The 60,948-nt window shown below is 36.1% G+C and overlaps 5 protein-coding genes across 14 annotated transcripts; 2 read left to right on the forward strand and 3 right to left on the reverse strand.

Annotated features, from left to right (window-relative positions):
* The first annotated feature begins 2,785 nt into the window (after positions 1-2,785).
* LOC130976961 (mitotic checkpoint serine/threonine-protein kinase BUB1) lies at positions 2,786-8,206 on the forward strand. Its single transcript, XM_057901930.1, has 14 exons — positions 2,786-2,925; positions 3,011-3,149; positions 4,013-4,170; positions 4,274-4,364; positions 4,713-4,823; positions 4,916-5,003; positions 5,586-5,689; positions 5,772-5,843; positions 5,950-6,039; positions 6,119-6,276; positions 7,079-7,133; positions 7,217-7,351; positions 7,442-7,563; positions 7,687-8,206. Exons 1-14 carry the CDS (start codon positions 2,852-2,854, stop codon positions 7,874-7,876), a joined length of 1,587 nt encoding a protein of 528 aa, XP_057757913.1. The 5' UTR covers positions 2,786-2,851; the 3' UTR covers positions 7,877-8,206.
* Positions 8,207-15,318: 7,112 nt separating this feature from the next.
* LOC130974414 (uncharacterized) lies at positions 15,319-17,070 on the reverse strand. Its single transcript, XM_057899303.1, has one exon. The coding sequence runs from the start codon at positions 17,068-17,070 to the stop codon at positions 15,319-15,321; it is 1,752 nt and encodes a 583-aa protein (XP_057755286.1).
* Positions 17,071-21,344: 4,274 nt separating this feature from the next.
* On the reverse strand, positions 21,345-27,366 carry LOC130976755 (endoglucanase 24-like). 4 transcript variants are annotated; one of them, XM_057901679.1, is made up of 6 exons: positions 27,059-27,366; positions 26,048-26,331; positions 25,388-25,825; positions 24,757-24,904; positions 23,423-23,589; positions 21,345-21,771 (listed from the first exon to the last, which is right to left on the reverse strand). In XM_057901679.1, the coding sequence occupies exons 1-6, from the start codon at positions 27,297-27,299 to the stop codon at positions 21,436-21,438; spliced, it is 1,614 nt and encodes a 537-aa protein (XP_057757662.1). In that variant the 5' UTR covers positions 27,300-27,366; the 3' UTR covers positions 21,345-21,435. The 4 variants fall into 4 exon arrangements, with proteins under 4 accessions (XP_057757662.1, XP_057757663.1, XP_057757664.1 ...); XM_057901680.1 differs by having other exon boundaries at positions 21,499-21,722; XM_057901681.1 differs by having other exon boundaries at positions 21,584-21,722; positions 23,418-23,589.
* A 4,973-nt stretch (positions 27,367-32,339) lies between these two features.
* On the forward strand, positions 32,340-33,347 carry LOC130974415 (uncharacterized). The gene has a single exon (XM_057899304.1). It carries the CDS (start codon positions 32,340-32,342, stop codon positions 33,345-33,347), a length of 1,008 nt encoding a protein of 335 aa, XP_057755287.1.
* An 8,192-nt stretch (positions 33,348-41,539) lies between these two features.
* LOC130974354 (uncharacterized) lies at positions 41,540-58,998 on the reverse strand. 7 transcript variants are annotated; one of them, XM_057899204.1, is made up of 18 exons: positions 58,740-58,998; positions 49,783-50,059; positions 49,623-49,665; positions 49,223-49,344; positions 48,491-48,598; positions 47,949-48,093; positions 47,777-47,868; positions 47,209-47,302; positions 46,357-46,846; positions 45,996-46,138; positions 45,511-45,839; positions 44,479-44,646; positions 43,175-43,465; positions 42,624-43,034; positions 42,448-42,492; positions 42,279-42,364; positions 42,093-42,183; positions 41,540-41,937 (listed from the first exon to the last, which is right to left on the reverse strand). In XM_057899204.1, exons 2-18 carry the CDS (start codon positions 49,960-49,962, stop codon positions 41,860-41,862), a joined length of 2,916 nt encoding a protein of 971 aa, XP_057755187.1. In that variant the 5' UTR covers positions 49,963-50,059; positions 58,740-58,998; the 3' UTR covers positions 41,540-41,859. The 7 variants fall into 7 exon arrangements, 6 of the variants coding, with proteins under 6 accessions (XP_057755187.1, XP_057755185.1, XP_057755186.1 ...); XM_057899202.1 differs by having other exon boundaries at positions 49,783-50,113; XM_057899203.1 differs by lacking the exon at positions 58,740-58,998 and adding an exon at positions 53,196-53,561.
* Between the last annotated feature and the right edge of the window lie 1,950 nt (positions 58,999-60,948).

A 60,948-nucleotide genomic window follows, 5' to 3' on the forward strand; every position in this document is an offset into this window, starting at 1 on the left:
CAGTAGCAGACATCATGGCAAAGACGGCAATGAGGACCCTTTCTCCTCAAGTGGAGCTTCCGTTGCCTTGGAAGGAATTTGAGAGTAGTATTCAGCGGGACTGTCTTTCTTAAGCAGTTTCTTGTTTTTTTTCCCGTTCTTAATTTTTGTTTATTTTCTTTTAAGTCACCAAAAAGTAATAAATGTAAATATTTGTCTTTTTTAAAAATATATATTTTTTTTAGTTGTCCATGGTATTCCCAACCCGACAGGTCAATGACTAATTCATCGCGAATCTAAGCTCTATTTAAGGGTCTACTGCTGCCCAATGTATTTTTTAAAAATATATTTGATATTTGATATTGTAAAAACGTTACTATCTTATATTCTTAATAGTCTCTGTATTTTTTTTATCTCATGTGTTTTATGCTTTTGGATTATTCTATCAATAAAATATATTTTATATTTTATCCAAAATAAAAAAATAATAACATAAATTACAAATAATATTTATAAATCTTCGTATTGATTTTTTTACATGTAACAATGTAATGATTTTTAATCATGTTTTATTTATTTTAAATTCATTAATTTAATATATTTTATATATTAAATAACTGGTAAATTTTATTTTTATTTTAAAATTTATTATTTAAAAATGTTTACATTTTTTATATCAAACTAATAAATAATAATAATAAAAATATAAATTTAAAATTTAATTTTATAAAAATAATTAAAAAACAGCTCAATAGTTGAGCGGCTAGCATATATAATCTAATTATTTAATAAATATTTACTTTTATTTTTATTTTTATTTTTATAGTAATAATAATAATAATGAAGAGTTCTTATACTGACGCGATATTAATACGTTGAGTCAAATGAGTTACTCATACAAACTTATATATGGAACAAAAGATAATTCATGAGTAAAGGTTAGTATTCGATAAAATATTCAATGTTGTTATTACAAATTCTGGTAGTTTTTACTTTTTTTTGGACATGGTGGATGTGATAAAATATTTATTTGAAATGGACTTTCTTCTGCTATTCGGTCTAGAGGAAAGATTGTTTATTTAAATGTCGCATCCAGTAAAATTATGTCTTTACTTCTACCTGATGGCGGAACAGCTCATTTTATATTTTTAATACTCATTATAATTATTGATGAATCTACTTGCAACATCAAACATGGCAGTTTGAAAGTTGAGCTGCTCACTCAAAGTAGCTTAATAATTTGAGATGAAACTCCAATGCTCAATAAAATGTGTTTTGAAGCAGTTTATCTCAGTTACCGATTAACATAAGACACATGGGTTAGAAGTTAAAATTTCAAATAATCTACTGATTACAATTGTTGATGATCTTCTCTCTCATTTGGTAGACTTTACATATCCAAATTTATTGCAAAACATATCAGATTACATGTATTTTTAGAGTAGGACAATTCTTGTATCCACGTTTAAGAGTGTTGAGAAGGTAAACGATTTCGGCTTGACAATCTTCCCAAGAATGAAAAATGAGTATCTAAATTCTGACACAACATATCAAGTTGATGAGAATGGTATAACAAGAATAGTTTACTCCAGAGTTTCTAAATGACATCAAATGTTTGGGACTATCCAACCACAAGTTGACTTTCAAGCCAGGAGTCGCTGTAATACTATTACTAAACATAGACCAGACTCCAGGTTTATGCAACGGAACAAAGTTAATAGTTAATGAACTTGACAACAACGTAATTGGAGCAACGGTAGTGATTGGTAGAAATATTGGTGACAATATGTACATTCAAAAAATGAAATTGATCCCTTCAGATTTAGGATTGTGATTTAAGTTTCAACGGAGACAATTTCCATTAAAGTGTGCTTTGCAATGACCATCAATAAGAGTCAGGATCAATTATCATCATATGTAGGTTTCACTTGCCAAAATCAGTGTTTACCCTGGACAACTTTACGTTGTTGTGTCAAAAGTTAAGAGTTGTAGTGGCCTCAAACTCAAAGTTCTAATCTTGGACGAAGACGGTAATTCAAAATCATCAATAACAAATATCACATTTAAAGAAGTTTTTAATAATATTTAGGTAAGAAAAATAGTATTTTCACTTTAATAACATGTTATGATTTACACTTTTGTATAAATATTTACTGTAGATATAACTAATTTATCTATAACTCTACTTTTATATTTGAAATGAAATGTGTAACAAGGTTACCTGCTTTTCTAACGATATTAATAAAATGCTAGGTTGTTGATAAATTTTCATTAGCTTTTTGATATAAAATTCAGTATAAAATTTACATATTATTATTACAGTTATATATGTTCTTATTTTTTTAGGTATCTTTTTTCTGATTCAAGAATATTATAGATTTCAAACTGTTTTATTTATATTTTATTTTGAATAAACATAAAATAGTATATTCAATACATTTATATTATATAATGACAATGATAGTGTTATACTAAATTCGAAAAATTTATGATTATAAAATATTATTTTTGATTTATCATGTAAAATTAAAATATAAATTTGTGTATCATACAAATTTAACACTAATAATATTATATATCTAATTTTTTTATTAATTAAATTCAATTAAATTGGTCTAAGATAATAAAAATGGATCTTATTTAATTGAGTAGACTGACCGGTCTAATATCGAGACTCCGGTCCGATTTTAAGAACCTTCCTGAGATAAAATTGGACACCCAATTTCACACAACCGCTAAATTCAAAATCTGGAATTTCCGCGCTTCACTCTCATATTGGATCCCCTGTTCCGACTGTCTTCGTTTACATACTCGGCTACTCGCAATTCGCAAAAGTATTGCATTTCTCTCCCAGTCTCCAAATTCAAACTCAATGGTCACATTTTTTAACTCCCTCACCTCCGCCACCGCCTCCGCCACGGACGATCCTCTCTTACCATTCCTCTGGTATCTTTCTGCCTTTCACAAACTTGTCCCAGGGAAAAAAAATCTCATAAGATTGACAAAATTCTCTCGATTTTGTGAATTTTAGGAGTGTCAAGAAAGCTCTAGAAGGTTCCGGCGGTTCCAGCCAGAACCTGTTGAACTTACTAGGAGATTGCATTAGAAGCTTCAAGGATAGCGAACAGTACCGAAACGACGTCAGATTTCTCAAGATTTGGCTCCTCTATGTAATCTACTCGTTCTATCTCATGTTTCAAATCTCGTGGTTAGGGCTTTTTGACGAATAAAATTATTTAATTGAATAGTGATTTTCCATGGTAGCTATTGTAGCTATGAAAACCTAGCTACATGAGTGAGTGCACAACAGAGTACGGTTACATTACTTGAATGTTATGCTTGCTAAGGATTCTCGCAGTTGTGATATCAAATGTTAAAATGATTTGAATATGATTTTGGGTAATGTGAACTAAGGTCTTAAAGAAAGAGGACCCGGGTTTGTGGGCTGGGTCAAGGGGGACTAGTCTGTAACCTTCCAAGAGAAGCTGTGATATCTTCTGTTGGTTGAAAGAAAAGGAAAAGAAAGAAAAGTTTAAATATGGTTTTAATATGGCACCCTTATCCTTTTTTTTTTCTTTTAAAAAGTTTTGAATTTTATATATATATTTTTTGTTTTTGTTATAATATGAATCAATTAGGAAAGTTGATGTTACATCAATCATGTAATAGTAGAACTTTGCTTTACATTTTTTTGTTAGTAGAACAAACTAGCCAGTAGAAAGAATATAGATCAGATGGAAGGTAGCTCAATGACTAGAGAGATAGGGGGAGATTAATTTAAAAAAAAAAAAGAAAGGAAAAGAAACTATATGCAAAATTATCAAGAAAATATCAGGCTTTAATGTTCTTCGTTGTTGATGTCTTTTACAATAGGATATAAAGATTTTTTTTATCCGTGTACATAAAGCTTATATGCTTAGCAGAACATAGTCTAGTTGCAACAAATCTGTAAGTTTTTTGTAATGGTGCTGTTTTGAGGCACTTTTTGTTGAGCAGATCAACTCAACATGCTTCCGTTGGTTTGATTTTGCAGATGGGTGTTAGTTCAGATTTTGGAAGTGTTTTCATGGAAATGCTGAACTGCAATGTGTGTACCAAAAATGCTTCACTCTATGTGTGGTCTGCATGTTTCTTTGAGTTGAAAGGGAGGCTCCATGATGCCCTCACAATCTATCACCTTGGTATTTCCAGGTCAGTGCTCTGTTAAGTTGAATCTTCAATACTTGCTTGTTTTGATATTTCAAGTTGGGGTGCCTTGACTGTAATTTTAGTTATTTGGGTCAATGTTCAATAGGAATGCAGAGCCAATTGAGTGGTTGAAGAAGGCACAGGCATTATGTCACCAGAGAATATCTGAAACTTGGAAGGCTGCTGAAAGGCAGAAGGTATGCCTATTCACGAAGAAGTTAGTCCTTTAGGCAAAATGAGCCAAACTAGTAGGAAAGGAAAGATAAATAAAAATAGAGAAAACACCAACTTCCTTGTACTCTTTTATTGAATAGGCTTTGTGCTTTGTGATCTTTGGTAGGTAATTTATTGCTTCCCAATAGGTTTGTTCAAGTAGTAGATGAATCAAACACTGCCTTTGCAAAACACATTATTTATTTATTTTATTTCTCACATTGACATATTTCCTCAATGTTCTGTCTCCTGAATTGAGATTTGCTAACACTGACTGCATTTACAGTTTAAGAATTCTTTTGTATATATTTCATTTTATTTTTTAATTTCAGATTGATTATAAGGGATCCACAGAGTTGGGAAACATTGGCATTAATCCATGGGATTCCTCCATTTTGGAAGACCTGATGAAGAAGATAAATCCTACAATTAAAAAATTTTATGTGAGATATTTATATGCTTTGTTATATACATGTTTGATTTACTGCATCTGACAAGGATTCGGGTGCTTTATGCTTGTATAAATGCATTTCAGGGGTATCACTTGAGCACTAAATCTTATACAGGAAAAGTGGCCTTATCTACTTTGAAGAATGCATCAAGGAACAAAGTTATAGAGATAGGTAATATTCATATCCTTACTCTTGTCTTCATCATTGGGACGTAATTGTCTGACTGCTCCTAGCTTTATGATCAATCTGAAGAATTCATTTATATATGAATTTACTTGCCTTATCTTCTTGTATTTCTGACGGAATAGGAACAGTTGTATCATATATAAATTAATACCATAAATTTCATAGGAGATGCTAAAAAATTGTGAGTTCATGATATGTGCTAAAAATTGACCCTGCAACGAAATTTCCATTGAATCTGAGTTTATGATGTCTCCCCAGAGTTGTTAGCTTGTCTTCCAAAGACAATGTTGTTGCAGATAGTTTCTACAAAACTAGGTTTATCTATTGTTAGAAATAAAGAGTGTATATCTTTTTGGTATCTCAATAAAAAATCTTAGGAGTAGTTTTGGTTCTTTCTATTATTATGTCATCGTTTCCTTATTTGTCTAGGATAAGGGTTTTTCCTATTATCAACAGCAGTTAGTGTTTTGATCATATCAGTGTATTTCATATAGTTTCATAGTCTTTATTCTTTTCTTTTACTGGCTTCATCCATTCTCTTGATGGTCCTTATCATGATATCCAAAGGCGGGAGGAAGTACCATATCAAAGGTTGCGCTGGACAAGGTGGTTTTGCTCAAGTATACAAGGCCTTTGTCAACAGTGATCCAAATGATGTTGTTGCGCTAAAGGTGCTGATGGTCTTTCAGAATCATTTCCTCTTAAAATGTGATATTTGTCTCATTTGATTGTACTTTGAACCTTAAATGTTAGATACAAAAGCCAGCTTTCCCTTGGGAGTTTTACATGTATCGTCAGCTTGATATGCGGATCACTGGCAGAGAAGTATGTGATATTAATATCAATATCAAATTCAAATATTTATACCATCAACCTGCCTTTTCTATAAACATCCAAATATACTGAATTGTCTGATATCTAACTATATCAGAGGTCAAGCTATGGTTTGGCTCAGAGAATTCATCTGTATGCAGACTGTAGCATACTCATCTGTGACTATTTAGCTCATGGAACGCTACAGGTTAGTTATTTCTACTGATTTCCCTTATTATCTTGTTCAATGTTATATAGTGTTAATTCAAGATGAACATACTATGCAGGATGTCATAAACACATATGCGGTCCAAGGGAAACCCATGGAAGAAGTTTTATGTATTTATTACACGATAGAAATGTTACACATGGTTGAAACTTTGCATGGTGTTGGCTTGATTCATGGTGATTTCAAGCCTGATAATCTGCTTATTTGCTATGCTAGGTAAAATTAAGCTTCTCATTCGTTACCATTAGTTGGTTCGCTTGCACCTTATTACTTGCAGAATGTCATTGTAAAGCTGGTTTCTCATTCTTAATTAATGATTATGATGACATGACTAAGTACATCGTCTTGTTATTATATACTTCTATATCTAAGGAGGACTTTGGGTGTAGAATTGCCCTTTATCTCTGGCAAAGCATCAACTTATGTACTATAAATAAAATAACAATCAACTCTTTTCCTACTAAGTGGACGAGTTATACAAACAAAAAAATGACATTTTATTGGAACTATGTGTATATATAAATAATTTTAATCTATATTCTTTTTTTATGGCTTCAGCAGTAGTTTTGTTTTAGTTTACCTGGAGGAGTTCATGACTTTTACGTACTTTTTTTTTTACCGCATGGCCAAACCACTTGAGATGATGTTTTTCCATTCTAATTTTATATTGTCTAGTGTAACACTTTTCCAGTGCTATATTCTGTTTTATGGCAGCGTTGAAGTTATTGTTACTGCGATTTTCAGTTTCAAAAAACCACAAGTCCTACAAATATATAGTAAAATTAAAACTACCACTTAGATAAAACAACCTTGTTATGTTTACCACTGAAGATCCAGACCATGATGTTTTTACTTTTTAGATATTGATTGAGATAAAACCGACATGCAAATGCGAGCAAATACGAGCTGAGAGAGTTTCTTGTTGTTTAGTGTTTATATTATGCATGTTCCAAATAAGTACTTTGTAAATGCTTTGCTTTTGTAGACAGTGCTCATTCCTGGTTTTGCTACTTTGCAGGGATGACCTTACAGAAGAAGGGTTCTTGGACCGAAGTGGTCCTTGGTGTGATCAGGTCAGTTTTTCTCCAGATGATGATACAACTAAACCGTTTATGGTTTTAGTACTTTCTGTTGTTGAAAGTTGTTCTATCCATAGGGTCTTTGCCTTGTAGACTGGGGAAGAGGGATTGTTCTGGATCTCTTTCCAGATGACATAGTATTTAAGGGTGATTGCGGAACTTCTGGATTTCGCTGCATTGAGATGCAAGAGGATAAGCCATGGAAATTTCAGGCAAACCACTTCTTAAAACTACACTATAAATGTAATTATCTTCATGATTTACTGTCTTTGAAGTTGTTCTTCTCCATCACTTACCAACAGGTAGACGCATACGGCCTTTGCGTTGTTGTCCATATGATGTTGCATAATTGCTATATGGAGATTGCCAAAGAAGAATCATCTGATGGAGGCTACATGTATCTTCCCAAACAACGCTTTAAACGGTATATGTCCATTTACTTTTTGTTTATCTTTAGTCATGTGATTCACTGTAATGTTGGTGAAGTCAATTTGGAAACTTGATTCTACATTTGAAGCACCCTTAATTTGCTTGTCGAATCAAATAGTTACTGGAACGTTGCGCTCTGGAAGAATTTCTTCACCAAGATGTTAAATCAATACCCTGGCAATGATGATAGAAGGTTGCTGCAGGAGTTGAAGAAGTCCTTCCAGGACTATATAAGTTCCGATCCAAAGATGATAAAGGCACTAAGGGAGTTACTTGCAAAGCAAAGGACTTCTATGTGTTGTGCTTAGAGTTTCGAAATTACTTTCTGAACCTGTTTCATTTTACTTAACTGTCTTCAGCTGCAGGAGGCTATATATATATGTGTGTGTGTGTGTGTATGTATATTTGAAGGAATATGGAAACAAATGCAAAATGCAAGCAATCCAAGACAGGTTCGGAAGGTGAACATCAATTCATTATTCTTCTGATTCTGATTTTGCATGCTAACAACTGCTCTTTAATGCACTTACCCACTTACATTAGCCTCTTTAATGCTAATATTCATTGTCCTTTGTAGTTTGAGTTGTCTGAATTTGACTTTTCAAGTACTGATGTAGATACATGTATGAACTGAGTGCTGTTAGCAGGTCTAATGTTGTATATGATAATTTTGTTTGTTGTAATTGGGTGTGTACTGTTTGTAATATCTAAATAGTTTTCCTTGTTTAGATAGTGGATTTTAGCTCTGAAGAGGAATAAAAAAAAATAGATGAATATTATTTGTTGTTTTTTTTTTTTTGTTTAGAAAATAGATGAATATTAAAATATATTAAGAGAGACATAGGCTTCCCGTAAAAGCCCAAATATACTTAGTTTCGTTGATGAGCACCACCAAGCTCTGGATAGGGCCAGACCGCCAGAGTTGGTTCACATGTCAATTCGAGTTTAATTCATTAATAGTTTAGTAAATCTGATTTATGAACTTGTAAGTCAGAATTTGAGTATTAATTTGAATTTATATATTAAATGATAAGGATTGAACTTGAGTAAGTTCAGGTTATTAACTTATAAGTTGGAGTGATTATATACATAGAATTTAATTTTCATACTCTATAAAAAAGCTTGCAAATATAATTGTTACATGAGCAAAATATTTTTTAAATTTAATACTTGAAACATTATTTAAATATGTGAATTTGTAGATAATCGTATACAATTTTTTATGTTTTTAGTAGGTTACACATCAACAAAATAAGTTAAATGCTTAAAGACATGTTACTTTATATTTTTAATTTATATCAGATACATATTTGTTAAATATACTAAAGTAAGATATCTCTTCAAGTCATATCAAAACAGAAACAATTTTAGTTGTTTTTATTTTTTTTAATTGTATGTGAAATAGTTGGTGTATTAAAATATGACATGTCTAAGTAATTTTTTTATAATAGAAGAATAAAAGATGTTTATATTAATTATTTGATATAAAATTTATAGTTATATTTATCTTTATATATAAGTATGATTGGAATATGTACTAAAATAATATATAGAATTAATTATTTTAAAAAAAAAATAATTATTTATACTCATGAACGGACAAAATACTCATTAAATAAAAAAATTAATATTATATCCATAAAAAATAAATTTTGTGACAAAAATATTAAAATTTTAATTTTTTATTAACTTTTTAATAAAATTTTCAAATTATTTCAACTTTTATCTTTAACTTCAGCATCATTATCTTTTTTTTTTCAAAATTTAAAATTTTCACAACCCTCGCCACTACTCATCCCCCACGTCACCTCACCTTTCCTATCATGACTACGAACATCTTCTCCCTAAACCACTGCCACAACAATAACACTATAACAGCAAGAGAAAAGCACAGAAAACATATTATATATCATTAATGAAAATTTTCAGATTAATGTGTGATATGATTTGAAACAGAGATATGAATGGAGAGAATCAAGCAAGTAATCAAAGGCTTGAATTTTTATTTCCAAATATAATCCATATTTGAAGGACGACGACTTTGTCGTAGGACTCACGAGAGACCGAGAGGCTTGGCCTCAAGCTTTTCCAAATTCCAGCTGTCATCGACGGTGGCCTTGGGCCCAACGGTGCCACGGACAACTACAATTCTGTCATCATCAGAATATGGATCGGAGTCCGAGAGGAGCGAGCAGAGGTCAGAGATGGAGGCGAAAGGAGCGCGACGGAGCTTGCGGAGGGAGCAGAGTTGGTGGTGAAGTTGCGGATGGCGGCGTAGGCCAAGGCGAGGCCCAAAACGGTGTCGTTGAAGGAAAGAACAATCTGGGATAGATGTTCACCTCCTTATCTCTCTAGAGAGAACTCTTCTCTGATAAGGAGTGTCTTCAGAACTACAGGTTCTGCGATTATACGTTACATCTTTTTCATCTTTACGACAATTTTTGTATACTTTTTCCTTTAACTCTGGAATTCTAGACATGGCTCGTAAAGAGGAATAATCTGTTGAAGGCTAAGTTGTCCATATCAATCTAGAGGATGACGAGAGTTTTATTGAAGAAAATTTGATTATGGTGGGGAAAGATTCTCTCGGACAAAGAGGATAGTTTCAAGACTTGTAAAGCGGTACTTTTGGGAATCTGGGATATTTGGAAGGGTATCCAGATACGGAAGGGAGGATCTTAAAGCATTAGAGAAAATCTTGTTTAAAAGACAGTCAGTATAAGATGTAGACCACAAATATATGGAATTATGGGTACAAATATATGGGCTTCCACTTAATTATATAATAAGGAAAACGGTTGAGACTATCTTTAAGAAAATAGGAGTCGTGATGGAAACGGAGAATCCACAATTGAATAACATACTATAGAGAACTTTTTTGAGGGTGAAGGTAACGTTGAACATCACTAAACCTTTACCTATTGGTTTCTGGCTATCAACAGAAAATCATAAACTCTTTGGGTTTATTTAAATATGAAAGAATTCAGGATAGCTACTGTTTAAACTGTGGAATTCTTGGTCATAGTAGGAAGGAATACAAAAATCCAATGGCTACAACAAGTTGGGACTCGACGAAACTAAGGTATGGACTGGGATTGGGGGTTAATAGAGCTAAGCCCCTTTTAGCCAGGGGAACGGAGCAACAAAAGGAAGACAAAAATAGGGAGTGGATAGACGATAAACAAGTATGTGAGGGAGAGTGTGCAACAATGGACACTATGAAAGGAGCAATAGGCAGAAGAGAGTGGCACGGACAAGAGAGTAGGAGGAGGGATTCAGAGAACTTTTGAAGCTGACTCAGAGCAACAAAAGGTTCGAGGTAGGGAGAGCCAAGGATCAACGTTTCAGAAAGTCTATTAAACAGGCGTGTTATTTCAGAAGGGAAAGAATTAAGAATGGGTGAGAAGACAGTAGACTTTATAAATAGGATGAGAAAAGAAAAGGATAAGCTTCACGAGTTAGAAGAGGAGAATTGGGCTTCCAGGCCCAATGTGATTTTCTCTTTTTTTTTTTTGGTTTACAAACGAGGCCTAAGGCCTAAAGGAAAAAAAAGCTAAACAATTACACTACGGGGTACCAAGACCCCTCTTGCATCATTAGCCAAAAGCTGACCCACTTCTCTTGGAAAGTTATCCAAAAAATGAACACCTATTGGATACTTTGTGTTTTCTTTAGATAGCCAATCAGCTACTTGATTTCCTTCTCTATAGATATGTGAAAGGCTTATTTGTCTATTGTCTTCGAACAGAGCTTCTATGCTTCTAACAAGAGGATTTGATTGCTGCTTTCGCCCCTTCTTCTTCCTTAACACTTGCTAAACTGACTTTGAATCTGTTTCTACTGCTATCCTTCTAAATCCCAAATCTTTCGCCAAGTTTATACCTTGATAGACTCCCCATAACTCAGCTTCAAAAGCATAGCAGTGTCCAATGTTCATGATGAAGCCAGCTACCCACCTTCCCTCTTCATTTCTAATCACACCACCGCATCCAGCATCTCCAGGGTTGCCAGTAGAAGTTCCATCCGTATTAACTTTGACCCATCCCTCCGGGGGAGGCGTCCAGGCTATAAGGATCTCCATTCTTCTTCTTTGATTTCCAAAAATTCTATTTCTATCAAAAGCCTTTTCTTTCTCAACAACATATTGCCTAATAAAAGTTACTGGATCTTTTGGACGCTTACCAGGATAGTTGAAGATTTCCTGATTTCGCCACTTCCATAGCCACCAGCAAGCGATGGCGAAGATTGAGGTCCAGTCATGCTGGTTTTGGTTTCCTAGCTCAGTGGACAGATTCCACCTCAGCCAGTATTCGAAGGGAGCTCTGAGAAATTCCTGAATCTTGAAGGGATCAAGGAGTTGTGTCCAAATTCGGGACGCTACAGGACAATCTCTAAGAACGTGGATTATGGTTTCAGGGGTTCCGTGACACCGGTGACAATCAGGTGAGCTTCTAAAGATCCTTCTTCTTCTATCTGCTGTCATGATTTTTTTATATGTGATTTGCCAAAGAAAATATTTTATCCTCTGTGGTCCTTTCCAAGACCAAATTAGGTTCTAAACTTGATCTTGTGTGCTGTTTTGGGGGGTTAGATAATAGTAGGCACTGCGAACAGAAAAATTACCATCATGAGTGAGCGTCCACACTATGGAATCACTTCCCCTTTCATCTCTTGGGGGGGGGGGGGACTGCATGTATTTTCTTTAGAAGTGTTTCTGGCAGCCATTCTCTTAGTCTATGTATATCCCAGGTGCCTTCCGTAGTAATAAATTCTCTGGCTCTCATATCTTCCTGAATAGAGTCCTGGTTCAGAATTTCGATTAGAGGGGGTTCTCCTTTGATCCACACGTCTTTCCAAAATCTGATGGTTCTTCCATTTCCTACAGAAAAGCATATATTTTTCCTTACCTCTTCTGCAATCTTAACTAAGCTCCTCCAAAATTGTGAATCAGTCGAAGCGCTTCTCATTTCATATATTAAATTTAGGTTCCTTCCATATTTACTATACAAGACATTTGTCCATAGACTATCTTGCTCATTTAGCAGCCTCCATACAACTTTCATGAGGAAAGCCTGATTCATTTCCACAATTCGTCTAAATCCAAGTCCCCCCTCTCCTTTGGCTTTACACATAATATCCCACTTTATCATATGTATTTTCCTTGAGTTACCTTCCTCTCCCCATATAAATTTCTTCTGTAGTTTTTCTATCTCTATGCAGACCCCTTTAGGAATTTGCATATGCATCATATCAAAATTTAAAGACGGGGCTATTACTGATTGTGCTAGGGTGACTCGTCCTGCAAAAGAGAGACAAGAAGCCTTCCAGCCACTCAATTTCTTCATCACTCTTTCCAGCGTGCCTTTAAAATTGTCCTTGCATTTTCTGTTATTTGTAATCATGGCGCCCAAATATCTCCCAAGGCATGGCACCTCTTTATATCCACTCTTCTGGACTAGTTTTCCTTTAAGGTTTTGCTCCGCGTTCCTAGAGAATAATATTGACGTTTTTGACGCATTTATCCTCAACCCCGATACATCACAAAATGCTGCTAAAGTTTCATTGATCACTTCTATTTGTGCCTCCGAAGCTTCAGCAAAAATAAGAAGGTCATCAGCGAAAAGTAGATGGGCTATCGATGGTCCATCCCTTCCAGCAACCATAGGTTTCCACCTTCCTTCAATAACTCTATCCTCTATAAGGTGGGAGAGTTTGTCCATAGCAATCACGAATAGGTAAGGAGATATGGGGTCTCCCTGCCTCACTCCTCGTGTTGGCTGGAACTCTTCCGATTTGCATCCATTCCAGAGGACTTTAAAGGAGACGGTTGAGACACAGTTCATGATAATTCTCTTAGCATGTCCTCTCACTCCAAACTCCTCCAAAACCTCCTCAATAAATTTCCACCGTAGTCTGTCATAAGCCTTTTCAAAATCTATCTTGATGGCCATAAACTTCCTCTTCCCCTTCATCCTCTTCATGTCACATGTCAACTCCTTAGCTATGATGATGTTGTCATGTATGACTCTTCCAGGTACAAAACTAGACTGGTAGGGGGCTATTCTGTCAGCAAGCATCGGTTTGATTCTGGCTACCAAAATCTTTGTGATACATTTGTACACCACATTACATAGTGCAATAGGGCGAAATTGAGTGATAAATTCTGGCTGTTCCACTTTGGGTATAAGGGCTAAGAGAGTTTGGTTAATGTCTCTGATTTCTTCTGGATTTCTCCACAAGAACTCAACATATTTGCAAAAATTCTCCTTAACTGTATCCCAATACTCCTTGAAAAAAAAAAAGCTGGAAATCCATCTTCCCCGGGTGCTTTAAACGATCCAATGTGAAACAGAGCCTGCTGAATTTTAGTCTCGGGAGGAGCTTTTTGAAGGGAGTTTACATCAAACACCTCTAGAGGAGGGTAAGTGGTTCGTGTCAATAAAGCAGGAGTGTCTTCTTTATCTTCTAGGTATAAATCTTTGTAGAACTTCACTGCTATTTTTTGTAACTCACTCATGTCCTCACACCAGTTCCCCTCTTTGTCTCGTAGCTTTAGAATTTTGTTTTTCCTCCTTCTAGTCATGGTTTTCGTGTGAAAGTATCTCGTATTTCGGTCTCCATCAACAAAAAATTGCTGCCTTGATTTCTGCATCCACATAATTTCCTCTTGGTTCAAAATCTCTTCTAAATCTGCTAGGAGCTCCTTTTCTAATCTCTGAAGAAAACTGTTTCTTCCATATGCGTCATTCCTTTGAATACCTTCCAGCCGGTTCAGAATCCTTCTTTTCTTTTTGAGAATATGACCAAAGATCTCTTTGTTCCAGACTTTAAGCTTTTGGGTGAGAGTTTTCAGGTTCTGATAAAAATGGTTATTTTGGTTCCAACTCCTTTGAATGAACTCACTAAATTCTGGATGTGTAGCCCACATGGCTTCAAAACGAAAATGTTTCTCCCCCCTGTCAATTCGATTCGGTCTTAAAACTGCCAATAAAGGGTGGTGGTCTGAATGCACCCTCGGAAGAATTTCTACTCTAGCATCTCCAAATTCTGTTCTCCACTCTGCATTAGCTAAAGCTCTATCCAACCTTTTGAAGACTCTATCCAATCCTTCCCTTTGCCCCCCCTTCCAGGTATACTTCGATCCCACAAAGCCGAGATCTATGAGTTTGCATTTGTTTATCCATTCTCTAAATTTTTGACAAGCATGATCATCTGTTCTGGTTCCTCCTTTCTTTTCCCCCACTTCAGCAATTTCGTTAAAATCTCCTATTAGCATCCAAGGATCTTGAATCTCATCAGCATATTTTGAATTTTATCAAAAAATTCTTTTCTGTTTCTCTCCTGGGGACTAGCATAGACAGCCGTTAAATTCCATTTTCTAGCCCCAGTGTTTGCTAATTCTAAGTGAATGTATTGATAAAACAGTTCTATAGGCCGTATTTTAAAATGGGGGTTATCCCATAGCACCCAGATGCCCCCTGAAAAGCCCATAGCTTCCTCTACAATATAAAATTGAAAACCAGTGGATTTAATTACCTCCTGAGCTTTATTTCCGCTACACCTTGTTTCAAAAAGTAGAACAATGTCTGGTTTCTTCTGCTTTCGGATTTCCTTTAGAGTGCGAATTGTGGCTGCATTCGCTACCCCTCTGATGTTCCAGGCTAGAATAATCATTGTTATTTTATAAGGATGGAGTATCTTCCCAGAAAAGCATCCTCCCAAGGAGGTAACCGGGCAGGGAGCCCGTTTACTAGCATTGTATTTCATCCCCCTGAAGGGGAGATTCCTCCATATTGTCATTAGCATTGTTGAGGCCGTTTACTAGTATTTCTTTCTCAACAGGTATCATGGCATTGTTGAGGCCACTAGAATTTGTTGAAATGAATTCTGAGTTAAAAAAAGGGGGCTTGGGATCAGGTGGTTCTTCCATCATAATTCCCTCTCTTTCAGTATTTGAAACTTCCATGGATTGGTTTGGGCTGTGGGCTTCAGGTTCAGCGCAATTCTCCTGAAAGTGGTTTATGGGGCTGTTGAAGGTCATATTGGTTGTTATTGGGTGGTCTTTGTGTGTGTTTTGGTTTGGGCCAAACTGTGTAACTTGGTTTTGGTTTTCTCTTTGTGGTTTCTGTTTTGGGCTTGTGGTTACGTTTGTGTTTGCATCTTTGGATTTTGGGTTATTGTTATTGGTGTGGGCTTGTTTGGAGCTGGCTTTGGTTAAAGGATATTGAGCTTGGTCTTCATTCTGTTTGTTAACTCTGGTTACTTTGGGTTGGGGTGCTTTGTCATTTCCTCTTTTATTGTGAACGGCCTCAACTTCTGACACCTCATGATTAGGTAATTCTTGTACCTCCTCATTTTCAGTCTGCAGGATTTTGAATCGGGATGCATGTCCCCCTGTACCCACGTTCCTTTCTTTTTCATTCTTGCCATCACCTTTGCTCGCACCTTCTCCCACTCTCGCTCCCTTCTTGCCACGTGTATTACGTTGTACAAGCATCCAAGGTCCAAAGTTATCATTGGAAGCTTCCATTACTTTTTTGCCCTTATCCTCCGTTGTAATTCCTGTTCTACCCTCTCCTTCAACCTCTGGTCCATCCCCTTTCTCTTTCTCCCTCTCTGCCTGAGTTTGCTCTCCTGTGTTTGCTTTGCTGTTTTCTGGGCAGTAAGCTTTCTCATGTCCAATTTTACCGCATTGGAAGCAAACTTGATGAATTCCTTCATATTCAATTTTATGCACTTGTCCATTGATAAGGTATTGGGATACCAGGGGTTTGTCCAGTTCTACCTCCACACACAAACGAGCAAACTTTCCTCTTGTGATCTCAGCTGTATTGGTGTCAACCTGAATGGTTCTTCCCACAATCCCACCAATCTTCTGTAAAATGGCTCTATGATAATATTCAATAGGCAAGTCTGGCAGTCGAATCCAGACTGCTATCTTATTGATTGCTGCCGTGGTAGGATTGAAATCCGGTTGCCATAGCCGAATAGTAAGGTAGTGATCCAATACCTTCCATGGCCCCTCCATCAGAGCGTAGTCCAGATCACTAGAGTTATGAAATTTTACTAAGAAAAAATCATTTCCTAGATCAATAACATATATACTCCCCATCTTACCCCACATAGCCTCCAAGCGCCTTTTGAGAGTAATGAGAGAGAACTTCCTTCCCAAGAGCTTGACAATGATGGTCTCCCACCAATCTTTTCGTAATTCTCTCTGCACTCCTTCACTGATGACTAGGTTGTATAATCCATTTGGCAACTTCTTTATGAGAATATCCGATTCATCATCACTTTCATCAGCTTCCATATCATCTTGCATGACTATCTCCCCCTCTTTGTGCTCCTGAGATGCCTCTCTCTCTTGGGATGCCTGGTTTCCTTTTTTCACCATTGAGGCAAAGGAGATCTTTTTAGTCCCGATCTTACTGATATCTATCTCCTCCACAGCAGCCAGCTCATGGATAGTGGGTTCCTTCATTAAGTTCCTTGTTTCATCCATCATCCAGTCTTCAACTCTAACTACAATGGCTTCCTTGCCTGACAATTCCTCTCCTTGAGTTGCAGTTTTGCTCTTCTTCAACTCCCTTTTGGAAGTCTATTCATCTTCTCTAGGTGTGTTTCTCGGCGTATGGGATCTAGATGCCCCACCTCTCACAAATCCACCTCTCATGGTGGTAGTCTCTAAAGGAGACTTAGCAAAAAATTCAGCAAGATGTAAAGTACGGAAACCCTAGCAGAGCGGAAAAATGGGCTATTGAAAAATGGAAACATTAATGTGATTTTCTCTTTGAATCAAGAAGTATCTAGACCATACAATATTCAGGATGACAAGGAGAGGCAAGAGGACTATGTACAAGTCATGGATAATAACGATGCCCAACCTTTTGCTACGAAATCAACGCTGAATGAGTTATAGCTAGCTGGGCTGAAGGAAATTGAGGGCCAAACAAAAAACTAGCAAGTAGAAGAAGGTGACTGGGAGAGTGACATGTGTCTAACAATCAGGGAAGAGCTAGAAAAGCTTTTTTTGGCAAGAAAGATACCCAACAAATTCAACATGACAACAAGAAAATGCTGAAACAAATAGAGAGGGAGACAGAAATCATAAGGCATAATGCAAGGTAGCTGTGGAGTTATAAGAAAAAAAACCAAAAATGAAAAGAATTGTTACTACAGATGGCCGAACCATGATTCAAAGAATAGAGAATGAGGATGAGTATTACGTCGAACTAGCTGAGGATCAGCTAGAAATGGAAAAGGATAACATTGCAATGCCACAACAGAGGAATGATCATTAGTGGACTTTGGAATTGGCTTATAACATAAGGATGACTCTAAACCTTAAAGAAAAAGAGATACAAGCAACAAGGTAGATTATGAAGCAAATATGAAAGAACCAGAAGACCTTTGTATGCAAGAACCAGGTAAGAAGTTCAAAAACGAAGCTGGAACAATCATGGCCGAAGAGGCGGGCCTTGACATGTCCCACCAATAACCATGATTGTCATCAGCTGGAACTGTCGAGGGATGGCGGCTCCCTCGACAGTGTATGAATTAAAAAGTGTCTGTAAATCTTTCAGGCCATCCCTTTTGCTCCTTATGGGGACCAAAGCTAGCAAATTAAGTTGTGATAGAATTAGAAAAAAAATTAAATTTTGACATGTTTTGTGTGGAATTTCGGGGGCTGTTTGGGAGACTGTGTTTATTTTGGAAGAATAATATAAATGTTCATGTTTATGCTTGGTGTGACAACTTTATAAAAACTAAAATCATCAGTGCCAAACTGGCAATGATAAGGATTGGGAAGCAACTTTTGTTTATGGCCATCCAAATCACAAGAGAAGAAAGGAGTTAACTTGTGCTAATCAAAATTTGGAATAGCCAAAAATGTTTATTGGAACTTTAATGATGTAATTTCACAAGAGGAAAAAAGTAGGATCGCACCCAAAATCGACTAGTCAGATTGAAACTTTTAGGACTTTTGTAGATGAAAATGCACTCATAGACTTAGAAACCACAAGGGATGAAATACACATGGTTTAGTAACCCAAGAAATGATTTTGTTACTAAAGAGAGGATAGATAGAGTACTCGTCAATTGGGAATGGAGAAGAGATTTCCAACATGCCACACTTTCAGCCTTACCAGCTATAAGCTCGGATCATACTCCTCTAGTTCTCAATATTGAACCGCAAAAAAAGAGGAGTAGAAATTTTAAATTTGAGACCTATTGGGCTGACCATATCGACTGTGACACTGTTATAAGGAGGGAATGGAGCATCATTGGACGAATTTGGATCGAAAGATACAAAATTGTAAGAAAGAATTGATCAAATGGAGTAGGAAAAATTTTAAGAAGGCAGATGTACAGTCTCAAGCAAGCGCAGGAAGGAGAATATAACAGAGACACAACAATAGGAGATCAACATACTAAAAATGGAGATTACTAGATTATGGAGACAAAAGGAAAAATATTGGGGTCAAAGATCGAGGGTGAAATGATTGAAATTTGGAGATAAGAATATATCTTTTTTTCATACCTCTACCATCCAAAGAAGGGATAAAAATAGGATAGACAAATTAAAAGATTCTAGAGGAGAATGTGTGTGTGGGGAGAATGATATTTTTAAGTTGGCAGCGGATCTTTTTTAGAATCTTTTTAAGGCTTCAGAGAATTTAAATATGACTAAATGCATAAGTAATATTCCTATTAGAGTGACTGAAGATATGAATGGGGAGCTCATAAAGGAGGTTACTGATCAGGAGATCCAAGAGACTACCTTTAGCCTTGAAAGTCTCAAGGCACCAGGACCAGATGGATTAAATGGCCTGTTCTTTCAAAAGCGCTGGACAATTATTGAGAAAAAGGTTTGTGAAATTGTTAACAGCTTTTTTCATGACGGGAATTTACCAAGCAGCATTGGAGAAACCTTTTTGGTCTTATCCCTAAGACTAACTACCCGAAAACCCTTAATCAGCTTAGACCGATTAGCTGTTGCAACTTCATTTACAAGATTATCTTTAGGGTGGTGGTTATTAGGCTTAAAAGAATAATAGATAAGATTATATCATCCATCCAAAGTACTTTTGTGGGGGGACGCTTGATTCAAGATAACATGGTAATTGTGCAAGAAATATTCCATGCTTTAAATAAAAAAAGGAACTAATGCTTTCAGGAATTTAGCCATTAAGGTTGACATGAATAAAGCTTGTGATAGGTTGGAATGGTCATTCTTAGAAGCAACTCTAAAAGCTTTTGGGTTCAACCCGCATTGGGTCAAGATAATGACAAAGTGTGTGAGATAAGTCAGTTATAAGATTAAAATTAATGGATTTTTGTCAAGAAACATTGTGCCGCAGAGGAGACTTAGGCAGAGAGATCCCCTATCGCCATACCTTTTTATCATAGCAGCTGAGTTTTCACCATCCTTATGGACAAGGCTAGAGAAGAGGGCAGAATTTCTGGAGTTAAAATTGCCTTTACGGCATAAGCTATCTCACACCTCTTCTTTGTGGATAATTGTATAATTTTCTCCAAAGATAGTGAGGAGGAAGTTTATCAGCTCAAAACTATTTTGAATATGTATACGGGAGTTGTGTTGCTGTTTTTTATGCTGTTTTCGCATTCTTATGCTTTGTGTAGATTAATTTTTTGCATTACCTGTATTGTGTTTTGACTATTTAATTAAAGAATTGCTCTTAACAAAGTTAAAAGAATGTTTAAGAAAAACGAAAGAATTACCATTTGAGAGTGTGTACTCCAATAAGTAGTTAAAAATTTTTAGTATGGTTCTTCTCTTTTGATTTTGATGATTAATAACAAATTTTAATATTTGTCTTTAATATTTGGATATTTATTTAGTTTCTATTTGAATGAGATTATAAATTTATAACATTTTGGACGATGTAATATTTTTAGGAAAAGTCTAGGGGGTCAGCAGTTTTATTGAAATCTGGTCAGCAGTTAACCAGCAAAAGTAAAGTGAGTGATCTTTCACCATTGGATGAAATATCACACCATTGAAATCACCAATGATAGCTAATTGATGGCTATAAATCACACAACTTACTAACCCCCTAGCACTCCTCATATTTTTAATTTGAATAACATTTTAAAATTTATGTTAGAATATAATTATGTTCTAGTATATTTATTTATATTTTATTTATTATTTTATTATAAAACGATTATTTTAATTAAATTATGATTAAACTAATTAAATCAATAAATTAATAGTTAAAACGAATTAATGACCGATTTAATTTTCAACACCTTAATTATGAAAACCAAACAGCCCATCCCCTCCAAGCCATTCAAAGCTGACTTGGATGTAGCCGATGAACCCCCTTCACCAGTTCGACACATAACCAGCTGCTTTTCCCTACCCTTATCGCCATTCTACTTATTTTTCTGAAATATTTCTGGAATTGCGCATCATAGAACAAGACAAAATCTTGACTTGATACGGTGCCGTATATAGTATATCGCTATTTCATTATTAAAGCAAATGATACATGTGAAAGTTTTTCTACATATCAATGTTAAAAAAAGTTTTCATGTATACACTAAAAATATTTTAAAATTCATACATCAATATTTTCACTCTATTTTTCCTTCCAACCAAACATAATAAAGAGGATATATAATTGTCGAAACATTAGATCTTATAACAAACATTAACTACTCTATATCAAAATCATTTTTGTTTGAGAAAAAAATTTATATAGAATTTACATATCTACAATCATATTGAATATTGGATACTCTTTTCATTTCAAAATAATTTTGATCTTCACTTTTTAGATATAATAATATTTTTTTAATAATCCAAAAAGCAAAAACCAACTCATATTTTGAAACAATTCTAGAAAGACGTAACTACAGAAGAAGTGGCAACCAAACCAGAGAGGAGAGCAACAAAGAGTGCACTATTATAAGTGGTTGGTTCAGCTTGCATTGAATTGTTCCTTAAATCATTATACGTCTCATTGAAGAAGGGTCCACCCACTAAAGCTCCAAATGGAACATTAGGGTTAGGTTTTGGTGAGGCATACCACTTTTTAAATCCAACCTTGCATCCAATCTCTGTTGCATTAACTGGAATGGAAGATCCTCTATGATGCACATATTTTGGATAATGACTTCCATATCCTACAAGATAACTCATCTTCAATGGATTTTCTCCCAACACATATTCTGCCTGAAATTGTTTCAATTTTCTATTTTCAACATTCATTCAATCATATTATAAGCTACTTTGCACATATATGCATTCAGTATGGTACTATAAAGTATGATCTATATATATATATATGTTTAATTATTCTTTCGTTCTCTATAGTTTTACTAAATTTTTAATTAAATTTTTATATATTTTTTTTACTTAAATCTCTATACCGTATCAGATTTTGTAATTAAATTTCTGTTGTGATAAAAACATTAGAATTAATAGAATATTTTATTAAATAAAGTAAATATGTTTAATACTTGACTAAATATTTTGTATAGTTTAATAGATTATTTCGTTAATTTTAATGTTTTTGTTACGATAGGAACTTAATTACAAAATCTGATATAATATAGGGATCCAATTAAAAAGAAAAAAATATAAAAACTTAATTGAAATTTTGATAAAACTATACATTTCGACAGAATGATTAAACCATATGTATATATGTATATCAAATTATTTGCTAAAGTAGAAAATTTAAACAAAAATGTTGTATACAGAATCATATAATATAAGAAGTAACATTGCACCAGCAGAAAAGCTTAAAAAACAATTAATCTCACTTAGAAGCTAGAACTAAAAGAAGGTAAGTTATTTAATGTGCAAAGAATCTAAGAGATCCTAATGGACCATGAGTTATAATATAATCTAGAGAGAGCGATTGGGTGTTTAAATTTATTTATTAATGACTCTAAAATTATCTCATTTATTAGTGAGATCTCATTGACTGAAATAATAAGCAATGATTAAGTATGTATTTGTAAAAAAAAAAGAATATGAAAAAATATTTAAATATAAAAAAGAAAACAAAGAAACATGCATTGCATGGTTATACATTATTATAAACTTTTGGTAAATATTAAAATAAATTTTATGAACTTAAGCGGTCAAATCATAATTTGGAAACTTCTTTAAACTACCCTCTTTTGGCATATTTTGAAATATTTTGGGAATATTCTTGTTGTTATAATAAATTAAGAGTAGTTAAGTCAATGAATAAATAATTCAAAGACAATTTTGGTGGTTTCCACTATTGGTTATAATATCTTAATAAGATTGATTAAAAAAAAAACAAACAAACTTCATATACTGCAAAAATTAACTTTCGTTCTAAATTAAAGTGATTTGGGTCATAATGAAGTATCAATTTATAAATATTTCAGAAGCTCAAATGCACATTAATTACTAGTATTAAGGATGAAAAATATGAAATTTATGGCGTATTTAGTTTGCATTTTTATTTTTTTGTTTTTATTTTTAGTGTTGTCTATTTTTTGAATTTTGTGAAGGAAAAAACAAAAATAGTAAAAATAATAAAATTTTATTGTCTGTTTTCACATCTTATTTTTACTTTCAAAAATGTTATTTGTACATTAAAATCAGCCACTAAAATCAGTCACTAATGTATTTATGAATAAATACATGTGTAATTTAATTTATTTATATTTTAACATGTATGTTATACTAGTGGCTGACTTTGATAGCTAATTTTAATATACACGTAGCATAATTTTTTTACTTTTTCTTTCACAAAATCTAAAAAAAATATTACTAAAAATAAAAATAGAAAATAAAAACGCAAATAAATCCACCCTTATTTTGCCAAAAATACATACCATACCTGAGATATGGCAAATTTGCGAAGATCTAAAGGCTTATACAATTTTCCACTACAATATAGAGCTTCAGTTTGTGATGTCAGCATATAATCACTATAAACAACAGCTAAGAATGCAAAAGCCACTGCATGTTGCAGAGAGTTCCAAGGTTGTAACCATATCAATCCACCTGCATTCGTTCAAGTTATAAATTGTGTAAAAAAGAAAGTAGCAAACTTAATAAGGAAAAACGTGTTTAAATAACAAAAGATACTTTGTTATTAAGTCATTTCACTGCATCTATAGAGATATTAGACAAATAGTTGTGAAAAAAAAAAAAACAAAGATATAATATTTTTCTATTTCGAAAATAGACTAATAGAGTATACATATATAAAGATTCTCTATGAATATAAAAGTTAATCAGTATGTATTTATGTATGTAGTCCTGCTAGAGAACTAATGGACTATTTGTATAATGTGTACAATGGCTATTGAGTTATAAAATGAACATCACTTATACTATGTAAAATAACCATCCGAATACTAGGGATAATAAACATCTCAGGTCATGAAACCACTCATCCCAAAAAGTTTATCCCAAAAGTTTAAACTGATTTTGGGATTCACCAAAAATTAAACTCTTGACCTTTCAGATCTAGAACTCTAATACCATGTCATAATACCACTCATCCCAAAAGTTTCAGCTGATAGAAAAAGGTAACACTAATAATTATATCTCTAATACTCTCTAAACCTCCATTGTATGCATTGTTCAAATATTTCATTGACTCCTCATACTTTCCTTATGTATATGTATACATACATAGTATTTCATATTTTTTTTAAAAAGTAATTAATAAAAAATTAGTTAAATATTTTACAGTAGAATAATTAAAATTGTCATGACAGTACAATAAGATAGACCTGCAATATTTTTGAGTTGTCTTAACATCTTCTATCCTGTGTTATAAATTATTTTACAGGTACTACATTTGACTTGAATGAAAGTTATTAGAAAGTCTGAAATTTAACAAATAAAAAAAGGAAAAGTATAGGTGAACAATAAGAATATTAAATAATATAAACAATAGATATATCAGATGTTTATTTTATTAGTGTACAGATGGCTATTTTAATATTAAAATTTAGAAGGTTAATTTAGAGGTGTAGTGTGTTTTTATTTGATTGGTGGTTGTTCATATTGTTTAATAAAATCATTGTCCCCCTAATATTTCCCGTAAAAAAATTATTAAATTATTAAGAATACTATTAGAAAACATATAAGTAAAATAATAAATTATATTAATAAAAGATATGAAAGAATTAATTAGAGACTGAAAATTCTAAATCGTACTTTTAGTTCTCATGGGGGTAGCTGTTGGTGAATCTGGCAGAAGAGTGCATATAACAATTTCAGCTGTCTCTCTATACATCTGAAGATCGAGATCCTCGTCAATTGTAATGTCTGTTGCACCAAAAAAGTTAATTCTGGACAAAAGAACCTAGTTCAACATCACAGAAAACCTGGGTCATGTTCAAAGTAATAACAAAAGATTTATCCAAATAAAACAAATGTGGCTAAAATACCAAAAAAAAGATGTGCCTAATTCATTAGGCATACGTTAAAGAAAATTTTAATTTTTAAAGATAAAATTATTTAAGAGGTAGTTTTTTTAATTTATTATCATCTCATAATGCTTGAAAAATTTGTCCTACTTTACAAATTTATTGAAAGCAGATATCACGACACTATATTTTGTTTACTCAAAACCATTTGGATGCTACACTTTATCATAAATAACTACGCTACGCTTACACTAAAATTAGTTACTAAAGTCAGTCACCAATATAAAATATATGTTGAAATATAAATATATATTAAAAATAAATTAAACCACATATATAATTTTGCACAATATTTTAGTGTACTGATAACATTTTTGTACGACAAATGTTTCCGAAAGTGACAAAATAATAATTTGTACCTGGACTGCAGCATGCTTATCATCCCAACTAAACCATGAGAAAGCACCAAAATTTGCAAATGCTTTTGCATTCTGTAGCGTGACATAATTGAGATATGATGGATCCTTTGTTGCATGGTAGAGCCAAGTAGCAGCCCATAAGAGTTCATCACCAAAACCAGATGATTTATAAAAGGGCTTCACTTGAGGAATGCTAACACTGTAAGAACATTTGAAAGTGTCAGCGAAGGTGAAGAGCTGTTGAGCATGAGCGAGTAGGATTCTGGAATAAGCGGGATCCAGGTTCTTGAAAACAAGAGATGCTGAGGCCATTGCCGCTGCAGTTTCTGCTGCTACTTCTGTTCCTGGATATGATGAATTTACTTCAATCACTGGCCTTTTCTCACTTGTATCTTCAGGTCTTTCCCAACAATTATGATCCACTTCAGGATCCCCAACCTTCAATCACAAAACAAAAATCTATTATATCTTACTAATTTTACAATTAAAATATGTCACTTGTCACTCTTTCATTCTAAATTATAACGATCAAAATCGTACTTAATCTTAATTATAACAACATAGCATATGATGGGATATGACAAATTAAACAAGATTATATGAAAGTAAAACACAGGGTTCAAACTAAGAAATCAATCAACAACAAAAAAAATGATTCACCTGAATATAAAGAACATCTTCAAAAGGATGAGCATTGATAAGATAATCAGTGATCCACTTAAGCGAATCCTGAGCATATTGTAGCTGCTTCACAGCTTCCATTCTATTCCCATATTCAAGAATCGACCATGACAACATGGTTGCAGTGAAGGCCATTGGAAAACCAAATTTCATGAGATCACCCGCATCATACATTCCTTTACTTAGATCCAAACCTGCTTCTTTTCCATCTTTCAGACTTGAATACCCTCTCCATGGAATTCTGTTATTCTGTAACTTCCCAGCTGCACGCAATACCATTATTTTTCAATTAAATATGTCAACACTAATAATCTAATAATAAAATTGTTGGTAAAGTATATTTTTTATGTTTTAATGTTTGTGATTCTTTTAAGAAATATCTATTTTTGTTTCTAAAGTTTTTTATTTTTATCAAAATTATCCTTAAATATTAACTTCATGTAAAATGTTAGGAACAAGACTGTGAGATGAGGTCAGAGAGAGACAGAACGAGAGGGAGAAGATGGCGACGGAAATGGGGATGTTCCCGTGGCTACCAAAGGTGCCATTTGGGTGTTGTTAAAAATAAGATTAAATTGCAAAAAGAATGGTATATTATTGTGTATTTAAGTTGTCTAAAATGATATGTATTTATAAGTACTAAAGGAATTTTAATAATAAAATGTAATATTCTATAATAAATATTCAGATATACTAAATAATACTAATTGATCCCAATTGATTACGGCGTCGCCAAACCGAGAGAGAGAGAGGAAGTCAGGGAACTTGGGGAAGGAGGAGTCTCCACCGGTGCCATGGGCGCCGCCACTGTTGCCGTTTCTCTCCACCATTCCCCGGCCCATCGCTACTGCCATGGTCGGAACTGTTGGTTGCTAAGGTGTTACAAAGGTATTGAATCCACAAAAATTCTAACTTCACTGTAACAAACAAGGTTATAGAATAGCAATGGAGAATGAACAGTATAATACGATGTTCTATGTATTTGATTACATTTTTGGACGTCGAAAAATTGCAGAGACAATTCGAGGGCTGAGGCATATTTCTGAACAATGTTGGTGGGGAGTGTTGATAAGGTTTGCGGTGAAGCATGGTGACGAAGCTTTTTGAGTAAAAGAAGAACACCAGCACCTACTACCACCATTCCAATCATGGAAACTGTTAGCCACCAACACAAGGCACCCACGTTTTTGTTCTTGTGCTTATAATTAAGCTTAGCGACTTTCTCTTCCATTCGACTCGATTCAATGCTGCTGCAACAGAACCATTCAAAGTACTTAGTAAAATTGAAAATAAAGGCAATTTGTGGTTTTTGAGATGTACCATAGCGTGTTTTTTCCATCTTATACCTATGAATAAATACATTTATTTTATTTTTTATTGTGCAACAAGGACAGAGGAATCCAGAGGACAAGTGAGTAAATGAGACAAGTCTAAGGAATGATGCTCTACTTCATAGTTGTTATAAAAACGACAGCGATGTAAAATAAAAATTTTTTTTATCCGTTTTAGTTTTTAAAAAAGTAGTTTCATAATATAGTATCGAAATTGATGAGTTTTAATATGATTATGTAAGTATTATTAAAATTTAAATTATTTTTTTTGTATATTTTAGTAATATTTTTAAAACACTATAGTTATCGAATTACCATAGTCACTAATATACTAAAATAATTTATCAGAATTTCTATGACTTAAAAATTTAAAATTTGATATTTATTGATTTTGAAAAAAGTTTTTAACGTAAGACAAATTAAAAAAATTATAAAAATTTACTCAAATTCAAAAAGAAATTCACGAAACAAACTTAGTAAGATATAATTAAAGGTAATATTCTCTCTTACATTTTACATGTGTAAGCAAATCTGAAAGTGAGTTGGTATTGGTTTGGGTCTGCTGCCAAAGCCTATGACTCATGCAATGATTACTTGTAGTTGTGTAAGCAGTTATTTGGTTGGGAGGAGTGGGAGAATTGGCTTTGGCTTTGACGCCAACTTGTTCTAGAAAAGCACACGTTTTTGGCTTGGGTGGGTCTTAAGAAGGCTCTTCTTACCGCAAGTTTTCGCTTTAGAAGAGGAATATCATCATCGGATAGGTGCCCAAAATGTCTTTTTAGCCATGAATCGGTTTTACATTGTCGAAAAACTCAGCTTGTATGGCATATGTTAGATATTTCTTGTCATCCTTTGGATTTAAAGAACTGGTTCTTGTATCATAGCAGAGAGCATCCGTTCAAGTTCTTTTCGGGACTTTGGTAGATATGACGAGTAAGGAATAATGACATCTTTAATCCTCATGAAACTTGGCCTCCGAAAAAAGTGATTTGTCTCGCATTAACTTCAGAAAAGGAGTTTAGGAATATTTTTGAATTACAACGCATGTCCCTTCACTCTAGTTTAAATGGTTTTTGGAATGCCCCATCCATCGATACTTTCAAGATTAATTGTGATGCTAGTTATCCTAGTTCGGGTGATAGTGTTGATTTTGCTTGTGTTATTAGAGATTATAATGAGAGTTGGCAAATGAGGTGTTTGGAAATAATGGAGAATAATAGTATTTTTCAAGGAAAATTGTTTCTATTTGGAGATGATATCTCTTAGTCTGGATGTGAGTCAACGAGATATTATTTGTGAAACTGATTGTGTGGAAGCGTTTAATCTTATTACTAATCACCAAAATGATTTTGGGTTTATTGATCAATTTGTGCTCAAAATAAGAGATATCATACATTAGAATTAGTGTGTTGACTTTCGTTTGATTATGATAGATACAACTACGGTGACAGACATTATGACAAAGATGACGATAAAATTACAATTTTTTCATGTGGAGCTTCTTCACCTTGGGAGAAATTTAAGAGTAGTTTTAAACGAGACTGTCCTCCTATTTAAACAGTTCCTTTATGTTATTTGTTTAGTTTATTTAAGTCAAAAAAATTATTCATCTATTTTTTTTAATCATGATTTATAAAAAATATTTGATGGTTAGTTATTTGTTTTTAAGTGAATAATTCGAAACAAAAGAATTAATTATTGAAAAAACATATTCTTAGAAAATAAAAACTAACTACCCTAATTCATTAATAAATAGAGTTTAAGTTGAAGCCGCAGCAGTGCAAATTAATAATTATTGTGCCGGGGAGCGATGCTACTCTAAGAAGAAGACAACCATTTGAGGTTCTGATTCTTGTAGGTACATGGTTTGGCAATTGGGATGCTTAGTTCAACAAGTGTTTTCTCAAATAGTATCAACCTGTAACAAAAAATGAAGTGAGGGGAATTGGGGATGTGGCCATTTGGCAGTTGGCACTTAGGAAAGGGTGGCTAATCCTTTTCTTGTGTCTGCTAATCTTGTTTTCTTAGATCACTGGGTGACAAATGTCATACTCATTCCTTTTTCCCTTTAGTTTATTGTGCACTTTGCTCTGTGTGATTTGTGTACTAATAATATAGTATATATTTTAATTCAACTTTAATATATGCTAATAAGTTCGGCACTATCTAAACTTGTATGTAGTTAAGTGAAAAAAAAAATATAGTTATCTAAACCACATCACTAATCATGGCCAATATTAATATATCAAAAGATTTATTCGTATCTGAGCTTACATAATATAAGTCCAATCCATTTCATTTTGGTATATAAATTACATTAAAAATTAGATCAGTTAAAATCAGCCTAATAATGCTAGGTCCATTACAAAAGGTTTTGTCTACCTTGGATCGAACTAGTTAGATATGAGTCTCTAAAATTTGTATCTGATCCGATTTAAAGAGTAAATTAAACGCTCTTCTACTATTTCAATTATCACTCCTAAATAGTAATTACTATGAACATGAGAACTAATTTTTCACTCTGCAAAAAAGTAACCATCCATAATCTTCAAGAGTCATCTTTCAAAAATTCATTTTTAAAAGAATAATTGTTTATTTTGTGGTGTTTTAAAAGTAATTTCTACAAGATTTTTTTTGGTCTCAAATTTTTAAGGATCTATCATAGGAGATTGTCGGTTTTAAAATGGGTTAGAGTGGATTCGAAATTTTCAGTGACTACGATAGTTATTTCAATAGGAGCTGAAACTAGCAAACCAACTTCATGCGATTCTGCAGGTCCGAAAATTTGATAAAAAAAAGTATTACAAGTAGAGGTACTTCCGACAGATATCACAAGTTATAGTTTCACTAGTACTATTTGGAGAGGATGCGTCCCACCAAGGGTTGAGTTATTTACTTGGTTTACACTGGTTGGTAGGGTGAATATAAGGAAAAGACTGTGTAAATTAGGTATTATTGACCAGAATGATAACATGTGTGTTTTATATCATAAGTCTATTGAAACTTCTTTTCACTTGTTCTTTGGTTATGAGCTCATTTGGTAGGTGTGGTGTGCTTGGTTGTTCTCTTTTGGAAGGATATAGACTATTTCAAGTACGCTCAAACAACACTATGAAAGTTGCACGGATATATCAACGAGAAAGATAGAATGGAAGCGGTGGTTGGTTGATTTTTTTGCAGTCATCTGGACAATTTGGTTAAAAAAAAATAATAGAATTTTCAAAAATTAAGGTTTAAGTGTGGTAGATATTATTAACAAATCCTTTACAAGTTACAATGAATGGATTGGTGGTAAACCCTGTGGTTGTTAATGACAATGCCAGAAATGGCTAGGGGTTGTTATTTTTAATGTTATAAGTTTTTTTTTCTTTTCTTTTACCCCACATTATTGTATTAAGCTTTTTTACTTTAAAAAAAAAATGATTAAATTTTACATCACTACTCTATAAATACCTCATTAAATAAGTATTTTTTGGAGTCCAATTCTCACATAATCTTACTAAAATTCTTACTAACTTAAGTATTGAAATCCCTTGCAAATACCCTTCAGGTGAAAACGTGAAACAAATAACCGTACCGACAAGCAAGTCGAAATCCTCACCCAAATAAATTTTTTTAAATACATAAATATCACAAAGTATAATATAGTTATGAAATACTTTATTTAATTTTTTTATGAATAAAATACAGTTTATTCTTATAAACTTGGTCATTTGTACAATTTTACGTTTTTATAAAAGCAATTCAATACCTTTACATTATCAAATGTTAAATGATGCATGACCTTGCTAAATTTTCTTTCAAAACTATCTTTCAATAAAGAGCTAATTGTTTAACTAAGCGTAAAACACATATATGAGATTATTTAAGTTTTTAGTCCTACAAAATTAGTGTTTTTTTTTTGTTTTTAAGCTTTCAATTTATTTATTTATTTTATTTAAGTTTTAGTCCCAAATTTTTTAATTTGATCCTTGTCATCAAGTATAACTGATGACTTGGCAACTCTATCTAATCATCATCCTCCCATTCCCACCTTTACTTCCACCACCACTGCCACTACCACCACACAACAACAATAAGAATCACTTCTCTTCATTACCTCCTGACGCGTACCCCTCATACTCGGAACTTACCCTTATAATCGAAATCCACCTTCGTACTCGGAACTTACCCTCATATACGGAGCCTACATGCCTAACCCTAATCTGACCTATTAACCCGGAAACAAATAATATCACCGTTATCCACAAACGGACTACACTAATCAAATACCACTCCTGATCCTACGTAGGTCAAAGATATTAATAACAACTCCCACCAGGAATATCGGAGAAGCTCATCAAAATCAACACTCCACTCGCCTATAAAGCTAGGTCGGGTAGAACCTTAGAGTCAGGTTCTTCAGAACACACACTGATTTATTTATTTTATTTTCTCACTGTCCCTATTCACATTCTCACTTGAGCGTCGGAGTCCTTTTTGCAGGTGCTCCCGCCGCTGTGTTCCAGAGAGCTGAGGTTATCGTCACTTCGTGATATCTGGACGTCGCCCAGCTCGGTCAACGATCCAGGTGCTCGGACGAGTCACAAACCTTGGCGCCTTCGAGACGGAACATTTGGCGCCCACCGTGGGGCACGACATCTAACCCCACTTTATTCCCACGTTATATTTTGTTTTCTTCTTTTACGCAGGGTTCATCGACCTTCTGACATGGCTGACAATGGAGTTCATCAACTCAGTCAGGCTGAGCTTATGACTCAGATGGCCGAACTGCAAGCGGAAGTCAAGAGGCTAGCAGAACTATCGACCCAGAACAACAAACGAGAGGAGAGCAACTCCAAGGGCTCGACCCAAGGCGGCGCCGACTTAATGGGTGTCAATCCACCTAGGAGAAGCTGACTTTGGACAACCCCTTCTCTGAGGAGATCACTAATTATCAAATGCCGAAGCATTTCACACTTCCTTCCTCTCTTGAGCCGTATAAGGAGATTGGTGACCCCCGGGCTCACATAAAAAAATTTCAATCTATGATGTTTTTTAACGGACCTAATAACGATCATGTGCTTTGTAGAGCTTTCCCTACTTACCTTGACAGAGCTGCTTTGCTTTGGTTTTTGAAATTATCTGCAGGCTCAATCGCTTCCTTCGAGGAACTAGCAAGATCCTTCATCGACTACTTTGCAGTGGCGCAAATCTATGTACACGGATCAGACTATCTCAGCACCATCCGTCAGGGCCCACAAGAGAGCCTGAAGGATTACATGACCAGATTCGCAGATGCCACCATGGAAATACCTGATCTCAACCCTGCCATTCACCTACATCCTCTCAAAGCCGGTCTCCGACCTGGAAAGTTCAGAGAAATAATCGCAGTTATAAAACCAAAGACACTAGAAGAATTCCGAGAAAGAGCAGCAGGACAAATGGAGACTGAAGAGCTCCGGGAGGCTGACAAAACTGAAAAGAGACCAAGAAGAGAGGACGACAGAACACCCAGATTAGGAGGTACTAAAGACCTCGGTAAACCATTCAAACTCACCCTTAAATTTGACAACTACACCAACTTCAACACAAAGAGGGAAAGGATAATCAAAGAAATACTCAACGCAAAGATTATAAAACCACCAGCAAGAGCTGGAAGTTACCAAGATCAACGATTCGTCGACAAAAACAAACACTGTGCCTTCCACCAAAAATATGGTCACACAACCGACGAGTGTGTGATAGCCAAGGATCTCCTGGAAAGGTTAGCTCGGCAAGGCCTCCTAGATAAATACATCGAAGGACGGATGTACAGAGAGAGTGACAGAAACAAAGAGGAACGACAGCAAGCCTCGGCAAGCAAAGATACCAACAAATGGTCAAATAACAACCCACCTAAAGGGGTTATAAACTGCATATCCGGAGGATTCGCAGGAGGCGGCCAAACAACTTCGGCACGAAAGTGAAGCTACAGAGAAATGCTAGCAATCGAAGGAACAATGCCGCCAAACAACAAAGACGCGCATGACTTAGAGATCACTTTCAATCAAACTGACATATGCTCGGCCACCCCCCACACAGATGATCCAGTGGTGATCGCCTTCCAAACAGGCGACCTTCTGGTAAGAAAAGTCCTCTTGGACCCAGGTAGTAGTGCAGACGTGCTCTTTTACTCTACCTTTTCAAAAATGAACTTATCTGAGAAACTAATACAACCCTCATCCGGAGAATTAGTAGGATTTTCTGAAGAAAGAGTGTCAATCAAGGGTTATATTTGGCTTAAGACCACAATGGGAAACGACCCGTTATCAAAAACTTTAGATATACAGTACCTAATAGTTGACTGTCCTAGCCCCTACAATATTATTCTCGGAAGACCTGCTCTGAACATATTCAGAGCAGTCATATCTACTTATCATCTTTGTGTTAAGTTTCAGGCACAAGGCGGCAAGATATCGACAATACATTCCGACCGCCAACAAGCTCGGCAATGCTACAATGCGAGCCTAAAAAGATCGGACACAAGTCAACAACAACGTGAAGTACAATCAATACAGGGCACGGAAGTATTGTCCCTGGCCGAGCTTGATCCTCGAGGGGACACCCAAGAGAGACCTCAGCCGGCAGACGAGCTCCAGAAGATTCAACTAACCCAGATACCGGAACAGGTAACGTATATCGGTCAAGCACTACAAGGACAACAGAGGTCGGAACTAATAAGATTATTACAAGCCAATGCTGATCTATTCGCCTGGACCCCGGCGGATATGCCCGGCATAAGCCCAGACGTAATCTGCCACAAACTGGCCACTAACAGGACAAGCCGACCTATAGCTCAGAAGAAGAGAAACCTCGGGGAGAAAAAATCAAGGGTAGCTTTAGAAGAGACAGAGAAGCTCCTTAAAGCTAACTTCATCAGAGAAATCCGCTTCACCACCTGGCTCTCAAACGTGGTAATGGTAAGAAAAAACTCAGGTAAATGGGGCATGTGCGTCGATTTTACAGATCTAAACAAAGCATGCCCTAAAGACGCTTACCCTTTGCCATGCTTCGATAAACTCGTGGACAATGCATCAGGTTTCAAAAGCTTGAGCTTCATGGATGCATACTCTGGCTACAACCAGATCCTTATGCATCCAGGAGACCAAAGCAAGACTGCATTTATAACTGAACATGGTAATTTCTGTTATAGAGTCATGCCATTTGGCCTAAAGAATGCAGGTGTAACTTACCAACGGCTAATGGACAAAGAATTCCGGCACCAAATAGGTCGGAACATAGAAATTTATGTCGACGATATGGTAGCCAAGACTACCCAGGAACGATCACACTGCAACGACCTCAAGGAAATATTGAAACAGATCCAATCATACAATATGAGACTCAATCCAGAAAAATGTGCCTTTGGAGTTCAAGGGGGTAAATTCCTCGGATTTATGTTAACCTCACGAGGAATTGAAGCAAACCCGGAAAAATGTGAAGCAATACTAAACATGACAAGCCCTAAAATAATGAAAGAGGTACAACAATTAGCAGGGAGGGTAGCCACACTTTCTCGGTTTTTGCCAGCAGTATCAAACCGATCTTACCTGTTCTTCCAGACGATCTTAAAGAATAGAAAATTCCAATGGACAGCAGAATGCGAGAGGGCGTTCGACGAGCTTAAATCTATCTTATCATCACCACCTGTGCTACAAAGGCCTATAATCGGCAAACCCCTATATTTATATTTGTCCATCTCCAACCACTCTATAAGCTCGGTGCTTGTCGTTGAGACAGGAAAGACACAACAGCCAGTATACTTCGTTAGCAGAGTCATGCAACCAACGGAACAAAAGTATCCGAAGATAGAGCAGCTAGCCCTAACACTTGTGACCACGGCAAGAAGACTAAGACACTACTTCCAAAGCCACACAATAATAGTAAGGACAAACCATCCACTAAGGCAAATATTGACAAAACCAGAACTGGCCGGCTGCATGACCAAATGGTCAATCGAACTCTCGGAATTCGACATTCAATTTCAACCTAGATCGGCCCTCAAAGCATAGGTCCTCGCCGATTTCATCACCGAACTAACACCTGACGAGCATAACAGAACATGGGAGTTACACGTAGATGGAGCGTCAAGTCGAGAAGGAAGTGGAGCCGGCATAATTCTGAAAGAAGGAGATGAAGTAGTAGCCGAACAAGCCCTCCATTTCCACTACTCGACAAGCAACAACCAGGTCGAGTATGAGGCCCTCATCGCAGGACTTAAGCTCGCCCTAGACCACCAAGTACAAAGTCTGACAGCACACTGCGACTCCCTCCTGGTGGTCCAACAGATCCGAGGAGAATTCCAGGTAAAAGATCCTTTGCTAGAGCAATATTGGCTCATAGCAAAAGATCTCATTTCAAAATTTAGCTCGTTTAATATACTACATGTGCATAGAGAACAAAATGTTAGGGCAGGCATACTATCCAAACTCGCTGCCACTAGGGCAGATACACAAACATCTGCATTATCACAACTTACACTCACAAAACCAAGCATTGAACTATTATACATAGAAAACATTAACCACCTCCGCGATTGGAGAACACCTTTTTTGGAGTATATAAATACAGGAAACATACCCAGGGACGAGCTTAACCATCAACAGTTCAGACGTAAAGCAAGCTTCTATACAAAAGTAGCAGGAGAGCTATATAGGCGCGGTTTCTCACAACCATTGCTAAAATGCTTAAATAACGATGAAGCAAGAGAGGTGATGGACGAAGTACATGAAGGTGTATGCGGAAACCACATAGGAGGACGAGCTCTAGCCGCAAAGATAGCCCGAACATGATACTACTGGCCGACCATGAAGAGAGATTGCATTGCCAAAGTCAAAGCATGTGACAAATGCCAAAAACACGAAGTCATTTCCACAAAGCCGGCTGAGGTATTGCACAGCATGGAGGTAAGCTGGCCTTTTCACAAATGGGGGCTCGATATCCTCGGCCCATTCCCAATAGCGCCAGGACAGGTAAAATTTCTTCTAGTATCAATAGACTACTTCTCAAAATTGATAGAGGCACAACCCTTAGCAAGAATAACAGCCGAAAAGGTACGATCTTTTATATGGAAAAACATAATATGCCGATTTGGAATACCAAAGGAAGTAATATCAGACAATGGTAGACAATTTACAGATAATAAACTCAGCTCTTTTCTAAAAAATTTTAACATTCAGCATCATTTTAGCTCGGTCGAACACCCACAAACCAATGGGCAAGCCGAAGCTGCTAACCGAGTTGTATTGCAGGCAATAAAGAAAAAGCTCGATAATGCGAAAGGCGAATGGGCCGAACTAATCCCAGAGATATTATGGAGCTACAACACCACAGTACAAAACACCACGGGCAAGACACCCTTCAGATTAGTCTATGGTTCAGAAGCACTAATCCCTGTAGAAATCGGGATCCCTACGTTGAAAACCGAACTATACGACGAACAACGTAACATACGAGCTAGAAATGCCGAACTTGACTTGGCCGAGGAGGATAGGGAGATCGCCGCCATCAAACAAAGAGCCCAGAAGCAACTAGCGGAGAAGAAGCACAATAAAAAGGTTGTTCCGAGGATATTCAAGGAGGGCGACCTAGTTCTCCGAAGAACGGAAGAGGCCAGACGACCTCCTTCGCATGGTAAGCTCGCCGCAAACTGGGAAGGACCGTTCCGAGTATCGAAAGTAATCGGAATGGGGGCTTATAAGCTTCAAACATTACAAGGCAATCCAATCCCAGGAAATTGGAACATTTCCTCCTTAAAGATGTACACATCTTAACTTGTACAACAAGCGAATGAAGGTACTCTTTTTTCCCCTTAAGGCCTTTTTTCCAAAAAAGAGGGTTTTTGCCTAAGGTGGGTTTTAATGAGGCCGGACGCACATAAAACAAAACGCGAAAAGCCACTATCTCAATCCATAAAAAAGCAAACAATACTAGCATCAAAAGTCTAACCGACAAAGCAAAGGTCAGCAAATACCCAGCGAGTTCAAAGTCAAAATATCCAAATCATAACAAACAAACAAAATAGAAATATTTGGCAATTACAACTACGAAGGAGGAACATTCTCGCCATGCTCCTCTACAGTACCATCAACAACTAATTTACCGCCGACCACTATCTTAGTCACGTCAAACCGATCCTTATCAAACTCTGACGCTAGCAAAGCAATCTGGCTCACAGCACGATCGAATCCATAAGAAAACATTTCCATTCCATTTTCTTCTAGCTCATGAACTCGGGCTGTGAGCTCACCTTTAGCAACATCATTCTCCTTCACCTCGGTTTGCAACAGACGAATCTGATCTCTCAAGCGGATCACATCCTCCTTAGCCTCCTTAGCCTTAGCAACAGCATTAATAGCAACGTCCTCTTTTTCCTTCAATAATTTTTCCAACTCGGCAATTCTCGCTTTTTGCGACCTCTCCAAATCAGCAGCTTTATCCATTACCTCCTGATGCTCAGCACCAATGAGCTCGGCAGTACGACCAACACAGAGCAAACGAGAAGCGACAACCTACAAACACCCTCCCAAGGTAAAAAATAACGTTGAGAAAAACAAACGAAACTAAAGCAACAAACAAGAAATTACCTGAACGAACTTGCCAAGCGCCTCCATACCAATTCGGCAAGTCATAAGCATATCACCAGGATACTGCGACGCCCTATCAGATACCTCGGCAAAGTTAAACTGCTCGCTCCAGAGGGAATGAGAACTAGAACCAGCAATAAAGCCGTGAAGTTTCTTCTGCCGATCAAAAGCAAGCTCCCCACCACCAACAGCTTCCTGACCACCCTCAGAGATAACCTCTAAGGACACATCATCCCTTTTCCTTTTGAACGAAGATGTGGGATGGGCAACAGAAGAGAAAGCTTGCTCTCTAGCATCCTTTTGATCACTAGAGCCACCACCCCCTTTTTCCTTCTTCTTATTTAGGAAAGACTGAAACTTGTTAGGATCCAATAAAGGGACTCGACCTCTTACAAGAAACCATCAATATCAGAAAAAGCAACAAAAAACCACAATACAAAAAACACACAACCAAAACAAAGTACCTATATAAGCCTTCAAACCCTCAACATCACCAGAATCATACAAAGATAAAAGTTCAGGGATAGATAAGCACTCCCCAGAGGCAAAACACTCAACCAAAAAATCTAAATACGAATCTTCTTCCTCAGTCCGCTCCGAGGCCTCAAGAATCTGGCTAGGTTCGGAACACCAATACAGCAGAAATCTTTCAATAAGCTCGTCGTCCAAGTAAAACGGGTACTCAGTCTCAGCCGACCTAACTTTAACGAAGAAAGATTTAAAATTTTTGAAAGAAGACTTGTAAAGAAGGAATAAAGAATGACCCGAGAAGCTACTAAGACAGACCCACAAACCCTTTCGAACCCCTTTAGCCTGGAACAAAGAAAAGAACAAAGGCAAGGAACAAGGGAAAGAAAGACAATCCATCAAACACTCAAAGGCGTGAAGAAAGGCTCATGAGTTGGGATGTAGTTGCGACGGTGCACAATTGAGTTGAGTTAGAACGTCACACTCAAAAGAAGAAAATGGGAACCTGACACCAAGTTCAACTAAACAAGGAGTATACATGTAAAAGTATCCCCAATCACCTCTCCTCTCACACACTCTGTCACTGCTAGAACAAGGAAGAAACTCGATGGCAATACCAGACCCAGCCCTCACGAAATTTGAAACCCTCAAATCAACCACAGACTCGACACTCGTGAAAGAAGACGAACGGGTTCTCACGTCATCATGAACCCAATGGTAAGGATCATCTTTCTTATCTTCAACTGCCTTCAATTTCTCTTTCCTTTTCTCTCCCGCCATGGATAAAGCAATAAACAGTAACAAAGGATGGTCAGAAATACTAACCTTTCAAAGACATTATGGAGTTAAGCCACAAGAAGTTGAAACAGTGGAGTTACGATTTCCAAAACAAATGAAGGATATTACTACGAAGCCCACTATCTTAGTGGGTAAAGCAACCCATACCCACTAAGGAACGTGGAAAACCCAAACGACAAGACAACAAATTAAACGCTACACGTTTCACAAAGACAAAGTCAAAAAATCTTCTCAACAAAAAATCTATTCCAAAACGACCAAGAAAGACCTAAAAGATCCACGTGCAAATTAAAAACACATCAAAGCTCGCCCGCCGTCCTGCACAACGACAGACGACCTTGGGGGCTATGACGTGTACCCCTCATACTCGGAATTTACCCTAATAATCGGAATCCACCTTTGTACTTGGAACTTACCCTCATATACGGAGCCTACATGCCTAACCCTAATCTGACCTATTAACCCGGAAACAAATAATATCACCGTTATCCACAAATGGACTACACTAATCAAATACCACTCCTGATCCTACGTAGGTCAAAGATATTAACAACAACTCCCACCAAGAATATCGGAGAAGCTCATCAAAATCAACACTCCACTCGCCTATAAAGCTAGGTCGGGTAGAACCTTAGAGTCAAGTTCTTCAGAACACACACTAATTTATTCATTTTATTTTCTCACTGTCCCTATTCACATTCTCACTTGAACGTCGGAGTCCTTTTTGCAAGTGCTCCCGCCGCTGTGTTCCAGAGAGCTGAGGTTATCGTCACTTCGTGATATCTGGACGCCGCCTAGCTCGGTCAACGATCCAGGTGCTCGGACGAGTCACAGACCTCGGCGCCTTCGAGACGGAACACCTCCTATTTCCGTTTGTAACAACCCAAAAATCTTCTCATTCTTTTTAATAAGTCACGAGTAATTAATTCAGTTTGTAACTAATTATACATGAGTAAATTGTTGCAATGATTTCACACCGTACATTGATAATAGCTAAGTGAGTTCAAGAAAATTTTCGCCTTTTAGAGGCAGGTTTAATTCCGAAGCTTACCTATGGGGTGTTAAGGAAGGAATGTTAATTGGAGGTTATTAACATTCTTCCTTGCCAAAGGTAGCATGGACTCAATCATGTTCTTGGACAAGGGATTGTTGGCGATGGACCAACCAACACATTGCAAGGATTGGAGTCATATCTTGTCAAATACGGATCACAAAATTGGATGCAATAATAGGCAGTTAGGCACTCATAGTCTGTCATCCAATTAACCTATGTTTATATCAAACTTTCACTTGATTTGTTAACCCAAATATATATAAACATATGAATTTATATAATCATTAATTTTAATATTAAAAATATATTAAATAAGTGTAAATGAATATGAAATTTCATATAATATATTTTTTGGTTTTACTGTCGTCTTCATTGAACCTAAGTATATTGTATGCACCAAAGATATGCCCCAAATAACATGTTTTACAGAAAGCCAAAGATATGCCACAAGAAACATGTTCTATAGAAAGGTAAGCACTGATACCCTAACCAATCTCAACAGTCGTACTTGACAAACTCTTACTGGGACTCAACCTAAAACCCTGAATCATTTGAGACGAATTAGTGACATTACATCAGAATCTGTGCTATCATGCATTGACACATTAAAGCGGAAAATCATTCATATAAATTGACACATTAGAGCAGCCACACTCTTGGCAAGGCCAATAAATTTCACTAGAAATGCCATGGAAGAGACATGACATTAATCATGTGGCAGCAAGAATAAGGTGCAATTAAGAGTAAACCACAAATTTATTACAAAATGATTTACACACATACAAAAAATACACTAAAAGATCAAAATAACAAAAACATTATCAGATTTTAGAAGTTAAAAACGTGACAAAAATAACTTTAAATATCAATTTTAATTTTTACAAGTGACAAACATATTATGTATTTAACAAACAATTTGATCTGAATTTTCGTAAAAATATTTGAATAAATATTTAAAAAATAAATACAAAATATTAGAATAAAATTCAATATCTGGAACTTTCTTTTGCGATTTCTTAAACTCTAATACGCAAAACTAATCTACTTAACTTACAATAACTAATTTTTAAGGGGAAAAAAGTCTCATTATTCAACTCATACTTTCAAAAGGTCACAAAAAAATAAATCTAAAAAACTTTAAAACTTTGAGAATATAAATTTAAATATTTGGTTGTTCTTACCACATTTTAAAATATTTTATAAGCGTTTTTCTCATTTTAATCTTTCGTGAATTTTTTTCTTTTAGCGTTTAAATCTTGTGTGAATATTTTTGATAGATTACTATGCAATTATTCAAAAGCATTCTGCCTATCTCAACCACATCTGTAGCTCTGTACTATTTGCTTCTTACGTTTCCAGCACAATTCTTGGGCATCAGGGGTGCTATTTCTCAAAGCCAAACAAATCATATATATACTGATATACATATAATTCAAATTGGCATTCTATGCTAACCTACTGCTTATATTTACTCAAGTAGCGAAGGACAAGATGAAATTCTTGACGAAAAGCTTGTTAAGGGGTGTTCCGACGTTATTGTGCGCTACTTCGAGTTCGAACTCTGTCAATAAGCATTTGCCTTCCAGACAAATCCTCTTCATAACCAACAACCTGCATCAAAAGAAGAGAGTTGACACTAATATCTGCACAATAAAAGGAGGTTCTAACAAGGAAATATTCATAAACCAGAAGATAATATCAAGAAAAACTTAAAATGTAGTATGACAAATTAAAATGTAATACTAATTGCATGTAACTAAGAAAACCTGAGATTCTGTTTGTGTTTCGCTAAAACGATCATAAGTTTCAGCTTGTCTGTCTCGAGAAGCCTCACCATCATCATCTTTTCTGCCACCTCTGAGAAAATTATAACTTTGTTAGAGATTTAGAAGTATGGTGAAAAATCATGTACATGATGATACAGCTGGCATAATATACAACAAAATGCTAACCTGTTTAACCAGTGTTTCGACAATCCAAACACAGCATTAGGATTGGAATTCTCTTCACAAACGATAGTACAACCGGATGAATAGATCTATTCTGGCATCAAGGATCACTTTTTCGAAAATTAAAAAATAAAACACAACCTCAACGAAGTTATAAATTTTAAAAGGATACACTTCTCTCACGCCCTGTACTCCCTGGTGACCTCTGATCATGCATCTTTGAGGAAAGAAAAAAAGCAAGTTAACCAGTATACAGGGAAACAAAAAAATTGGACATAGTAGAGCAAAAACAAAGCGAATGTAGCATTAACAATAAAAAATGGAAAAACAAAAAAGAAAGACTTGTACCTTGCTTGTCTCCTCTAACAAATCCTCAATTGCAGCAGCAACATCAGGAACAGCATGAGGAACCTGTCCAGCATCTTTTACGGTATTGTCTTCAGAAAAATTCATTCCATTGACATGATGAATACCTGAATATACTGCAGAAGACACCTTATCAGGATCTTCCACAAGCCTTGCCTTCTTGCTCTGAATATTTGATATTTTTAAATCGGTCCCATTACTGGCAAGTCCGCTATATATGCCTCTATTTACTTTGTCTGTCGAATTTTGTGATTGATTCGGATACTGGGACGTCAGATCACTTATCATTTGAACGGCCTGAGTAGGAAATTGACTCACAGTACAAATTCCTGCCTCCCGATCTTGAGCAGTGACTTCTTTTGGTAAAAAATGGTCTATGGCAACAACTCCATTCTGAAAAATAAAAATAAAATAAAATAAAAATTGGAGATCAGAGAGGAAATATGTCACAGAAATGCATGCATTAAATATTTATTCCAGGCTTACATTAAAGTCCTAACTGTGCTGTCAACAGCCACTATAGATAACATTACCTGTTTGACACATTCAAACAGCCATTCGGCAGTAACTGACCGGATCCCCCATTTACAAGCAGCATCATACTTGGGCCCATTCTTGAATTTACACAACAAATGGCTGACCTTCTTCGTTAACTTCTCCACAAATTTAGCTCCCAAAACAAAACACAAGTTCCGTAGTAGAATTCTTTCTTTTTCCTCATATTGCGAAACACAAAACCGAAAGCTTTCAAACCCGGGCAAGGGAACGCGACAGGAAAGTGGAGAATAAAGAATATGACTGCCAACATCCATTAGGTATCCGGCCTTTAAAAGAAAGAACATAATCTCAAGATTAGTATGTACAAGCAACAATAACAAGGACCTAACCCACTAAGTGGGGCCACAACATTAGTAGGTAAACACACAAAAATATCATTAAGACATGGAGAAAAATAATAGATGACGGGTGCAAACTTCTTTTTAGAACATCTTTTAGTTTTACGACTATAATTTACCATTATCAAAAGCCATCAAACTTAATCGTTCAGCCCTCTCCTCTTTGGCTTTTTGAACAGCTTAATATGCACTATTCATGATGACTAGTGAAGGAAAATAGAAGAAAGCAGAATGAAACGAAGGGGAAAGAGGGTGCAGAGCCGAGAACTAGGTGTGCTTTCTTCTGATTAATTGCTCTATTCCACATTTTATCCAACCAGAATATATTGTACTCACTTTCCATCCTCTCCTCACTCAATAAGGCTATTCTTTCCCAAGATTAATCTATAATTCCTGACCAACTCAAACCCCTCCCCCTCCCTCCCCCCTCCTTTTTTTTCTTCCTCCCTTCAATTGGATACAAAAAGTATAGCTATGACATAAAAAGATTAGCTCTGTAACAATGCACGCCAATCCCCTTGAATATCAGCTAAAGAAACCCCGTTACAAAGAATATATGCACACCAGCTAAGACATAAAAAGAGTACAATGCATGTTAAACATCAGATAAAGGAGCACTATTAAAAAGACTGCTGAACACCAAACAGAAGCCAAAAATAACCTTATCCCAAATTAAAGCCAAAATTTCAACTGTTTCATTCAGTATAAGTGTAGCAAACTGAAAAAATGACTTACGAGTGATTTAAAACATTAAATTCTTGCAGTAATATATAATGGATAGACGAAAACAAAGTTGTCTCTTCCATCAGCTTACACAGTATTAAATAATATCAAGATCTATTACTGATTAGGCATCTAAAAATGACAAAAAATAAACCTGAAATGGAAAACTTGGCTTCGTGAGTACTTGCCCAAAATTAAACTGTGGCTGCTAGGATTACCTGTAAGCAAGATCGTATCCAATGACTCGAAACATATGTACTTTGGGAATTTGCTGCCATCATGGGTGTTACACCATGACATTCAACAGTAAAATGGACACCATGTTTTACTTTCCCACTTATTACTTGTCCTCCCCCTTGATGTATCCATTCGATGACCTCAGCTCTCTAGCAGAAGAGATCATGAGTAAATTATACAACAGCATATAAATACATAAATATATACATATGGAATACTGATGAAAAGTCATCACAAATACACTAATCGCCATATTTATGTGGTATCAACAATTCTAGATTGTTTATAAAACTGTCCAAAATATGATAAATCAACAACAGAGTAAATTAACAGTTGGCACATTAAGAATATCAATACATTGGACCTGATAGTGTTTCAATGTAGAGAGAAAGTTTGAGGAGGAAGTATACATACATAAATAGTGGAGTGCTGAATCTTTTTCTAGCTAACAGTTATTTACAGACTGCTATCCTAGCTGGCAGAGTCTGTTATCCTAGCTGGGAGCTGTTGTAACTTTTTCAACAGCTTCCAAGCTGCCTGTGGCTTATAGACACTTAACTCTACTTACTCTAGCTCCTAGTTCCATCAACTCAGCTTACTCTATTAGAACCCAGTTCAGCAACAAATTGCCAAAGTTATGGTCAGTGAACATTGTTTTGAAAGGTTAATGTAGAGCAGAAAATCCATTTGGTTATGTAAAATCATATGTTCATTTTTCAAGTGAAATTCAAGGCCTTGCAAAATTAGTGATTTTGCAATTTTTTGAAGAACCAATTATTATACAGCCTAGGATAGCAAGATGAAGATTTTCCCTTTTGAGGTAATTGTAAGAAGCGTAGGTCAATTCTAAGTTCATCCGCGTACATTAACCTTCCAGATACATTTCTCCAAGCACACCATTCAGGATTCCTATTATCTGTTCTCCAACTTTTCTAACATAATCATAGTGAGCATTGATCCTCCAGTTAAAAGTCTATTCTACACATCATACTTATAAAAAATATTTTACTTACCCTTTCTTCAGGAAATAAATCCGAGAAACAAAATATTTTCCCTTTGAAAACTGTTGTGGACTTAACATATTCTACACTGGGATCACGTTGTGTCACTGTCATCTTTGGAGCTGTCATCTTATTAGAAGCATGTTGATTTTGCCCCATTGCTTTACTGAATGAGTGAACACTTGTACCCACATCCAGTTTATCTTTCCCCAAAGATACTGGCTTTACACCTCCAGAGGCCATAACTCCCACCACCTGAGCACTCTGCAAGCTTTTAGGAAAACCACAGCTTTTACCTTGAACCATGGACATGCTTGTTGATGCTCCTTTGACAATGCTTCCTAAATTTAGGAAACCAGAGAACAACAAAAGCAATTAATTTCAATAAAGCATATTCACTATTTCGGATTGACTTACTAAAGAGCATTTACTAGCCTGAACAATTAGCATAACTAAGACTAAGATACACAACAAAGATGAACACAGTAATAGCAGACCTTTTGGAACAAGTAGATCAGATGCAATGTGTCTCCTTAGAACAGGGACTTCTTTCTTTTCACGGTTACAATCTTCAAGCCAGGACGTTTTAACAACATAAATGACACCTAAAGCAGCAAGACTCCTTACATCCTTCTTTTCCCTTAAAAATCCAAATCATGTCGAGATCAGTCATAACTATTAGCAATGAGAATTTTTGCCAAACTGTGCACATGAAAATAGTCACGTTAGTGAAAATAACGTCCAAATATCATCAACATTAGCATTGGTAGCAACTTTGCACAAATATTCAAGGAAGTTATCAAACAAAGAGATGATAGATATCCATGAAGTTTCTTCATAATCTCAAAATAGACTCACGATTCTGAAGGGTTTCCAACAACTATGTGTGTCAGCTTGGCATTTAAAGACATATATCGGGAACCTCCACCTTTCCGCACCATATTAACTAGTTTCCGCATGTCAGAAGCTTCAAAGCCAACAAGAAAGATTTTGCACTCGGATAAGTACAGATCATTATCATCAGATTCAGAATCATTGGCAACAGGGCCATCAAGGTTCAATTCATCACTGGGCTTTCCTCGAGGTGCTTCAGCATTTGTATCTTTGACAAATGTAGCAACATTTGTAAAAGAAGACGTGTATTCTGAACATGTAGCTTCTTGGTTTTTATCTACAAACTCAGCATAAGAAGAAACCGGCATGTTTGGATCTGTAACAGCTGAGGATACTCCAGATTGAAATTTACTAATATCCGTTTCTTGGCTATGCTGTACATCTATGTCCTTAATCACTTTCTGTGAAGATACAGGTCCATTCTGAACTAGGTAGGACTCCTCGTTCAGACATGCTACCAATGAAAACAAATAAAACAGAACAATGGATACTCAGAGTGCAGTTGAAACTTAAGGGTTGATGTAGAAAAGGAGAGAAAGTGAGAGAGAATATTTACGCATTAGAACTCTGAATAACTCTTTTAATTGTTTGAAAAATGTTTCTTTTAACAACTGTATGAAATCATAATCATAATCTTCAAAAAGCTTCTTGTACTTATAACCTGTTTTCAACTTAATATTATTAACTTCCGATTCTAATCTATTTTGAAATTTACCCGACCTAGTTTTAGAATCTGTTCTCCAATGATATAGAGAATATCAAAGTGGTCTTTAAAAGACAAAAGGTGTTACAAAGCTATTAACATGCATATGTTACCTCTTCGAGCAATAGATTGATCAAACCATTTCCTCGTCACAGTATAAATATGGCCCCAACGTTTTGCTACCTTATATTTGTCACCTTCAGGAGCTTAAAAATTGTCAAGAACACAATTATGCACCATGCTGAAGCCACATCAAAAGATGTTTGAGTTCAATACTGAACTCAGTGATAGAGGACCATATGCACAAGGGGGGAAAAAACATCATTTGAAGCGTTTATGCAATTGCAAGCAAAGGATGACATCAAAGCACAAAGACTATACAAGGTGGGACACTAGGAGAGAAGAATAAAAGTTAGCACATCAGCAGAAAAGCTCACTCATACAGGAAGCCCAATAATGCAATCACACAGCAATACATTATCAAAATGAGCCAAATGTTAATGTTGACTTGAGATGAGAGTATGTCAAGAAGCCAACAGCCAACTTAAAAAGAATATTAAGTAGAATTAAGAAAGATATGCAGCAGACACTGAAAGCAAGTAGATTGTGCCTATTTTGATATCTGAAAAAAAAAAGAAAAGAAACACCCTCATTAAAAGTAGAGGACCACTGGAAGGATATATCAGAAATCAAATGAGTGCACTTCTTTGTCAATTCTGCAGAGTACTTTCCACCATTTTGTAAAGTAAGCTTCTCAATCTCTTTGCGTTTATCTGAAATAACTGAAGCAAATTAACATCCATGATCCAACAATTCTATTATGACCAAGACCAACAGATAGCTATGTTATAACCTGCTGGAATCCCAGTAACACAAATCGTCAACCCGGAGAAAGGAAGGACCTTGTATGACTCCTGAGGAACAACACGATGCTCCTCTGAGCATTGCTTTAACCATTCATAGGTAACTATTGGTTTCTTCAGTATATTCAAAGCCCACTGCAAGACACATAAAGGATATTTGTAAGACGTATATCATGAATATCCAAACCTCCACAAAGAGTGGATGAGGGATAATGGGTTTTTCAAATTTTATAAAAGAAGAATGGACATCCTGAATAATTATAATTGTCAAACAAGTTTTTGAAATGGCTATATTTCCACAATCAAGTAGACCTCTAGATTCGGTGTTTGAGATTTGAGAGGGAGTCAGATAGACCAAGAAACAAGATGACTAATGGAAAAGAAACAAAGGATGAACAAACTGAGCACTAGTTCTAAATATGTGCAAAACTGTTGAACCATTAAACATCTGATATAACTATATATTCAGGTTAGCAAAAGTAAGCAACATTATATATCAGATCATGTGCTATATCCGAGACTGAGACCAGACCTTGTATTTTGCAGCCAAAACATTTTTCACAATGACAAAGTTCAAATCCAGTGATGCTTTAGTATGTAGAAGACCACCCATTTCAGTCACAATCTCTTCTATCTTAAGCTGCGTGTTCACATACATCAAACAAACAAATTTAGAGCATAAATGAGAACAGAGAGAATGATAAGACATCCGACAAAATAATTCCTTCTGTGTGCATAAATAAAACAGGATAATTGAAAACAGGACCTTTAAGTAGTCATGACAAACTGTTAGAAAGATCAACACGGTGAAGAGGAAAAAAAACCAAACTTATCCATAAAATTTACATTTAAGGGATGAAACAACAAGCCTTATCCTAATAGGTGGGGTAGGCTAAATGAAAGGGGACAAGCAAGAAGAAAATTATGAATGGGCATAAATAATAGCTAAGATCAACAGATATTTAAAACCAGAAGTTATTTTGTACAAATGGAAAAATCTTATAACTCTAGTTGTTGAATTACAATATTACTCCAACTGATTCTTCATTCCTCCTATATCCATATATCACTTTCTTCTCAAATAGTTTTAGATACATTACAGTTGAAGATGGGAAAAATCATCCAAGCATAGCCAAAAATGCAGTTCATGTCCATGCTGAATTGCTGATAGTGAAAGTGACAACACTTTCAACCTTAAGTTCAGTTGGAAAAAATAATAATAATAAAAACAATGATTATCAAAAAATGGAAACATGCACAATACCTTCTCATTGGTATCGAAGCCAGATGCAAGTATTTTGACACCATCCATGGCAAGGCAACACGTAAATCCAACTTTAGGCAAAGGCTTAAGTTCTTTAGCACATGAAAGAACACATCTGGGTCCTGTCCAATAACAACTAAACATAACTGAGGAACAAAACCAATTTTCCTTGCCAATATCATAACAACACGTGATCAGTGAATTCTGAACCACATAGATATTCATTCATGCTGCAATGATTTTTTGAAAACATCAATGATTCTGCATTTAACTGTCAAATTGGTAGCAATTTCAGAGACCTACCCTAACTACCAGCAATCAGCAGGCATTTAAAATCATCACTGCAACAAAAAAAATTAAAACAAAAAGGAAAATGGAAACTTATACTTTCAACATGTACCAAGCAATTTGCAGCCTTTGGCTTTAAGATCCTCAAACTTCTCCTGCAAAACGTAGAAAGAAAACACACCAGTTTAACATTAGTCGGTTAATTAATTATGAAGAATTGGAATTAAAATATTAAGAGAGCAGAGAAAACAAAAGTGGGAATGAGGGAATACATGTTTACTGCAAGAAATGACATGGTAATCATTGGGGCCATTGCGGGAAGGGTCGCAGCAGAGGTGCACTTGTGCACCGTTGTCTTTGAGCACATCATGAAGAGTGTCGAATACCTCGGGCGGAACCAGGTTCCGTGACATGAACACGTTCGCGCCATTGAATACCTTTGCCTTTAACATATTACTCTTCGTTCTTTGATCTGTCTGTCTTGGTGGTGCGCTGAAGCATAGATTCTTATGGTTGTGAGGTGAATGAAAGCAGCCTCTGGAAGGATACCTTGAGAAGATGAATCGGTGAGAGTGGATGAAAGATTAGGTTTATGCAGTGAGCCTGAAAGAAAGCACTACACAATAATGTTTTTTTATAGACAAGTATTACGTGCTCACAAATCAAAAACCGTGTCAGCGAGTGACTGGTACATGCAACTTCAATCGCAATCAATCTTATACAACCTCAAAGCTAACACAGACCAACAGAACACAGAAAACCTCTTCACAGTCCCAATCCAGCCCTTGTGTATCTACTGTAACCACATTCTAATCATAGTTTTTTATTGCGAATGGCAGCTCATGGTGGTGAGCCAAAAATCCGCCATAGAATTATGGCTGATGGTGCTGTGGGAAATGGTGGCTTACCTAAAAATTACATATATATGCACAAAAAAAAAAGTAGAAAATTTGCAAATGTATAAAATTATAAAATCTAATTAATTTAAGCAATTTTCTACTCATAAGGCATTCAATTAATTCAGCAAATGCAGTAGCAAATTCAACAAATAAACATAACATCAAGTCATAACAGACATAAAACATATGTAAATTGAAATAAAAGATGGAGAAAAAGAGGTTTATAAGATAACACTGAACCTATGTACATAAAAGGGGAAACCGGAGAAAGAAAAAAGGAATCGGAAGCCGATGGCTTGCAGAAACTAAGTTATGAACGAGAGAGAGAGAGGGAACCGGTGGCTTGCAGCGGTGGCAAGGAGCGGCAGCAAGCAGTGACGGCAAGAAGCGGCAGCAAGCAGTGACAGCAAGGAGCGGCAAGTCAGCAACGGTGGTGCCTGGCACATCAGTGTGTCAACGAGCCAGCAACAGAGGTGCCTGGCGTGTCAGCGTGTAAGCGAGTCAAAGATAACACAAGAGAGAACAGCAGAGAGGGAAGATGGAGAAGGAGGAAATGGAGCCAGACGGTGGTACCTGGCACTGCACCAGTGGTTCTTCTGGCAGCAGTGAAGAGGGTTAGAAGAGAGTTTTGGGAGCATTAGAGAGGAAGAAGCTGTTTTCTGAAGAAAGGAGGCTGAGGAAGGTGAGTTGTTGCATTTAGGATTTCCTAAATTAGCAAAATAACCCTCAAATTTAAAAAAAAATCCCAAAATGCCTGCCATTTCTGCTGTTTCTATAGCTGGCCGCCATGGCCCCACCGTGAAAAACTCATTGCACCGAGCACTGAATGGCTGTGGGGATGAATTCTGCCACGTCATGGCAGCACCATAAGCACAATTTTAAAACACTAATTCTAATTAACTCTCTTAGCAACATTCAGAATTTTTGTCAGCATCAATCCAACTAAATTTTCATCTCCAAACATAGCAACATTACTGTACAAATCTCTAACAAATTCATTAACATTTTCACCTAACATCGTCATTCTAATAAATTTGAACATAACATGACAACAGCAACAATAACACTTATAAGATCAAGAAGGGTATGATATTAGTTTATATAGATGCAATCTCGATCCGCTAAACCACTTCAAATTAACTTAAGAGGAAATTACGAAGCATTTCCCTTCTTTAAGAATTACAGATACCCCCACTTTTCCTAGTTTTTATCATACAAAGACCTTCCTTATATTATTACTACCATTACATATACACCCACTTACCTTAGTCTCATAAATCAGTAACAGTAACAGCAACAGCAGTTCCATCCAGACCTTGAATTATCACATTCCACCAAACTCAAATTGGCATAAAATCCATCTAACAACAATCTTTTCACGAAAATATCTCAACACGCTCCAATTATGATGCGCTCATAAATAGGTTTCAGTTATACAATTCTGTCACTGTCATCAGCACACCAAAACCACCCAAAATCAGCATCGAAATATTTTCACCAAAATAACTTCCTTCCTTAATAGAAGGGATTGGGATGATTCATCTTTACTCTGCCTCAATTTAGTACCATCAGTAACATAGATGTAACTTATTTAACACACTTATAAATAGCCATAAACCAGTTGACCACAAATCACCAGGCAGAAGGTTCAATCAAATAAAGATTAAGAATTTCAGGAAAAAAAAAAATTGCCACAGTCTAACAGGCCACAGGTGGATCAAAACCCTTAGCTAAAAAGTAACGAAAAAATAGGAAAAATAGGTTACAAATCTAGATTTTGTTTGTGAGAGATGACTGACATCGAGTTTATACTGTTGAAACTTTCATAAATAATATCCTAAGCAAATTGAGATCAGAAGAAACAGGTTAGCAATCAATCAAAATCATAATTACATCTGATGCTTCAAGTTCATTAAGCCTAACAAATTAACTTGATGAAGCCTAGATGAACCAGGTCACTCTACACGAGAAGTGATTTATTCTACGCAAAACCAAAGAGGAAGATAAAAGGAATGAAGTCCCCAATACACAAACTAGAATTTATAGCAACTAAAATCTACATTTCATACCATGAACATTTTACTCACTGCACTTATTATCAACTCCGAATTATTAACTTTGATTTACTAACATTCCTTTTGCTTTTACAAACTATATTACTACATATTTGAAAACCGAACCCCATATCAAACCTTTCTAGCTACTACTACGATGGTTCAAAGGTTCAACTGATTTAACCAAAGTTCAACTAGAACAACTGCAATATAATAAAATAATATTTAAACTCATAAATAACCCCCTCCTCCCTCCCCAAAAAAAACCTTACATAAACATATTCTAATTAACCAAAAATTAAAAATAATTCTACTAAGATTTTTTTCTTTTATTTCAGTAATACACTAATATTTGAGAACTCAAAACCAAAAGGAGAACCCAAGGCAAGTTCAAAGCTCCAGATCAAGATATACATACCTCACTCTATATACAGTTATACACTCTTATCCTAAGGGATCTATCTATATATGTCTACAAAGAAAGACATACTAGAAAGCAGAAACCAAAGTCTTGAGTAAGTACCCCCATCTAAACCAAGAGCTAAGTACTAGTTTATCATAAAACAAAACAACCTCAAAATAATACAGCTATATACCAATATAGCTAGTTTGGCTCCCACCTCTAAAACCGCTTGACTGCTGGCTGATAAAATTTCTAAGCTTTCAAACTAAAAAAATAATTGCTAAATACATACCGAAATTGTTAGAGAGAAGAAACAGAGCAGAGCATACCAGATCTGAAGGCGGCGGGCTGCGGCGTGGGAAGAGCGGCGGCATGCGGCGACGAGCAACGAGTTACAAGGGAGCAGGGGCTAGCAGCAGCATCCGGGAGCTTCAAGGGAGCAGAGGCGAGAAGCCAGCCATACTCAAGGGTGGACAGGAGGCGACAACGCGAGGAAGGGGAGCAATGGCACGACGGTGCAAGGCAGTCCGGCGAAGGCACGACCACTCGAGATGGGAGGCGATGACGCTACGACGTTAGGCAAGGCAGCTAAGGCGCGACGGTACGACAACACGTGGTAGGGAAGCACGCGGCGGAGAGGGTTAGGACGCAACACGCCACTACGAGAGCGAACAGGGAGAGAGCGGTGAAGGAGAAAGGATTCTGGTTCTGGGCTTTTGGCGGGATTAGCGTTGGGTTTATCAGTTTTAGATCAAAACGGCATCGTTTGGCGGTTCAGGCGGTTTTCTTCAAAAAAGTTTCAAAAAACCCCGGCTTTCGGGTAAGGATTTACTAGTTTTTTTGCCCAAATCTTCAGTTTAAAGTGTTGTAAAATAATTATAATTGTGGATATCATATTATGGAGTATGGAGTATTATTATACATAATGAAATTCGGGTGGCAAAGTGGGTCGGTATGCTCCAACTCGTCTTGTCTAAGTTCGTCTTATAAATGGGGCTAGCTGGCCCACCCCGTCAACTAAGATGGATTTAAAATGCTAACCCGTCCCACTTTATGGCGAGTCGGCGCGCTAGCTCGCTTAACTCTTTTTTTTAAAAAAATAAAATTCATTAAAATTAACCAAAAAATAATAATTAAAAAATTAAATACAAATAAAAAATAATCAAATTATAATATAATTTTTTTATTATTTTTTTATTTTTAATTTCAATAAAATTGTTTAAAATAATATTTATCAATAAAACCATTTTTATTTTAAAAAATAAATCACATAATTTGAGCAAATATACGAAATTGTAAAATAAAATAAATAACTAAAAGAATAATAAAAACAAAAACAAAAAAAGTGTTTAAAAATTTTATAATTATTAATTTTATAATAGCAATCACTATTTTATTTAATAAAAAATTAATAAATAAAAATCTTCGCCCCGACGGACCGACCCACCCCACACTGGTAAAACCCGCTAATTTGGCGGTACGGGTTTGGCGGATTTTTTTAATTTGGCAGGCTCCAAATCCTAATCCGACCCGCCTTTTTAGCGGGTTGGCCCGGCGAGTTCAACCCGTTTTCCCACTCCTAAATGAAATATGGAACATTATCATACATAATGGAATATAAAATATTATTAATTAATAGATATAGATTTTCATTATGTATTTTTATCAATTAATAAGTGGATTTAGTAAATAATATCATACTATTATTTATTTTAAAACTTTTATCTATAAATCTATAAATAGATCCTAAAAGAAGGTTTTAATTTAACACACTAAGTTTACATGAAAAGTTTCGATTACCTTCATAGCTCATAATTTACTTGCTCAGAGATAGCGCCTATTAGGTAAAACGGTGCTCTGTTAGGGCTTTTATCGTAGCGCCCTATTAAGGTGGGTTAAACTCTCAAAATCAACACTTCTTTACATATCCCAAAGTTGCTACTATTACCAGACATGGACGAAAGAGGAACATATCACAATCACTATAATCCAAAGGCTAACGGGAATAAGGAGGATGTGGTGTTAATTGAGGAGGAAGACATATCCATTAGAGTACAAGCCTATAAACAAAAAAAAAAAAAGCCTTATGGGGAGAACCTTTGTTGATCGAATATTCTCTGTAGGCACAATGGAAAGCGCTATGAAGGCAATATGGAGTAGACCGGAGGGTTTTCAAGTGGTAGAGAAGGACTGCAACGTTTTTCAACTTTTCTTTGAAGACGAGGATGAAGCAAAGAGAATTGAAAGAGGATCACCATGACTATTCAAAGGGTACGTGCTCCACATTAAAGAATGGAGTGAAGGAGGAGCTCCGATTTCGATTCAATTATGGGGTTTGCCCGAACAATTCAAAAGCCTCGAGGTAGGACGCAAACTGGAAAACAAAATTGGTTCAATCACAACATTGTAAGGGAAAAGGAAGCAAGAATTATAAAAGCACAAATAGAGATAAATAGCTTCAATAAATTCAAAGACTTGCTGAAACTGGCTGGACCAAACAAAAAAATTATGAAAACTGGACTCCATTATGAACGCTTGGGAGTAGTCTATAATTACTATGCTTTGCTAGGACATGAAGTGAGAAATTGCCCAAATTTTTTGGAGGATTCAAAGAAGCAACAAGTCAAATTGAAAGTCATTAGGAATTGGGTTAAAGCAGCTCAGGTAGGTAAACTGGAAGAAAGGAAGCCACTAAATCAGAAGCAATGAGGAACACTGGTGGCTCCTTCCCACAACCAAGGAAATAGCCAATTCCCTCATGACTACTGAAAGGTTTTTTGGGGTTGCGCATGGAAGACAAAAAGAAAACTTCAGAATACCTCATGCAGACAAGTAAGCGGACATATGGTTGAGAGAAATAAGGGCAGCTCTTGGAGATCCAACCCAGAACCGATTGGTACATGGGTATTGGCAGAGATTCTGATGCCGATGAACACTGAGAAGATTGTGGTGACAAATGATGATAGCCTATCTGCAAGATCAAAGATGAATAATCTGAAAATGCTAGCCAGACATTAAGGAAGTTCGAAATTGATGTATGCTAGTAGTAAGAGAGGAAACATTGGAAAAGAGAATGAGATTAGCTGGAAGAAAATCTACTTGGAGAATGATAATGATGTTACTGAGAGGGTGGAGGGTGCCAGCCGTAGAATGGCACTCTCGGACCCATGAAGGTGCTAATTTGAAACTGTTGGGGTTTGGAAAGACCCTTGATAGTCTAAAACTTTAAAGGAATGTGTCAATTCCACTCTCCTGAGGTTGTGTTCCTTTAAGAAACAAAAAAACCAACTTCGATTGGTGGAACGTAAGCTAAGAATGTGCAGATTTCATGATTGAAAAATTATTTATCCAAATAGGATGGCTGGAGCATTAGTTCTAGCGTGGAAAGAGGGGGTTAATATAGAAGTGGTTGCGGCAGATTACTTTTACATTGCAGCCAGAATAAAGGATGAGGTTGCAGATACATCTTGGGGGTTAATTGGAGTCCATCTGAGTTACTCTGATCAAGTTCGGCTAGTGCAGTATGTAGAAATCTCTTATGTGTGCCAGAAACTTCAGGAAAGAATTGTGATATTTAGGGACTTTAATGCAATTATCAGTCAAGAGAAGAAAACAAGAGGAGGGCTTAAGGCATGGAGTTCTATAGTAGAGTTCACAGAAATTATAGACGATAATGGACTGGTTGATTTGGGTATGGCAAGTAGACCTTATACGTGGTCTAGTCACAGAAGGGGGTGGACCTTGTCATCGATAGGTTAGACAGATTTATGGCAAATGAAGATTGGACAACTATGTTTCCAACAGCTTCGGTTCTGAGGTTTATAGAAAATGGCTCTGATCATGAACCAATTCTTTTGGTCTTAAATCCTCAAAAGGAGAAATCCAAGCAAAGATTTAAGTTCTAAAGGAGGTGGTGTGGCCTTAAGGAGGTTCGGTCACTAATAACTAAAGCATGGAATACTCATTTTGAGGGCTCAGCCATGTTTAAATTAGCGCAAAAGCTGAAGCTGTGTAGGCATAAATTAGTACAATGGCAACATAGCACTAACTAAAATTCCAAGAAGAGATAGACAGGTTATGTGGGCAGATTGAGATACTTAAAAATGCATGGGTGTTTAGGGGAGATGAGTTAAGTTTGTTGGAAAAGAGACTAGAAAGGGCTAATAGCAAAGAGGAGAGTTACTGGAAGGAGAAGTCAAGAATCAAATGGCCGAAAGAGGGGGATAAAAACTCAAAGTTCTTTCACCAATCCTTCCAATCCTGGACTTGCAAGAACAAAATCTGAAAATTGAAAAGGAATAACAGAAGCTACGTGACTTCCCGTGAAGATATAGCAAAGGTAGCTGAAGAGTACTTTCGGGCCATTTTTTCCTCTATAGAACATGAAGACCCAAAGCCTCTATTTGAAGACTTCTCGGCCAAGGTCTCCCCAGTGAATCGTCAGCTTCTTTCACCAATTTTCTTGGACAAGCAACCTTCAGTATTAATTCTAACAGTGCACCAGGAGACGATAGTTCCAGGGGAAAATTTTTCCATTTATATTGGGATGTTGTAGCTGAAGATGTCTATAAGGCAGTGAGGATTTTCTTTGTGAGTGGAAGAATGTTGAGGAGCTTTAATCATACTCAAATCTACCTAATTCCAAATATCACTGATGCACATGATATGTCTCAGGTTAGACTGATTAACCTCTCATCTGTTGTCTACGATATTATTTCTAAAGTAATTGTTCACTGGCTGCAATCTATTATGAATTTGATGATTAGTTCTAATTAGCGTGCCTTTCTAAAAGGGATATTAATTTTTGATAACATCTTTATTGCCCATGAATACATGCACTACTTAAAGAACAAGAAGAGGGGCTTAAACTCAGAAATGGCGATTAAGCTGGATATGAGTAAAGCCTATGATAGAGTTGAATGGCCTTTCCAATGGTTTATGTTAGGGAAATTGGGTTTTAACCCTAAGTGGATTAAATGGATTCAAGAGGTGGTTACCACCGTTTCTTACTTTGTTGTTGTTGAAGGACAACCATTTGATTTCTTTAGACCAAATAGGAGTATCTGACAAGGTGACCCCTATCTCCATACCTATGTCTTTTTTGTGCAGAAGGTTTATCCTATTTGCTACATAAGACAGAGCAAAATGGTATCATCTCTAGTATTCAAATTAACAAATAGTTTCCCTCAATAAACCATTTGTTATTTGCAGACGACTCGATCCTATTTAGCAGGGCTAATGAGGAGAGTTGTGATAATATCCTTTATCTATTTGAGAGATATGAACGATTGAGTGGTCAAAAGGTTAACCTGGATAAATCTACAATCTTCTTTAGCAATAATACGTCCATGGATTCTTGGTTGGGCTTGGTAGATAGGCTAAACATTCAGAACATCGGGGACCAAGATAAATATTTAGACCTCCCATTGGTAGTACAGAGATCAAAGAAGGCCACTTTCAATAAGATCAAGGAAAAAGTTAAACGTAAAGTATAGGATTGGAAACACATACTACTAACACCAGCAGGCAGGAAGATTTTAATAAAAGCAGTGGGTGCGGCTATTCCCACATTCTCTTTATCCTGTTTTTAGCTTCCAAACACTCTTTTAGAAGAGATCCATGGGATTCTTCAGCAGCTTTGGTGGGGTTGAAATGGGGCAGAGAAGAAGATGGCGTGGATAAGTTGGGAGACGATGACACGACCAAAAAGAGAATGGGGTTTGGGCTTTAAAGATCTTAGAGCTCAGAATTTAATGTTACTAGCTAACCAGTGTTGGAAAGTCACAATCAACCAAATACTTTACTGTCTAAAATACTAAAATGCAAGTACTTTAGGTACGATAATATAACGAGTGCTGAGTTAGGAACGTTACCGTCATACGGTTGGCGGGACATCCTGGAAGGACGCACTGTGCTTGAGAAATGCCTGATTTGGAGCATTGGAATTGGTTTAGTGGTTTGAGTTTTCCATGATCCATGGTTGCCTTCACTATACCCGTTTCGACCTTCTCCTTTTCAAAGCCAGAAATTGACTATCAGATCCCAAGAATCGTATGGGTGAAGGACCTCATCCTGCCAAATGGGACATGTAATAGTGAATTGATAAATCAGAAAGTCTCAACAGATGAAGCGGATAAACTCAAGTGGCTCCACACTAAAAACAATAATTTCGAAGTGAGCTCAGGTTATAGAATAGCATACTAGAGTAAAAATGGGAAGGAGTAAAAATGGGAGATTTTGTGGGATATAGTGGTGGATACATTGATAATGGATCTATGGCCAAAGCTTGGGGTTTGGTTTGCCTCGCTCTATCTTCCTCAATTTGTTTGAGCTGTGCCTTTATGCGTGTCAACTCTTGGTCTTTTTTGTGAAAATCAGGGCCAAAATACTGAGTCTGGATATATCTTGAGGTCTTGATCAAGTTGTTGAGCTTGCCTGGTTAAGCGTTCTTTCAATTCATTGACTTGGGCTTCCATAGAATACACTTGTGTAGACAGCTTGTCAGTTTTTTCAACAAGTGTTTCTAGGGTATGGTCAATTTTTAGCAAGACTTTATTTTGACTAATAGCATTATCAGTTTGCCAGTTTAAAACCTCATCTTGTGGTGTGGTTGACTGGTATCCTTGTGGAGTTACTCTCTTAGGGGTTACACATGGTCTTTGAGTGACTCGTTGATCATCAGTGGTAACCTGAAGAGGAGGAAACTCTTGGTCATAAGATCGGATAGTAGCCACACATGGTAGAGTAATAGGACTGCTCAAAGGACGTTCTTTGAGGATTTTTTGGGATCTCTTCTTTAGATTGAATCTTGGTGTTTCATCAAGTTCATCTGGTGAGTAAATCCTTGGTGGAGCAACACATTTCTGCTTCTTTTTCTTTTTTCTTGACTGCTTTCTCAAGCAGTCTTCTTCCTCAGAGTCACCCCATAAATCACAATTACAATTAGAATCACACATACTAGGATCAACATCCCATATAAAATGGTCATTAGTGTGTGAGACACAAACAGGTTTTCCTTCTTGGAAATAATGGATTGGGTGATCATCCTGCTCACTTGTGTGTTGGATGGCAAGAGGAGAAATAGTACAAATTCTCCTGAATGATGACTATCCTTCTGTTCCTAGCTTTTGGAAGACTGTTCTAACAATTCCATCTGATGCTCGGCTGATGGCCAAAGGCATTGTTGTATGCACATCAGGAACGTGTTGTGGAAAGCTCTTTCATAGTTAGTGATCTATTCCAAAGGTACTATAGAGGAAAGTTCTTCCGTAGTAATCATTCTTGGGATGTTAACTATGACTGGCCCATGATTCTTATCAGTGAACATTATGAGAGCATCTTCTGTGGAACTTGGAAGGCTTAGATCTAAGACATGATCTTGGACTCTATACAGGATTTGACGCTGGAGTGTAGCTTGCTCAGCACTAGCATTTTGTGTCACTCCAATCAGTTGGACTTGTATCTTGATCCTTTGAGTAATTGTTAGATCAGTGAGTCTTATGGTAAAATTCAGAGAGATCGTGAGGATCACACTTCCATTTGTCAGGGTGGTGACAAGTACTCCAATAAGAGCGTGTTGGCATTCTTTGAATGTGGTATCCAGGAGTGTAATCTTTGCTGTCACAGGTAAGCCTTTTCTGCCATGTAAGGTCAGGATTAACCTTATTGCTCCTAGATGTAAATGAGTGTACCTTTGTTGCAGGTAATCACGAATAAGTTCTTGTGGGATCTCAATCGTGACATATTGCTCAGCACCTGTGGCTTGAAGGCCACATTATTGTAAATGTGAGGTCTGGACAATTTCTTTGACAGGAGGTGTAGGGTTTCTAGTGATGAGATGACAAATATTGGTTATGGCTGATCGTTTCTGTCTGTGGTAAAAAGTGTATGGATTTATAAGTGGTTGCTGGGTTACAGGTATTTTTAAATCATTCTCAAAAGCAAATTTTTTTTGCCAACCTTGTACATGAAGGGGCAAGTGTTGCTACCATTATTGGTACAAGCAAAATAATTAATGACTCTAGAAGAGTTGTTATTTTGTACTCATATAGATAATGCGTTATTATTTACAAAGTCTCAAAG

The sequence above is a fragment of the Arachis stenosperma genome, chromosome 4 (genome assembly GCF_014773155.1).
Source record: "Arachis stenosperma cultivar V10309 chromosome 4, arast.V10309.gnm1.PFL2, whole genome shotgun sequence".
Taxonomy (NCBI): domain Eukaryota; kingdom Viridiplantae; phylum Streptophyta; class Magnoliopsida; order Fabales; family Fabaceae; genus Arachis; species Arachis stenosperma.

What these genes read in the sequence shown, in the direction of transcription:
- LOC130976961 (XM_057901930.1), top strand. Translation starts at nt 2,852, where the DNA reads ATGGTCACATTTTTTAACTCCCTCACCTCCGCCACCGCCTCCGCCACG. An exon ending in ATGATGTTGTTGCGCTAAAG is followed by an intron (nt 5,690 to 5,771) that starts GTGCTGATGGTC and finishes CTTAAATGTTAG; the next exon opens with ATACAAAAGCCAGCTTTCCC. An exon ending in TAGCTCATGGAACGCTACAG is followed by an intron (nt 6,040 to 6,118) that starts GTTAGTTATTTC and finishes CATACTATGCAG; the next exon opens with GATGTCATAAACACATATGC.
- LOC130974414 (XM_057899303.1), bottom strand. Translation starts at nt 17,070, where the DNA reads ATGGATGAAACAAGGAACTTAATGAAGGAACCCACTATCCATGAGCTG.
- LOC130976755 (XM_057901679.1), bottom strand. Translation starts at nt 27,299, where the DNA reads ATGGAAGAGAAAGTCGCTAAGCTTAATTATAAGCACAAGAACAAAAAC. An exon ending in ATAAGCATGCTGCAGTCCAG is followed by an intron (nt 24,905 to 25,387) that starts GTACAAATTATT and finishes ATGTTGAACTAG; the next exon opens with GTTCTTTTGTCCAGAATTAA. An exon ending in GCAAATTTGCCATATCTCAG is followed by an intron (nt 21,772 to 23,422) that starts GTATGGTATGTA and finishes AAACAATTTCAG; the next exon opens with GCAGAATATGTGTTGGGAGA.
- LOC130974415 (XM_057899304.1), top strand. Translation starts at nt 32,340, where the DNA reads ATGCCGAAGCATTTCACACTTCCTTCCTCTCTTGAGCCGTATAAGGAG.
- LOC130974354 (XM_057899204.1), bottom strand. Translation starts at nt 49,962, where the DNA reads ATGTTAAAGGCAAAGGTATTCAATGGCGCGAACGTGTTCATGTCACGG. An exon ending in GGATACGATCTTGCTTACAG is followed by an intron (nt 43,466 to 44,478) that starts GTAATCCTAGCA and finishes TTTCTTTTAAAG; the next exon opens with GCCGGATACCTAATGGATGT. An exon ending in GTACAGGGCGTGAGAGAAGT is followed by an intron (nt 42,365 to 42,447) that starts GTATCCTTTTAA and finishes ATGCCAGAATAG; the next exon opens with ATCTATTCATCCGGTTGTAC.